This window comes from Arachis ipaensis, chromosome B9 (genome assembly GCF_059453495.1).
Source record: "Arachis ipaensis isolate K30076 ecotype BB chromosome B9, ASM5945349v1, whole genome shotgun sequence".
In the NCBI taxonomy this organism is placed as follows: domain Eukaryota; kingdom Viridiplantae; phylum Streptophyta; class Magnoliopsida; order Fabales; family Fabaceae; genus Arachis; species Arachis ipaensis.
This window is the reverse complement of record NC_142444.1, coordinates 147,675,332-147,747,420: the sequence shown is the minus strand read 5'-3', so window position 1 is coordinate 147,747,420 and position 72,089 is coordinate 147,675,332. Positions and strand designations below refer to the sequence as shown.

The 72,089-nt window shown below is 32.2% G+C and overlaps 5 protein-coding genes across 6 annotated transcripts; 1 reads left to right on the top strand and 4 right to left on the bottom strand.

Annotated features, from left to right (window-relative positions):
* Positions 1-16,363: 16,363 nt before the first annotated feature.
* Positions 16,364-17,427, top strand: LOC107616822 (mannose/glucose-specific lectin-like). The gene has a single exon (XM_016318739.3). It carries the CDS (start codon positions 16,387-16,389, stop codon positions 17,233-17,235), a length of 849 nt encoding a protein of 282 aa, XP_016174225.2. The 5' UTR covers positions 16,364-16,386; the 3' UTR covers positions 17,236-17,427.
* Positions 17,428-18,114: 687 nt separating this feature from the next.
* LOC107616406 (uncharacterized) lies at positions 18,115-33,973 on the bottom strand. Of its 2 annotated transcripts, none has more exons than XM_021110616.2 (9): positions 33,215-33,973; positions 32,958-33,129; positions 20,606-20,988; positions 20,278-20,516; positions 19,987-20,199; positions 19,197-19,289; positions 18,969-19,070; positions 18,293-18,860; positions 18,115-18,247 (listed from the first exon to the last, which is right to left on the bottom strand). In XM_021110616.2, exons 3-6 carry the CDS (start codon positions 20,700-20,702, stop codon positions 19,257-19,259), a joined length of 582 nt encoding a protein of 193 aa, XP_020966275.1. In that variant the 5' UTR covers positions 20,703-20,988; positions 32,958-33,129; positions 33,215-33,973; the 3' UTR covers positions 18,115-18,247; positions 18,293-18,860; positions 18,969-19,070; positions 19,197-19,256. The 2 variants fall into 2 exon arrangements, with proteins under 2 accessions (XP_020966275.1, XP_020966276.1); XM_021110617.2 differs by having other exon boundaries at positions 20,613-20,988.
* Positions 33,974-53,197: 19,224 nt separating this feature from the next.
* Positions 53,198-54,287, bottom strand: LOC107617656 (mannose-specific lectin CML-2). Its single transcript, XM_016319474.3, has one exon. It carries the CDS (start codon positions 54,217-54,219, stop codon positions 53,395-53,397), a length of 825 nt encoding a protein of 274 aa, XP_016174960.1. The 5' UTR covers positions 54,220-54,287; the 3' UTR covers positions 53,198-53,394.
* A 10,911-nt stretch (positions 54,288-65,198) lies between these two features.
* On the bottom strand, positions 65,199-65,993 carry LOC107616408 (uncharacterized). Its single transcript, XM_016318368.1, has one exon. It carries the CDS (start codon positions 65,991-65,993, stop codon positions 65,199-65,201), a length of 795 nt encoding a protein of 264 aa, XP_016173854.1.
* Positions 65,994-70,013: 4,020 nt separating this feature from the next.
* On the bottom strand, positions 70,014-71,165 carry LOC148546725 (serine/threonine-protein phosphatase 7 long form homolog). Its single transcript, XM_088498246.1, has 3 exons — positions 70,925-71,165; positions 70,750-70,831; positions 70,014-70,673 (listed from the first exon to the last, which is right to left on the bottom strand). Exons 1-3 carry the CDS (start codon positions 71,032-71,034, stop codon positions 70,014-70,016), a joined length of 852 nt encoding a protein of 283 aa, XP_088354372.1. The 5' UTR covers positions 71,035-71,165.
* Positions 71,166-72,089: the final 924 nt, after the last annotated feature.

The following is a 72,089-nucleotide window of genomic DNA, read 5'->3' as shown; positions in this document are numbered from 1 at the left end:
AATGTACCAACAATTTAAAAATACAACACATTGAAAATTAAACCAAATGAAAAAAAATTAAACACTATAACATAATAAAATTACATGTTATATATATTTTTTATTATTTATTCATATTACTTTTTATTATTTAATCTAATCTATGGATCAGATACGCAGATAAATATCTAAAATCTAATATTTGATCATACTTATTTATAGATCCAGATTTATTCGGATCCTATAAATTCATAGATTAGATCATATCTACAAAATACGAATTAGATACGAATAAATGTCATAAATATTGTGGGTCAGATCTAAATTTGTTTACCCCTATTTACTACTAATTAATTATATATTGAAGAAAATACTTCAGTTTTATAATGTTATCAAATTTAATAGTGATATTTTTTTTCATGAAATTACTTATTTTTGTCTTCGTTATTTAGCTGCATTATGCTTAATTTTTTTTGTCAACAAGAATTAAATTTTAAATTTTTTATTATAAAAACTGTGTGTGTGTAAACTTAATATTAAAATATTATTTTTTTTTAAACTAATTATCTAGATATCACTTTTTATGTATTATTATAATTAATTATAATTATTATTAAAAATAAAATAACAAATTAATTGTCGCTTTAGCAAAAAATAATATTTAAATACGTAGATTCAAAAGGATGATATTTTGATAATAAAACTATAAAAAGGTGACACACTAGTGAAAATCCTATATATTTGGAGCTCACTTTTTCTTTTCAAAACTAACAACAAAAATTAACAAACTCAACTTATATTCGACGAAGATGTTAAATATATAATCGGTTAGATATATAATTATTAATGTATTTTTATTTAGCACTTTAATCTTTTATGATAAATAATTTATAATATGGTAACAAAAGGTCTACAACCAAAATGTGGATAAAGATATAATTTTAGCACAAAATCTGACAATTGAGTGACTTCCTAAACATTTGAGAGATAATTCATGATAATGATCTTGAAAATACTTTTATTTTATTAAGGAAAAGTATATGAAACCAAGAGGTTATCAGCTAAAAACTAAACAAAACTACATTAATTTATATTAATAATTAATTTTAAAATTTTTTAAATTCAAAATTTAAAAAATTTAAAATTATTAATTAAGTAAACCTAATTAAAACCTATAAAAACCTTCCTCTTCTCTCTCACATTAACCTACCCACCTCCAACAATTACACATACAGACCTCTCTTTCTCACCATCAGGCTCTCTCCACCTCCCCACCGCGACCCACTCATCTGATCGCTTCCGCTTCCAGCCGGAACTGTCTTTACCAGATCGAGAGCTCGTGATGATATCTCAGTAATGTCTGCACCACTAAATCCATGTGTATGACGAGCAAGAGCCGAAAGATCAACGTCCTTCGAGATTGGTGACTTCCTCAAGCACGCCTTGAAGATCTGGAGACGTGAACTCTCATCCGGTAAAGGAATATATATCAATTGGTCAAGACGTCTTGGCTGAAGCAATGCAGGGTCTATAATGTCAGGTCTGTTTGTTGCTCCAATGATGAACATTGTTTTCTTAACAGACATTCCATGCATCTCTGTTAGTAGTTGGTTCAACAGTCTATCAGCACCGCCGGAATCCCCTCTTGAACTTCCTCGCTGCAGATCCGAAATGTCAAAGCCTTAGAAAGATAATTAGTGGCAATTTGTGTGAAATATAAAAAAAAATATTCATTTAATATGAAAAAATATCCTAATACTTAACAAAAGAAATATCTAGTTATATTTTAGCAAAAATAATTAAATATCTATAAAATTTAAAAAAATATATGAAATTCTTAAAGAAATAGAGACATTCACATTTGCAATACAAAAAAATTCGAAAAATATATAAAAGAACATCCATTTAGTATGAAAAAGAAAAATTCTGATACTTAACAGAAGAAACATCCATATATATTAACTCGTAGAGATTTTGGATTCACCCAAAGGTATTTTGGCTGATTTTTTGCTAATACCCTTTTGGTTCCCTAGCATTGTTTATTAAGTAAAATAGGATTAAATTTAATATTTACTTAAAATTAAACTTATGTAAACCCTCCCTGGCCCAATAAATATAAGGAATAATAAATTTCATTTTGCCACAGGAGTTAGGGGTGCTTATGGTATCGCCTTGCTGATGTGGTTTGTGTCGAGAAGCATGAAAAAATCATATTAGTGTGATCATCATTAGTGACATGGTGACTGACACTTGAGTCGGGGTACCACGTGATGATTCTGCCGTAGATGATGGTGGTGTTGTGTAATAGGCGTGAGGTTGATGGAAACTAGATGGTGGTGGTGGTGGAGCTAGCTGAGTTGCCAAAACGAATAGGAGTGGCATTTGCAGCTTGGGAAGGATTATTTTGGAAACTTTGATCAAATGGAAGTAGCATATTTTCACAACATGATTGAGGCGGCCAAAAAGTTGGTATTGAGGGCGACGAGAGGTAAATCTTCCTCTTCTTCCAAATCTGTCACATCTTCATCGACAAGCAAAAGTACCTCTGCTATTATTGTTAAAGAACATAGATTATTGAGTTAACTTTGCCATTAGTATACTTGATTCTGGCGGCTTGAAGTGATCTAGCATATTTTCGTATGCTTTTAAGAATGATTATGCCTCAACTATAGTGAAAGAAGATAGTCTAAACATTACAGAAGAGATGTAGCCGAAATATTCTTCTAGAAGTCCATCAAGGATAATCTAGATATAATCATCATTTGAAACTTGATATCCAATAAAAAAGAATGCATCAACAATCTTTTGAATATTCTCAAGATATTCCTTTATTGAACTAATTTTTCTCACAGATCTCAATTGTGACTGTAGGCTTTAAATTCTAGTTTTAGATGTGGTGGTGAAGTAAGATTGGATAATGATCCACGCCTCATGAAATTCAGTGCACTGAACAACTATATTCTTGAACGGGTTGGAGATGGAGGCAACTAGCCAAGTAAGAAGCACAAGATCCTTCTTCTTTTGCTCTTTGAAAGTCTAAGATTCAGTGTAGGATACTTTTTTGGCATCAGTACCTGTTGAGTTTAGGAAATAATAAACTTTATTTTGGTGATGACAAACATATATTTGGTTAGGTTGAAAGCCCAAAAGATTTATTTGATGTGTGTGTTCATAGTGAAAGCCCATGTTAGTTTGAGCAGCCCAATAAGAAAAATAATTTACTCATGATGTTGCTACTTGCACTACAACAAATAAGAGTTTTCGTAACGGTCGAAAAACTATTGTTATAAATCAAAAAACCGTTCCTAAAATTTTAGGCAACGGTTTTTTACCTGTGGTATATGCAGCCGTTACCAATGCTAATAGGCAACAGTTTTTACCTAAGGCAACGGCAACTAAAAAACCGTTGCCCTTGTTACTGGCATAGATAACAGTTTTGAAAATAATTTTTAAAGAACAGTTTTACTGTTTTAGAGTCGTTACTGGATAGGCAACGGTTTAGAACTATAACTGAATAGGCAGCGGTTTTACGCTGTTGTAGCTATGTTATTAATAAAGACAACAGTTTTAAAACCGTTGCCCTTAGTTGATGACTTTAAGAACGGTTACAAACTGTTGTCTTTTGTGTTATTTTTTGCAACGGTTTTAATACCGTTACCATTTTGTAGCTGCCTTTGATAACGGTTTTAACACTGTTGACTTTGTGACTTTTGACAAAGATTTTTTTGTAATTATATATATTTTTTATTTACAATAGTCTTCTCATATTGCATTGAAATTAGTATTCCAACTATTTTTTTTATTTAGTGTCAATAAATAACCTTAACTATTTGAATTAAATTACTAAATGAAACTAATTGAATATTTACCATCAAATTTGATTTATAAAGTATTCTGTAAAATCCACAATCACATTATAGCATTATTGCAAAATACCATAATACTACTCTAAGTCATAACCACTTCTAATTATAACATCATCACTTTTCAAAATGTCATAATACTAGTCTAAGTCATAACGACCTCTAACTATATCATCTTTGCAAAATATTCAATAACAAAAGAGAGTTGAAGTAACCAAGTAGCGAGTAAGTTTATCATCATGTCCACAATTTTATGACTTTTACTCTCAAATTTGTTTTCCCTTCGATATGTTTTCCTGTAAACAAAATAAAAAATAGTAAATCAAATATAAAGCTACACCTTTCTAATACTAATAATGCTTACTAAGAAAATGTTTGAGAGAGAGAGGAGGACAAACATATATATAACATTCCTCTATTTGGATATACAAAACAATAGAATCAACATCAACATAAATCAACCCTTATTTAAGATATGATAACTTATAAAAACTTTAACAACACAGGATACCTCCTCATTAGCATCATTGTTCGGATTGCCTGAAGTACTTCCTAGTTGAGCAGTTAACATCTCAAGGTCTACTCCTGAACTTTTTAGTTGCTGAGATTTTAGTTCATCTACTTCTTGTTGCATCACATCAACCTTACCCTCTAAGGTTGCTTTCTCTTTTGCATGTTGCTGCTTAAGGGTGGCAATTTCTTCATTTTTCTTGAATAAAGTTGGTATGGTAATTCTTTCGTGACATCACACTCACCCTACCTTCTCTTTCCTAAATATAGATTGGAAAGCTCTAATTGCTGGTTTTTTTAGACTTTTTATTCTCAGCTTGCAGATGTGCCTATGTTAATTTGAAGAAAAATAAGAATAATTAAAAAAAAGAGTAACTACACAATTAGACTAAAAATATATATCATTTGACCACATCAAAGAAAATACTATAAATTAAGTATGGGCTTATTATTTGGTTGCTGAAATGTACAAAGAAACTGATGCACCATAAAACAAAACCTGCTGACAAAATTAAAAGAGTGAATAAAGATTCCATTCCATTTATTAACCAATTACATAGAGATGGGGGTAGCAAACATTAACAATGCAAAATTGAAAGGAGATAAAACAATTACTAAAAAGAGGAATACAAGTACTGTTCTACACAGTAAGCGTGGATAAGTTCCTGTGCTAAGGAGAATTGAACTTGATACCCCTGATTGAATCAATCTTGTGAGATGGCTCATCGCATGGTTTCATTCAATCCTCTCCTCTCAGTTCTTGTTGCCAATTGGGCCGGCTACTAAACTACCCAAATTTTACATAAATAAGATATTTGGTAATTAAATTTAAATTATATTTTCTCACAGAAAAGCAAACATATTGAGGCAAGAAAGAAAAAAATAGCTAGAAATCAATCTCTCCATGGGTAATTTTGTAGAGTGAAAAACAATTACAGACACTAGTATGGCTTGGTAATTTTGTTATTGTCCATTTCCCTTAGCCACTCTCATGTTTATGAAGTGTCATTTATTCTCCTCCATTATCACTAGAACTGTTGAATCCTATCCCTCTATTTTAAAAGAATAGATGATAGTCAGCAAAATAAAGCAAGTGTTGTTGAGGGACAGCACCACACCGCAACTTCTCAGACGCATCATAAGGTTTGAACAAAGATAAACAAGACTTCAAAGTGAAAAGGTAACAAGGGAAAAATAATGTATATCATCTAATCTTTGCATCCAACTATCCAAGTATCAAGTGCTGGTGTATATTCATACTATGATGAATTTCATTTCTCAGCAACTTTCGTCACCATTTTCATACTCAATATTTTAGAAACCATACCAAACTATTATAGAGAGAGCAGGTAATAATACTAGCTTTAAAATAATATATATCTCCTTTCCCCAAATTTCTCATATCTCCATTTTTCTTATTAGAAATTTGAACTTGAAAAGTCACAAAACCAGGCAAAAAGCAAAGAGAGTTTCAAATTATTCAGCAACAAATTCACACCCAATGCAATCACTGTAAACACTAGTAATTATTCGAAAGGATATTTATGTTATTTCCAGCAACAGATTACACCAATTGAAACAACAATAACATTAAATGAATTAAAGAACTAAAATCATAAACACAAAATGAATTAACTTTAGAATTAGAAGATCATATCTTAACACCATAATCAAATGATTTACCCAAAAATCAGGCACTATTGAAAAGGATATGTACAAAAACTTCCTGCTATCATTATTATTCTAATTTTGTGAACTTATGTTGTGACTATTTGATTGCAATAATCTGATTTTAAAGATACAAACTACAACAACAGCAAAGAATAAAAATATAAGCAATTCATAACAATAATCCTAATACTAATGTTACTAAATTTCCTATCTCTTAACAAGCCTATCAAGAAATCAACAATTATATACTTAGTGAATCAAAAAAAATTTTTTTCTGGTCTATGACATCCAAAAATTAACAACAAAATCAATATTATTTGCTCTAGCCAAAACATAATTAATATTTTCCTATTTTGAATCAATGACCGAAACAGAGCAGTGACCAAAACAGAAAATTCATTTCCAGCCAGAAAATCAGTGACCAAAATAGGCATAATTATACCAAATCAATATTCAAATCAAAACAGAAACTAAATCAATTAAAATCATAAAACAAGGGACACTTGAGCTACCTAAACAGAGGTTGAGCCATAACGAGGAGGCAGAAAACCAGTGATAGGATGCGATTCAGAAGCAACGATGTCCAGAGGGGCAGACGACAGTGTGATAGCAGAAGCAGCAAAGCAAAAGCAGAAGAGGTGACAACCCATAAACAACGAGGAAAAGCATCGACGGCCAAGGCAGCAACGACCACACGACAAGGAGAGGGGAGAAGCAGCAACGACCCACGCAGCAAGGAGAGCAGAGACGCAGTCACGACGCACCACAAACTGCTTTCTTCGACGGCGGGTTAGGACTAGATGGTGAGGGCTGCGTGAAGCTAATTTTGTGCGATGATGGCCAAGCTCTGATGATGAGTGGTGGGTTATAGTGGGTTAGGGCTAGTAGAAGGAGAGCTTTGTGTTTTGTTCTTAAGCTAAGGGAGTTTCTCAAAAATTTATTTAAGTGTAAAAATATGTTATTAGGGAATGAAACAAAAAATAATATTTGGTATAAATTTATTTTAAATTTATTTTTCATAAATAATATTTGTTATTTTTTTATAGCAATAAATTTTGAGTGTTCTACTAATTTAATATTTATAGAGAACTGTTTTTATATGTATTTTTTAATTTACATAATTATTTAAATATTAAAAAATTGTTGCTTGATAAAAAAATTGTTGTAATAGTTATAAAACCATTCTTTAAAATAGTCAAAGAAAATAGTTTTATTTTGTTGCTATAACATAATGAAAAATTGAATTTCAACTGCAATATTGTAAAAACCGTTCTCTAAAACTATCTAATAGAACAGTTTTAAAGTATAGCAACTTAGGCAACGGTTTTTAAGTGTGTCTTTTGTACAATTATTTAAACAACATTAAAAACCGTTGCTTAAAATAAATCCTTGTAACGGTTATAAAATTGTTTTTCAAAAGAGTCAAAGAGAACGGTTTTATTTTATTGTTCTAAAATAATAAAAAATTGAACTTCAATAGTAACATAAAAAACCGTTATCTAAAACCATCTAAGAGAACTATTTTAAGGCGTTGCAGATTTTGGCGTTGCTAAAAGCTATATTTGTTGTGGTGTGGACAAAAACAAAAATAAGGCTGGTATATGGATAAACAATGTAATCATATACCACCAACCAAGCCCAGCCCATTGGTTTAATAAAGGATAAGATTTCTGTTGTAGCTGGAGGCTCATCAATTCAAGAAAAACCAAAATCAAAGGAAAAGTAATTCACTTTTCAATCAACATCAAAGAGGAAAGGAGAAAAAAGTAAAATATTTGAGACAAAGTCAAATTAAAATCTGAAGTGTGACTCAGAAACAAAGAGCAGTAGTTGTATTATCATTCTTGTGCAAGTCAAATGACTTGTTGAGGCTACAATATCTCAGCCACCACCATTTGGGAAAGAGGAAGAAAATGGAAGTTACTTTTTATGTTTCAAATCAATGGCTAGAAACTAAACTTGGGGTCAAAGCTTAAGATTAAGGGTGTTGATCTTGCAAAAATACTTTGAATGCATCATGACTTTGATCCTATTGTTGCTGCCCATCCCCTCTACCTCTACGCCACTCTACTCTGATCTTCTATTCTGATTTTCTTAGGAGAAGAAGAAAAATTCAGCTAGTTCAATGCTCAAGAGTTGACTCTACTTAAAGTTTTGGAAGTAATGCACTTACATTAAAGGGAGCATTCTGTCAAGTTGAAAGACAATTTGAGAGAGGATGAAATCTGGTTTTTACATAGCTTTCAAGCTACCATATTTCTTCTCCTTCATGAGGTTACATTGTATATCTTGCTTTCTCAATTTATCTTTCTTTAATTTCTCACGGTAAAAGGCAATTTGTGAGGTGTTTAAAAAAACTATTTGAGAGAAAAGACAACAAGAGTTAATTTGGAGAGAAAAGTCATCATTATGTCAAAATTCTTTTGATGTATTTCTGTTTTGTAATCATGAGCCTAAAAGATTTCTCTTACTAAGTTGGGTGAGCAATTAGTGTTGAAAGTATAGGGAGTAAACCTAGTCAAAACAAGCTTGGTTAGAAGCTTGGGTCATCCCAGACAGAATTAGGAAGAATCCTAGGGAACTGGTGTTTGTAATATTTGAAAAAGATTGTGAAAATTCTACCATAGTTGTGGTAAAGATTGGATGCAGACCACATTGCATATGGTGGTTAAACTAGGATAGATGGTTGTGTTCTTTTCTCTTCTCTATTCTATTTTTATTTCACTCTTTATGAGACAAAAATAATTTAACTCCTGCATAATCAATATCACAGACACAACAGTAACCAAGTTGTAGAATCTCTTTTAGCATTCAAAGTTAAAAGCATAAAAAACGATCCTAGATTCAACCCCCTTCTCTTGGCCATTAAAAACTTTCAGTACCAAATCATGGAGGCACTTTGGATCCATCAAGATGATCTTGCATCTCAAAAATCTCAATTATGAGAAAAACTTATTGAGACCAGGTAAAGAAATTATTCTCTTCCAATTTATCAATTAGAGGTACCAGCGAAGCCTTGTTTGAACTGTCAGCAAGAACTTATGTCATTGATGATGAAATTATCAAAAAAATTTGAGTTAAACCTCAGAGTGGTCCTTGAACTCGCACTCGACCCTCAAAGTGGTCCTTAAACTTGCAATGGGCTCAATATTATCCCCGAATTTAACACATGTGGTTCACGGTCGTCCCTGAAGCATTTTCCGGGGAATATTCCCTAACGGTGCACTGACGTGTATGGAGAGGCGCCACGTTGGATATCTAACGTGGCTGTTATCATTTTTTAACTCAATTTAGTCCCTGAATTATTTTATAACCCTAATCCCCAATTTATTATCAGAAACCACTCTGTTTCTTCTTCTCTGCTCTCCTTTGTCTTCTCTGCCATTGTTGAACGTGATTTGAGTGGGTCATGATGGGTGGAGGCAGCAAATTGAGGTTATGATGAAGGCCCAAATTTTGGAGGTTATGATGCTCATGATGTATATCATGATGAGTTAGATGGGACAAATTCTTGGCATTCCAAAGAAATGAAGACACCCCTAACTCAGAGGATGACGACTCATTTCCTGTTTTCAGAGAAGAAACAAGGTTCGAAAAACTCCAATTAAAGGTAGGGATGAAATTCAACACGAAGATAGATTTTAAGGAGGCTGTGAGGGAGTATTGCATCCAGGAAGGTAGAAGAGTTAGATTCAAGAAAAATGATAATGTACGATGCAGGGCTTTATGTAGGGGTGAGGAATGTCCATGGGTTATCTATATCTCTAAGGATAGTGAGATTGTTTGCTGGCAAGTTAAAACCTTTAATGATGATCATACCTGCCCAAGGGAGACAAAAACTAAATTAGCTAACAGAGGGTGGTTAGCAAACAAGTTGGTGAAGAAGCTTAGAAAATTTCCAAATCTGAAGTACTCTGAATCTTTAACATACTTCAAACCCCGCAGAAGAGCCCACTTTTGACAAGATGTATATTTGTCTGGATGGGTGCAAGAATGAATTTAGGGCGGGATGCAGACCTCTAATAGGGCTTGATGGAGCATTCCAGAAAACCAGATTTGGTGGACAAATCTTGGCAACCATTTTCATCATTGCATATGCCATTGTACCAGTGGAGAACAAGAATAATTGGAGGTGGTTTCTTGAGCTGCTGCAAGAGGATCTAGGGAGCTACACCCAAAATGGGTGGTGTTTCATTTTGGACATGTAAAAGGTAACGATATCTTTGGTATTTACTGGTTATTGTATTTTAGTAAGGGTTGAACTCCTTAGGTTGATGTATTTTTTGTAGCCATGTTTTGTTTTCATGATTCTGTTTCTATATTTACTGGTTTGTTTCACACATTATTATTGCCTGTATTGATAGAATGGGGTAGGAGTAGAACTTAATAAATCGTGGGGATGAATTTGCTGTCACTTAAACATGTGTAGGGATTAATTTGATGTCACTTATGTATGTGTAGGGACTATTTTGATGTCACTTATGTAAGGTGATGGACCATTTTGGGTCCCGATATTGTAAGTTATTAATTTCAGTGGTTTCGTGCAGGGACTAATCACAGCTGTGCAGGAGGTCTTCCCTGATGTCCACCACAGATTTTGTGTATAGCACTTGCGGAGAAACTTCAATAAGCAGTGGAAAGACAATGAACTTAGAGGATTACTATGGGAGTGTGTAAGATCTACTACTCAAGATCATTGAGGGAATGATGAAAATCCAGAGAGCTAAAAAGGAAGCATGAGAGTACCTTTCCAAATGACGAAGAGATGCATGGAGTCGGGCCTTCTTCCCCTCCCAATCAAAATGTGACAACATATGTAACAATGCTTGCAAAGTATTCAATCCCAGAATCAAGGAAGTAAGGGCCAAGCCAATTATCACACCATCAGGTACTTCAACTATTACTCCACCCATCATGACCCACTCAAATCACGTTCAACAATGGCAGCTCAACAATGGCAGAGAAGACGAAGGAGAGCAGAGAAGAAGAAACAGAGTGGTTTCTGATAATAAATTGATGATTATGGTTATAAAATAATTCAGGGACTAAATTGAGTTAAAAAATGATAACAGCCACGTCAGATATCCAATGTGGCGCCTCTCTATACACGTCAGCGCGTCGTTAAGAAATATTCCCCGGAAAATACTTCAGGGACGACCGTAAACCACATGTGTTAAATTCGGGGATAATATTAAGGCCATTGCAAATTTAAGGACCACTTTGAGGGTCGAGTGCAAGTTCAGGGACCACTTTGAGGTTTAACTCAAAAAATTTCGTGCAGGATATGAAGACCAGAAAGGAGAAAAGATGATGATAGTAAGAACGAAAAGAAGAATGGAGAGGAGTTTTAAACTCTTGCTACCATGATGTGGTTTGTGTCAAGCAACATGAATTAAGAAAGCAGAGGAACAGAGAACAAAAATAAAATAATGAATTGCAAAAATGAATGTATTATATCAGTAACAAGTGCATGATCTATATATATAGGTGACTTTTCTGATGACACAGTACAAGGTGGTTACCATGGCCAAATTTTGACTTGCGAATGGTGTCTTTACACGTAGCATAAGAAAAGTGGTATGTTAATGTGAAACGCAGTAACTTACACTTCTTGACGCAATGATATTTTAGAAAATTTGTCATTTAATAATATTATAGTTTGTAACATGGATTTAGATTTTGGTTTGAGAAAAAAAGAATAAAACAAAAACTTTAGATTGTCCAAAAAAAATTACACAGACTTTTTTATATAAAACTCAATAATATCAAAATGGAGCAGACAATAAGAAAGAAAAAAAAGGGTTAGAAGGTGTAAATTTTATTAACGTATAGGGCTTATTTAAGTTTGAAAAAGAAAAAATAAGGTTAAGTTAAAAAACTACAACAAACGTAATTCATAATTAACGTATTTCTGTTACTTATATTACAATTACTATAAATTAAAATTCTTAACAAAATGATAAATTAAAATTTGGTCAAATACATTTGAGTTAATTAAAAAGATAAAATTTAGTTAGCTAAAATGATATAGTTCGTAATATGATGAGTAAAAAATTCACTTAAAATTAAACATACTAATTCTATTAATCATTTATAAACTTTTGTTCCTTTAATTTATCTATCTTGTATAACTATTGAAAAAAAATTAATTATTTAAATAAATATTTTAAAAAAATTATACCTAAAATTGTAGAAAAGTCGTTAATAACTATCAACGAGCTGCTAATATTATTTAAAATTAATGCTTATAATGTGTTCTAATTTTTTTGAAATGTAATATGCCAGTATTTTAATATCTGTTAAATTAAATTTTAATTTTAATTTGTAGTCCAACATTTTTTATCACGTCTATTTAATTTGAAAAATATAACTCAAATTCTAAGAGTTTTAAATTAATAAAGGCTATAATTAACTAATCCATTAATATGTTAATTATGAATTGCGTTTATTGTATTTTTTTAACTTAACCTTATCTTTGTTTTTAATCAAACTTAAATAAGTCCTATACGTTAATTAAATTTACACCTGCTAACTTTTGTTTTTCTTTTTTATTGTCTGCTCCATTTTGATATTATTGAGTTTTATATAAAAAAGTCTTGTGTAAATTTTTTTGGACAATCTAAAGTTTTTGTTTTATTTTTTTTTTTCATACCAAAACCTAAATTCATGTTACAAACAATAATTATTAAATGGCAAATTTTCTAAAATATCGTTGTGTCAAGAAGTGTAAGTTACCGTATTTTACATTAACATTCCACTTTTTTTATGCTACGTGTAAAGACACCATTCCCAGATCAAAACTTGAACATGATAAATCACCCTATACTGTACCACCAGAGTCACCATATATATATATATATATATATATAGCAACCTATACACACTTAACACCACTAAGCAAGTTAGTTAGACTCTGAAAAATAATTGTGCAACAAACTATATCTAACTTACTCACTGAGTAACAACTTATAACTACCTTACTCACTAACACTTGCCATATGCTTTGTGAATAAAATTCAATAAAAAACAACAAAATTGAGTACAAAATCACATGTATAATATAATCCATAATACTACATATACAAGTGTTTTTATAACTAAGTTTAATTAAATTGGCATAAGTCCAATAAAAAAAACTATGCACATACATTATTGTTTCTCTTTTTTTGCATTTCTGTAGCACAAAATTTTTTGTTGAAAAGCACATAAATTTATTGATATAGCACAACAATTTTTGTATATAGAACAAAAATATAAATTTATTGATATAGCACAATTATTTTTGTATATAGAACAAAAAATTTTGCATATAGCACAAACTTATCAATATAGTATAAAAATTTTTGTACATAGCATAATTTTTGTTACAAATATATTTTTGTTAGTTGGGTGAGTCAATGTTTTGGATATGTGGTCTTCTAAAATTTTTATAATGCACACAAAATTTATTTACTATGCACCAAGATTTTTGTGTTATACACCAAAATTTGTGTTAAGTATCAAAATTTATGTGTAGAGCGTATTTTGTTAGTTAGATATAAACATTTTAGATATATGATGTTCAAAAATTTTAGCGTTCTGTATCAAAATTTTTGTGTTTTAATTTTTTAAATATATATATATAAAAAAAAGAAAATAAAGAATGAGAAAAAAAATGAGAAAAAAAATTAAACAAGAGAAGAAAAAAAAGAAAAGAACGACAACAACGACATTGTTAAAAAAGATATTATTAAAAAAGCACGTACATACACCAAAAAGATTTGGTTAAATTTAATTAAAAAAATTTGGCCATCTAAGTTTATTGTAATATAATTATTAGACTTTGTGATGAGACTAGCTCTATTAGATTGTTTTATTAGTTTAACTTATAGATAATCTCAGGTATCTACCTCTACCCCTCCACGCCAGACTCATTAAACTTTTATAATATTAGTTGAGTGTTCGTATACGACGATCTAGTACTAATTGTAATCTTATACTTCAACTCTAAGCAAAGTTTCACCCATGTATTAAAAAAACGAAAATGTTTGGTAATCAAAGAAAATCAGTCAAAAATAATCATAATTTACTTTATTTAGTATTCATGAATTATTGCAATAATTAATTAATGTTAAATAAGACAAGTTCTGATTATTTTTTTTTATTTACTTAGCATTACTCAAAAAAAAAAAATACTTCTAGTAGCAAGAGTTCCAAAAGGGAATAAAATGCCTAATTCTAGCACCAGATTTAATATTCTAGACCCACAACGTACGCTGTTATACCAGTTAATTACACCATGTACTCAAAATTAAAGGCAATCGTGTTGCAACGACATGTGCTCCTCCTTGGATCCATATATAATGATGTTGTTTTGTTATCTCTCAAATTAACAATCTCAAGTAGAAAAACAAAAGTAATGTTAACACTAAAACAAAAAATAGGATTAAGTAGCGTGATTAATTAACTGTTCTATATTGCTTAAGAATATGTTAGAAAGAGTGGATAAAGAGGTTGATCTATAAGATTCTGAGTCTATATGGTTAGAGATAGAATAATTTATTTATTTATATCAATTAATTTAAATTAAAAAAAATTATTCATGATATTTTAAAATTTGATTCTTGTTATATACGTTTCTCTAAATATTGAAAATAGAATTTTAGCATATTCTAAAATAGAATTTTTTTTATTTAAATTAAATAAATATAAAATTTACGAAAACACATAAAATTTAGTGTAAATTATGTAAATACATAATGTATTACATCTCGGATACTGAGAACATTGTCAAAGAAAGTAGATATGAAATGTGATACATTATGTATTTACGTAATTACGCTAAATTTTATGTATTTTCATAAATTTTATATTTATCTAATTTAAATAAAAAAATTCTCTAAAATAGCATACAATATTCAATTAGTTGGTATGGTTTAATTTATTATTGATTAAAATTAATATCATTCTTATTTTTATTTTAGTATTAGTGATTTTTTTAATGTCCTTGGCAATTTTGAGTTTCTTCTTTATACCATTAACATTGTTTAGTCTATTAATTTAAATTTCTCAAAATTTGGTGCTATATGTACCCGAAATATCTTTCTTCTATGAATCATAATTTTATTAGGATTAAATCTATTATATCTATTATATATTACTAATTTTATAACTAAAATATGTCATATATTATTTTTTTATTATAATTAAAATCAAATCTTTCTTTCTAAAATTAAGTTTTCTCGTTCTTTCTCTCCCTCCCAACCTCCTTCTCTATCTCTCTTATTCAACACCAATTCTATCTCTTTTATATATTATTATCAATGACTAATTACAAATTTGATAATCAAAATGTGCAACATGATATTCTCTAATTAAAAATTAAAATTAAAATTAAAATATTAAAATCGGAATTGAAATATAGTTATATTATATTATTAATTTAACGACAACTATTAATATAAATTTTTTTATACTAATATCTAATTATATTTTTTTATATATAGAGAGAAAAAAATATTATTTTAAAATAATAAGTATAAAAATTAATTATTTTTATTTGTGTAACAAACTTAGCATCTAATCAAATGTAAAAGTATATACATTAAATTCTTTTATTTTAGATAACGAATATTAAAATTAATTATTAGTAAAAAGTTAAACTCTTTCACATGAAAATAGTAACTAAAAAATTTATTATTTAATTTTTTTATCTATCGAGACCCTGATTTTTTTAGCCAAAAATAATTTGATTCTATCTGTCGTAATCTATAATGTCAAGATAAATTTAACGTAATTTTAAATTTATATAACCGTAATGTTATTACAGAAAAAAACACTAGTTAAAACATATTTATGAACATTTTTTTCAAATGATTATAAAAATACTTGTGCACCTCGATGAGTTATTAAAATAAATCTCAGATAATCATTTACGTGTCTTTTTTTATTTATGTAAATTTTTGTATTTTATAATACGATATTAGAATATTTTATGATAAATAGTTTAGAATTCGATTTTTGTTGATAAAAAAAATCAATATAAGATAAACAAAAATATAAAAATAATTTATGCAAAATTTACTCAAATTAAATCTAAAAAAGCTTTTATGTAAGAGAAGGTATTAGAAATATATTAACTATGGTAACATTTGGTTAAGCTTTGGAAGAAACAATTTCAGCACAATATCTATATAGACATGTGACCTTATACAATAATATTTAAACTAAACCAACGCCCACCATCATTGACTATTAATTAAGAAACTCAAAACGGGAATTGTCGTGGTTCAGATGCCATGCATGTTGCTACTATAAATTGCTAAGAGGCTAAATATTATCCCTCACATCCTAAACCAAAATAAGCATTACGAACCTCAATACCATGGCCATCTCCACCAAAAACCTTCTTCCACCTTTCTTCATTGCCATTTTCCTTACACTACTCAACACCGCAACCTCCACAGATTCCCTTTCCTTCAGCTTTATCAACTTCGCCCCAGACGAAAGAAACCTAATCCTACAAGGCGATGCAGAAATTTCCGCAGACAACAATGTAGTTAAACTTACCAAGACAAACGCCACCGGCCACCCACTGCCCAACACCGTAGGCCGAGTCTTGCACACAGCACAAGTGCGCCTTTGGGAACAAAGCACCAACAGGCTCGCAAGCTTCGAGACTCAGTTCAGCTTTTATCTCACAGGACCGTCCGGTTCTGCGGCCGATGGTATAGCCTTCTTCATTGCACCATCAGACACTACCATACCGGCCGGTTCAGCCGGAGGGACGTTGGGCCTTTTTGACCCTGAAACCGCTCTTAACACTTCTGCAAACCAAATTCTTGCAGTTGAGTTCGACACCTTCGTGGATCACAACTCAAACAAATGGGATCCATACTACCGTCACATCGGAATTGATGTCAATTCTATTAAATCCTCGGCAGTTACATATTGGTCAAGGAGAGATAATCAAGTCCTTAACGTCCTCATAAGTTATAACCCTACTACTAAAACCCTAACGGTTGTTGCTACTTACCCTGATGGTCAACGATTCGAACTATCTCATGTCGTTGACTTGAGGACTGTGCTTCCAGAATGGGTTAGGGTTGGATTTTCAGCTGCTTCGGGCCAACTATATGAAACGCATAACCTTGCCTCATGGTCTTTCACCTCATCTTTGTTGTACACTGCTCAGAAGGAGAACCAGTTTATTAAACTTGCACGTGGTGCATGATTTCAAGATAGAAAGATCTCTGTGTATGTCATGAACTGCATGTATTCCAATAACAAAGGGCGAGTAGTGTTGCACGTGGTCTAAGTATTTTAGGTGTTTATTGTTATGTTGTTGTGACGTGTGTTAAAAATAAAATTTCGTATGTCTAGTGAGCTGTTGACTTTATATCAAGGTTTGATTCCTATTGCATTTCGGAGGTTTGTACGGTTCCACATTGCTTTTCTCCCACTCGTAGTTAAGTTTATCTTGGATTATGAAAAAGAAAAGCAATCTCTTCTTAATTTCTTGGGTACTTCTTAATATATATATATTATGGGCTACGAAATATCGTCATTTTATGGTATGTGAGTAATAATAATTTGTACTTATATTTTATATGAATTTACATATAAAAAGTATATAGTTTATATTTGTATTTGTTAGAATTTATACATATAAATCAATACAGTTTGTATTTATATTATTCAAAATTTATATATATGAATTAATAAAATTTATTTATTAAAAATAATTTAATATTTGTGTTAGTCAAATACTAACCAAAATTATTAATAAAATTGTTGATCCTAAAATGTTCTACTTTTAAAAAACTTTACAAGAATGTAATAGTTAGAAACGGTGTTAAAGTGATTTCGACACATGATGTGGTCGTTCTCTTTGAAAGGTACCAGAAATTTTGAGAAGAAGTTTATAGAAAAATTGAGATGAGAGAGCTAAAGAACAGAGGTGAGTAAAATTAAGAATTCATTATTGGAGAAATAAAGAGTAAAGTGTCTCAGTTTCTTATAGTGGGTTTATATATATGATTGGTGAGGTGTGTGATTACAAGTTAATTAGGTGTTAAACCAGGGTCTAACAATATTGTGCTCAGTTGTCATAACACTACAGGACATGTGGAGAATAGCGGCGGTTTTATTGTCGAATTGCGGCGGTTCTAAACCGCCGCTAAACAGGTTGCCAGCGAATCAATAGCCGCAACGCATAAAGGAGCGGAAATCACATTTTGCGGCGGCTTCCAGCAATCGCTGGCATAACCGCCGCAAATCAAGAATTTTGCGTCGAATAGTTTAGCGGCGGTTTATAACCGTCGCTATATCATCCAAGAGTGATTTCCCATGCGTGGTTGCAACAGTCATCAACCGCCGCAAGGATAACACGGAAATTTATTTGCGGCGAATTTGAACCGCCGCTATTTGTTGCTTCGTTTTCTAAGGATTTTATTCGTGGCGGTTTAAAAACCGAACCGCCGCTATTCCGAAGATTTTTTTTAATATTTTATTTTAATTAATTTGACAAACCTGCGTATTTTTTTAACATCTTTTTATCTGAAGAATCTTATCGTTATTAATTTTCACTGCTGCTAATTCATCATCTATTGCATTCCTCTTCAATTTTTTGGTTGTCACCTCCGCCTGTAGTTCACACAGCATCCTTTGAGCCTCTTCTACTTGAACTCTATCCACCGGCGGCTGCGAACTCGGACGGAAGAGTTGACTTGGTGTCGGCCCGTATCCCATCCCACACACTTTACCCGGGTGCTCTTTACCGAGAGCTTGGGCAAGGAAATCATTTTCTGATAATATTCTTGTAGATTCATCCAGCTACTCAATCTCAGATATTTTTTCCTGCAGGCATAAATAAAATTACACAATCACACTAGGCTAATAGCATACTCAAGACATTTTAATAACTAAACCCAACATGTTACAGCATAAATGATTAAGTGTACTTACACCAATCCTCCGAGCTTCTTCATGTATATAGCTGCCATCAGATCTTTTGTGCTTTAGGATCCATACTTCTCCCCTGCCAACTATTCTCCCTTACTTTTGTGACTGTGACAATACAATTTATGCCATGAATTTCACTTCTTTAAATTTTTTCAATAATTCTTTGTTGTTTAACTCTATAAATAAATCAACACTAAATGCCACTTATACTTTATTACAAATTTATATTACCTCTTCTTCCCTTGCCCTAGCCAAGCTTTTAGAACTGCCAGTGTGCGTGTAAAGTTGCTTCTATCGATTCAGCGCGTTTTGCTTGCACTTCGCCTATTAAAAATCAACATTAAGTATAGTAGCGTGGAAATTGAATAAATTGTACGTAATCTTAAGTTAAGTATTGCTTTAACAAGAACAACAGTTATATGGATGATGTCCCTATTTATATATAAGAAGTTAACAATACTATTGTATTTCTAATATGCAAATACAACCCCTAACTCTCACCACAACTAATGGAAAAAAGCCTTAGCAAGGTTGTGTGACATAGCCCAATGACAATGATATAGCATAAATTATAATAATAGAGGTACTCAAATTAAATCAAATATCTTTTACGGTAACAGGCAAAAAATAAGGTTGTAATAATGAAAGTTGGTGTACATCAATCTCATTATCATGCATGTATATATTATGATTTTAGTCAAACATTCCTTCTGGACCGTAACTTATGCTGAGAATGGATATATTACATTTAATTAAACATGTATATTAATTAACAGGGTTCAAATTCAAATGAATTGTAAAAAAACTATTTATATATATCAAATCATATCAAAAAATGATCAAAATTGCATTTTTAGATTTGAAAGGATTTCATTTTTTTTAAAATTACATGTATTAGATCAGATTTTGAATCAATAGTTATTAGAATTGAACTGGTTAAATCATTGAATCATTAGGTTATTGATTTAATCGGTGGGTTCCAGATTGAATTGGCCTAGTCCTAATTAAATAAATGGGGTACCTTTGTTGCAGGATCATTACGATAGTCAATGAACCACCTCCAATGCTCTCTCAAAATTCCCTCCGGGCGCTTCTCAAGATTCTGCTCAAGTGTTAATGTTGGTTTGTAATGCGAGTCATACAGCCTCCCCCTTGTGTCCTTCCAAGACCTCCCCATTTGTTTCAAAAGTGTTTTCTTGATTCTACCACTGCTATCCTGAAAGTGGAACATCTCCTGCGACGACAATTTCCAGCTGTAAGTAATTGCAAGTTGAAAGATTTGATATGATTAAACAATGCCAAAAGTCATTACCTTTATGCAATCATCATAAACCCTGTCTTTGCCCCGCACCTTAGCCCAACTCTTTTCACAGATAGGAAATTTGCTGTAATCAGATCCCAGCGCTCCTAGAATGCCACTCAACATGCCAGCTCCATCTCCCACTGCTTGCAGTTCCTCGTTGAACCTCAGTATGATCTTGCTACCATTAAGAGACCGCTCCATAGCCTCCCTCACACTCATTTTAGCTTGCTTGACTATTCCTTCAGAATCTATAAATAAAGAAAAAAAATCTTATTCATGTGAGCCATACATAAGTATATCATTAGCTAATCAATTAAAAAGTTTTATGGTTCAATACTTGTTACCAATGAGATCAACATCCCAAAACTCGGTAGTCTTTTGTCCTTTGCGCTTGCCAGCATCAGAAGCAGCAAACATCCTGTCAATGTGTTCATCAAACGAATCTACCTCGTTCGCCTCTGGGTCAATGTCTTCATTGCACGGTTCCGTCACTTGTGAACCGTTAGCGGCCTGTGGCTCAGGTCTTGGTTCGCTCCTGGGTGGATGAAAGGGTTGCAGAGGAGCAGCTGTGGAGACACCACCATTACTAGGGGGCGGAGGGATGAGCCAGTCATCGTCATCGGATGGTGAAAACACAGGAGGTGTAGCTGGAGGCTGCTGACGCGGTGGCTCCACTCTTGTGCCTTTCTTGAAGTGAACTTTCCTGGGTATCTTAAAATCCTAGTATAAACACATGAAGCATGCAAAAATAGATTAATATCTCATGGAAGAATAGAATAATTAACCAACAAATAACTGCTATTTCTCTTTCACCTTCTATGTCGTATTAAATTCCCTTAATTAAACATTGGATATTAGCTAAAATTATCTACATTTACAGGTTGTTAAAGGAACCACCGCATCTTAGGCTAATAGCATTACTCACATTATAACTATGTAACAAGATAGTAAATACCAGTTTATATACGTACATGTATTAATTATATTAATAGCATCTCTTTTTCCAAATGATCTAACTACATATAAATCAGGAAAATCAAAGTCCAAAGAGAAAGCTGTTAATGGACGAGCACACTAATAAAGCCTTAGGACATTATCAATATTAATTAAGAAACTGTAATTAAAGTTAACAGCCATCATTAATTAAGAAACTATAATTACAATTATTAATATTCCTATTTATCACAGGTGTATTTATTCTAGATATTTTTAATTAAGAAACTATAATTAAAGTTAATAGCCATCATTAATAAACATAGTAGATTTAATTAAGAAAATATGCCTAAAGTTAATCGTCTCTCTTTGAATGAGCACCATCCACTCCATTAGATTCACCATTACAATTATGAATAGTCATATTCCTAGCAGGTGTAACGATTTCAGATTTTTTTATTTATGAAAATATGCCTAAATTAATAGCCATCATTACCCCTTGTGAAAAATTAAATCAAAAATTAGATCAAACTATCAGTGGCCATATTCTTTAACCCCTTTTTATAGTGACATTGAAGATACGAACATAATTGCCCCTCCCCCCCCCAAACCAGTTATATCTTATATGTGAATGTTCATACCCACATAGAATTGGAGTTAACGTAAAGTTAATAGATATTAAAAACAAAAGAATGATTGCATGCGAATAGAAAGGGTCAGCATCTCAATTAATTAATACTTGTGATCAGCGGATGTCAAGTAATGTGATTTCTTCATAATAGCATTGATATGTAGTGCACCCATTCAACTAATTCGACAGGTCACAACATAAGAAACTGACCCAATATGAGGCACAGAAGTTAGAGGGTAAAAATATATAAAACAAAAATATAGATAACAGATCACAGTGCAAAAAAAAAAAAACAACAAAGCCTTTGAATCTATTCATGTCGTGAGTGAAATAAATCGAAAAATGCTTTGGTGAGCATCTTTTCCAACACCTACAGCCCTTGCTTCCTATCTTCCAAATTGCCTTTTCATTTTGCGGTGTCCTTATTTATTAGATTTTCAGTGATACACCCTAGCTAATCAAACATCTCTATTACGGAATATTAATTGATATATATTTAATTAAGTTCATAGCATAATTGGAAAATCATGGATCTCTCCTGAACACAACTCACAATACTTAATTATAACTAACTAGATCTAAATATAAACCACCAAGCAAGCTGTATGTTACGAAATCATCCGAAGAAAAGCAGTTATGACAACCTAAAATTTTGTGCTTTATATGTTGTTTCTTTTAGTGTGATGGTGGAAGGTTGAAATTAAAATGTTCTCTTTACATTGCATATAAGATTTATTCACATCAGCTAATGTCTGATGGTGTACATGTTTGGTGCCTGTGCTTGTATGCAAACATTACAAATCATGTAACAAACAATAAAATTACTATTTATTCTCGTTAAAAAGATAAAATCTCATTCAGCATCCAAAGATAATCATGAAGAACAATCAAGAGGAGGGTCAAAAGACTGAATAAGAGGATTTTGAAGCTTAATTTGGTTCTCAGAAATTTAAATATATCATTTATGATCATTTATATATATACTAACTGTACATGTCATTGAGATAAATCGAGGTTCCTGATATGAGAAAACCAACGAATTCATCATACAAATCATTAATCATAGTCATAGATATAAGGAAATGGCTAATGCATGTGGGAAGTGAGATCCCCAAAGATGTTCTCACTACTGTATGTTACATAAAGAAAGTAAGCCATCTTTATCCTTCTCTTCATATATGGTAGACATAATTGCTTCTGTAGGATGAAGTACATTGTCCACTAAAATGAAGATGGCTTTTTCAGCACTTAACTATTGATATTATTACCAAAAGAGTATAACTAATACTTAAATTTGTCATTTATCAGCTAAATAAAGCAAATCAATGACCATGATCACTGGCTAAGAACTAAGATGTAAATACACAATTCAAATGCAGTTTAAGAAGAATTAATTCAGGTCCTATCACAATATAAATAAGCATATCAAGTGAAGAAAAATATAGTAAAAAGTCTAATCGGTAGCTTTATTATATCATCGTTCATATATTAATATCAAACAAAGTAGATGTAAAATATTTAATTGTAACTAGCATACTGTTGCACTATCATCAACTACACCATTAAAAAACCCACAACACTTGGTCATAAAAAGTGAACACAATTTGATTAGTATACCCCAAAACAAAGCCTCTATGAGTCTCAAAAAGATACACCTTGCTGTGTTCTGTTTAGACCAACCAGACAAAAGTTCCTCACTTTCAACTTAGTATAAGGCTACATAAACAGCTCCACTAGTCATATTATATTTCCAAATCAAAGATTAATACTAAAGCGAACAAAATAGTACAAATTGAAGTAATCATGAACTAATTTGAAATATAATAAGTGCAAGAACTCCAACACAATCTTAGGAAACAAATTCGGTCAATGAAGTAACAGAAAAGATAAACTTTGTAAGGTCTTGAACAGAGCACTGATTTTTGTGCTAAGGTCTTGAACAGAGCAAGAGGAAACAAAAATGTGATTAACAAAACACAAAAGCTAAACTTAGTAACTAAGAATTCTAAAGCAGGAATATGGGGGTTATAACATTACTTCTTAGCAGAAAATATTTCCACAAAGTTAGGAGACAGAAGGAAATATTTAAGGGATAAAGGACAAGGGGATAAAGGAAATATTTTTAACTGCGCCAATGTTGCAACTTAGTCCTTTCAGCATTTTTCTTTACTCTTAACATTGACTTCATTTGGTAGCTTAGGCATTTCGATTGTGAATAGTAGCAGGAGCTGTGTTGTTTGTAGATATATGAGTAATTGGCAAGTGTATTGGGATGACAAATAAGTAATAATGATATAACAGGAACTGAGAAACAAGAGTAATAATCTAAAGAGTGTACTATGCTATAGATGATAGAATACTTGAATTCTTTGCAAGGATAACAGTCCTACACATATCAAACTTTAGAACTCAAACTTTACATATGCCGCTGATGTTCATCCAGCCATTCCAGTCTCAATGTTCATGCAATCTGACCTTGCCAGTATTAGCCACCACTACCATGAGACAAACTCTTACATGTCCAAGTCATTGAAAATGCAACTTTGTACTACTTTGTTATTTATCAGCAATCCAAGTTCTTATCACATCTCTTATGAGTGTACCGAAAAAACTGAGAGCTTCGGATCGATATAGTATTCAAATTCAAACAAGTCTTTTATTTCATTGATATTTGATAATAGGATTCATTATTTTGGACTATAATTCTAGATATAATTGATACAAATTATCTGCTTCTAGTTTTAGGGCTCATCCAACTTCATTGACTTACACACTTCAAAATTTGGTGGTAGGTTCTGCTACATAGAAAAGAGTTGTCACTTGCAATTTATTTCTATGGCTTATCATTTCGGGCAAAATTGTTGAAAAAGTACCCCCACAAACCTTTAATCTACCCTTTCAGATACCAGTTACTTTTAGTAAAAAAAAAAAGGAACAATTCATATGCGAGACAGAGCTAACAAATGAAGAACAAGCTAGAACCTTACTAAAAAAGAGGGGTGTTGTACATACCAGTATTGTAAACCATGGAGCTGCGATGGATCCACCAGCAACAGGAAGGGCGATGCAGTTGGTAGTGGTGTCCGAAGGAGAACGGCGGCAAGGATGGGTGCGGGGAGATGTGTTTCGTGCCTCTGCCCCTTATGTGTTCGCGTGATGAAGACTCTGAGCTACGGATCTAATTCTGAAAGGGTCGACGGCAGGAGGGAGAGGGATGGATGGACAGCCACGAGACTCCACGGTCACAGATTAGGGCACGGTAGAGCAGGGAAGAGTTTCACGTGCTCTGCCCAGATCCTTTGGCGGGTTTCTCAGATACTTGATTTTGGGTATTCTGAGGCAAACTTGGGTTATAATATCGGTAGATGTTTTGGGGTTAGCGGCAGGCTTGGTGGGTTCGACACAAAAACAGAATGATTTGGCGTCGGAAGGCTAATTTGGAGATGAATCGCAGCAATCCACCCTTAGTTGCTACGTTTAGTGAAACCGCAGGAAGTTCGGCGCTGGCATCCGCCGCGTCTGTTGTAGTGTAACTAATTTTGCAATAAGGACTAAGTGTGGAAGGTTGTGGAAGGTTCTACATTATCTACACTAACATGCCCCTCAAACTCAAACCAAGGGCCTTCTAAGGATCTGCTTCAAACACTCTGAGCAAGTTCCGAAACTTGAGAAATGTTGCTACTGAGAGGGGTTTGGTGAGTGTATCTGCTAGTTGGTCTTGTGCTGGAATGTGCTGAATGAAGAGTTATTTTTTGTGACAAAATCTCTAACAAAAGACTGACTTAGAGTAAAGTGCTTTGATTTATTGTATAGAATTAGATTAGCAGATAAAAGAACGGTACTTTGATTGTCACGGTATACCACAGGCTTTGCAGAGCATGGCATTCTGACCTCAGTGAATAAGTTTTGTAACCAAACTATCTCAGTTACTGCATCTACAATACCTCTGAACTTTACTTCTGTACTATTTTTTTAGACTGCAGATTGTTTTCTACTTGCCCAAGATACCAGGTTGGGACCTAGGTAGATTCCATACCCATTAGTGGACTTTCTATCGTCAATGTTACTGGCGCAATCTGAATCACAGAAACTATAGACTCTGAAATTTGTGAATTTTCTGAATCTTAGACCATATTGAGTTGTGCTTGAGAGATATCAGAGGATTCTTTTTACTGCCTTCCAGTGAGAATCAAGAGGGTTGTGAAGGAACTGTGCAACTTTGTTAACCAAAAGAAATTTCTGGTCTCGTGATTGTAGCATACTACAAGCCTCCAACTATTAATCTGTAAAGTGTAGGATTGTTGAAACTGCCATGGCCAAAGGCTGAGAGCTTGAGAGAGGAGGTCATAGGAGTGGGCACAGGTTTTGCAGTGCTCATTTCAGCTCTTTTGAGGAGATCCAGAATGTACTTAGTCTGCTTTAAGGTTACTGTCTTGTTGCTGCTCTGTTTGACTTCAATACCAAGGAAGTAGTTCATTTCACCTAGGGCTTTGAAAGAGAAGGTGCTGTGTAGCTAAGTCATGATGGAGTTGATCTCTGATTCTGAGTTGTCGGTTACCAAAATGTCATCCATATAAACTAGGATGTAAACTGCTGATGAGGAGGTGAATCTAGTGAAGAGAGACACATCTAATATGGTGCTTGCAAAGCCAAACTTAAGGAGGGCAGAGCTGAGTTTTGTGAACCAGACCCTTGGAGCCTATTTGAGGCCATAAAGGGAATGTTGCAACTTGCATACTTGATTCGAGTTTGGAGAGGTGAAGCCCTCTTATTGTTGCATGTATACATCTTCACTGAGATCACCGTTGACGAATGCATTGTTGAAGTCGAATTGGTGTACTTTCCAGCCTTTTGCAAGTGCAATGCTGAGCATGACCGAACAATTGCAGGTCTGACCACAGGAATGAGATTTGGTCATAATTAACTCCTTGCTTTTGGTGAAAGCCCTTTGTTATGAGCTTCGCCTTGTATTTTTGGATTGTGCCATCAGGGTTCTTTTTAACTTGGAATACCCATTTGCAACCTATGGGTGCCGAGTGTGGAGGTGGATTAACGAGTATCCATGTAATATTTTTCATTAGTTCTGTGTACTCTTCTTCCATGGCTTCTCTTCAATATGGGATGGTAAGGGCCTGAGCGATGGATTTTAGAAGATTATCGGTTGATTCTGTGCCTGAGGTAAGTGTGGTAGTGAAAACTCTTGGCTAAGTGATACCACTTTTGCTTCTGGTTTGCATGTGGTGTGTGTTCTACACAGTACTGCTGGATTGAGTGTTGGGTCTCAGCTGAGGGACTTGTGTTGTGGTAGCAGCTGCAGGTTGTATACGAGGTCCAATTTCCACCTGCAATGGGACAGTTTCAAAGGAATCAACACTTCCAACAAGGTTAGTTTCAGACTTAGAGTCAGTGACATGAATTTGTGTAGTTTGTAATGAACTAGATATAGTATTGGTATTAGTGGGAGGTGCATCATGAATGTCTATGTAGGATGGTTTAAAAATATAGGTACTTGGTGGTATGCTTTTGAGTGTTTTTTGGTTTGGTTAAGGAGTGTTGTGGTTTAAATGATGGAAAGGAGAATTCGAGCTCATTAACAATGGCATTCATTGCCATATAGACTCTACCTGATGGAGATAGGCATTTGTACCCTTTGCGGTCAGGGTTGTAACCTATGAATATGCATTTGGTGGACCTATGATCTAGTTTGTGTTTGTTGTATGGTTTTAGCCAAGGATAGCATGCACAGTCGAAGGCTTTTAGGGATTGATAATCTGGTGTAGTGTTGAACAGGGTTTTCAAAGGGGATTTGAGGTTTAAAGTTGGGGTTGGTAATCTATTTATTATGAGGAAGGTTGAGGTGAGGATAGCTTCATCCCAAAAGAAGAGAAGTAGGGATGCCTGTGATTAAAGAGTGAGGAATGTTTCTGTCAAGTATCTATGTTTTCTCTCCACGCATCCATTTTGTTGGTGTGTGAAGGTAGGTAAGTCTGTGTTGTATGCCTTGGTCTCTGAGATATTAATTGAAGGTGTTTGACATGTATTCTCCTCCATTGTCAGTTTTGAGTGCCTTGATTTTTTGGCCAGTTTTGTTTTCAATGAAAATTTTATATTAACAAAAAGCTATAAATGTTTGGAGTTTGGTTTGTAAAAGAAAGGTGCAGGTGTATCTGCTATATGCATCAATAAAGCATGCATAGTATGTAAACCCTGACTTGCTTGGTTGTACTGAGGGTCCCCAAAGATTAGAGATGACCAACTCAAGAGATTTTCTGTATTGGGAATGGGCTTGTGGAAAGGGGAGTAGGTGGTTTTTGTTGATGGTGCATGACTCACAAAAGGCAGAGGTGCTGTTGGTAAGAGAAAATGGAATGTTGTGCTTGGTTAGTATAGTTTTGGTGATTCTTTGGGAAGGATGACCAAGTCTCTTGTGCCATAGGTCAAAGGAGCAAAGAGTGTTAGTTGGAGTTTTTGTGTTGAGGTCATGGGAATTGGCTGTGGTGGAAGGGTGCAGTAGGTTGGGAGGAGGGCTATTGGTAACATCATTGGCAGTAGAGTTTGTGAGGAATGCAGCAAATCTATTTTCAGTGGCACAATTAGCTAGAAGGAGCAGGTTTATCAGTGACAGGGTTAGTAGCATGATTTGTAATTACAACAACAGTAGATTTATTAGAAGTAGCACAAGTAGAATGTACATGGCTATCACAATTAGAATGAGTAGGGCTATGATAGTCGTACAACAGCAGATTTATTTGAAGTAATGGGATTAAATGGTATAGTTACATCAAAATGCACTACATCAAATGGTATAGGTACATCAAAATGCACTACTTTATTACACAAGCTATTTGCATCAACATCTGTATCATTATTACTAATTGTATTACACAAGTCACTTGTATTAGCAACTTGGTATGTGCTGTTGTAGTTACTCCTTCCTACATTATTACTGTGCAATTTGGTATTTCTCTTGAATTTTGATTCTCAAGAGTATTTGATTCGTCATTTTCTCTTTCTGTTTCTTTCTCTTTTTCACTTTCTCTTATCACATTGTTATTGCTTGCTACTCTTTCATTTTCACCTTGTGCTCTCCTATCCATAATGATAGTGTTTGCATTTATTTTCTTTTTCTGTTCAGCATCAAAAGCTTGAGAAGCTTGTGCTTTATTTGTCTTCCAGATTTGACTTGGTATATGAATGTCAGTGAACCTATATAATCCATTGTTAAATTTTCCTTACAGCAGAATCTTCTTGGACTCCTAGCATTTAATAACACACACATAAGGCCAAAACTCAAAGAACACACCATTATCTAGTGCAAATTTTTAGACACTAACTAGATTCTTTGAAATGGTAGGTACATGAAGCAAATTCTGGAGTTTGAAAAATTTGTTTGACATACATGCATGCATGATAGACCTCCCAATATTAGCAATACTCATATCTTTTCCATTACCTCCAAACACTTGTTCAAGTCCTTGGTATTCTGAGCTGCTGAGTAGATTCAGCTTATCAAATGTGAGATGATGAGAGGCTCCAGAGTCAGGATGCCAACACTGTCAAAACTATTTGTGGGGTGCAGTGCTTGAGGAGGATTTTAATTGCTTGTGGTTGCTTGCTAGCTATGGCTGAGCATGTGGAGTTTGTTGATGGAATACCTGTTTGGTGGTGGAGGGCCGCCATTGGGGTTGTGGAGTTGGGGATTTTGGTAGTGCTGGTTGAATCGGTGAAAACATTGTCAAACTGTGTGACCAATTCTTCCACACAGTTCACACTGGGGTTTGCTTCCTAACCACCAAGATCTGCCTCCTCTGAAGTTTCTTCCTCTGCCTCGCCTTCCAAATTGTCCTCTCGCATAGTAGCCTTCATAGGACTCTTCTTCTGGGAATTCACTGCTTGCTTTGTTTGATCCTGATTCTTTTTTAGCTAGATTTATATGAACTATAGTTAGGTCTGATTTTCGAAATCTTTCATTTACCTCTTCTTGTACAAGAAGCTGTGATTCAAGCTCACTAGCAGTCATCAAGTCTATTCTTAAGTTTACCATGGTAATAAACGCACTGAATTCTTCATCTAACCCTCCTAGCACAAAATCAAAATGTTCTTCTTTTGAAAGTGGAACACCGAGCGCAGATAAAAAGTTAGCTACCTTGTTAATTTTGGCTATGTACTTGATTACTGTTGCACCTTGTTTCTTTATCATCTTTAGTTGTGCCTTCAATGTAACACCCTAACTCTCAAAAGTCACGTTTCCGGCTGCGCCATTCTGATAGCTCAGGTATTACGACGACTCTTATACTATTTAATACTAAAATATGAGCCTGTTTAAAACTTTAAACCGCAATACCGCTCCAAAATACTTTTGTTAGGTAATGTACATCTATACATACCATACAACTTACAAAACTCACAAAGAGTACATACATTTGTATATATATTAAATAATTTTACAAACATTAACTAATACAATTCATATCCCTCTTACAGAATGTATAAAGATAAAGGCGAGGGAACAATAAATAATAACTAAAGCAATACAAAACATTACGACAACAATTAGATAAACTCTTCGTGACTTCTGCGTCCATATTCTGAGAAGGGAAATTTGTAGGGGGGTGAGAACATCATCCTCGAAAGGGTTCTCAGTAGAGAGTTTTTGAGAATTACTATAACAGGATACGTGAAGGTAAAACCGTTACAGTGATTAAAAATCGCCTTATGTATCTTTTCAAAAACAAAGGTTTACTATAAAAAAAGTACCTGAAATCTTTTCTGAAAGAGAAAACTGTTCATTTCTTAGAAATTCAAAAGCCTTTCAAAAGTTCATCTATGCTGAACCATATTAGTTTTTCATACTTTTCTAAATCAGAAACATCAACCAAATGTGGCCTTCGGCCCACCTCATGATCAACCACGGCCCTAGGCCCAAATAGTCCAAACAACAGCCAATCCACCACAATCCAACAGAATTTCAGTCGCAAGCACAAATAGGAAAACTCAAGCACAGACAAGTAGTTACATCAAGTAGAACAATTAACAGTTACACACAATTAATCACAGGCAAACCACGTACAATATGCACACCCAAACAATGTCACATAGATGCATATGATGAATGCCTGTCCTAGTGGCTGATGAGTCTCATCTGTCGGTTATAAAGCCAACCCAACAAGTCCTGGTAGCTAACCATTGGACTGTCTCTCTGTCGTGCATCCCCAACTCGAGTTATTCACAGTCATAATCATAATTCACATCCAACACCTTCACTGGTGTATATTCATGGGGGGCGAGCTCATCCGGAACTTTCACAGTATCCGGCCACACTTACGACATAGGGTTAACAGAGTATTGAATCTCAACCTGGAGCACGTGGTGGCTAACCACTGCTTCTACCCAAGGAAACTCATATCTCAGATAATTGGAAGTGAAACAATCACTTTATCAATTCAATAACCATTCATATTCATACTCAGCCATCCAACTCAACATATTCCACAACCAGCCAATATTCATTATCATATACAGTCATTCCGGCTCATAACATATTCCACAAACAGTCATAATTCATTATCATATACAGCCATTCCAACTCATAACATAATAGCACTTCCACCATCCAACATCATAAAACTCATAAAATCACCATTCAAGCCATAAATCACTTTTCTCAAAGCACTTTTCTTTGAAAATCAAATTCAATTCATCTCAGTCTTAACTTCAAAATCCGCATTCTCAAATCACTTCTAGCTTATAAGCCATCTTTCTCAAAAGAAATTTCCTCTTTCAAAACAAGCCACATTTCCACAACATCCTTCTAAAACTTCCAAACAATTCGGCAACTAGGCCAAATTAAAAATCTCTTATGAAAGCTCCAAAAATCAATCATCCCAAAACTGAATTTGATAATAAAAATTTCTCAGCAGAGTCTCAAGACTTTAGGGAAGGACAACCTATCTCAATTTCTTAAAAATTCATTGAAACTCTTAAAATTATAGATTCTTGATTTAAGTAAATAAATATAGAGTTTATTATAAAACCGGATCATATAAAGTCACAAGTCACAACCCAATCCAAAGCCAATTCACTTGAAACGGAACCGATTCATTTAAATCAAAACCACTTTCAGGTTCCTCCTTAAAACCAATTCTCTGACTTCTTCCAAAATGTCACAAACGCAATTATTCAATCAAGAATCAAATTTCCTTCAAAATCACTAAAAGCTCCTCTAAACGAAATCTTTAACTCTAACTAAAAGCATAAGCCCTTTTTATATTAAAAATCAATATTAGAACATAGAACTTTTCTTCAATGATTCAAAATGGTAAAGTAATTCCTTTCTAAGTAAATTGAACTCAAGACATATAGTTTTCCCAAATAAATGAAACTCGAAAACATAACTATTTTCTTAATAAATCAAATAATACAATTTCTCAAATCCCAAGCCTTTCTAAATAACTTTTCAAACAAAGTCTAAGGTTTTTATAGAAATTTCGACAGCACCTACCCTAAAACTTAGACTTTGCCACCCTTTACGGATCCCAACCAAACCATTCCACAATTGCTTCCACGGGTTCAAAACCAAATCAATTTCAAATCAGACCAATTCCGAAAATTCATATCATTCTCATCTCTCAAGAAAAACAAATTCGAACTCAATTCCTTTACAACAGATTAAACTTGATTTCAACAACTTTTTAAGAAACAATTTTAAAGAAGCACTTCAATAGCAGTCTGCTTTACAAAACCGAATAATAATCCAGTCACACAAGCATTCATATTCATCCAAGACAACCAACATTACATAAGACTTATACAATCACTCAAGGCTACAATTTTACCACATAATATCCATATATAATAATTCTAGTATATAAATATGATTTTTCTGAAAAGGCCCCTACTTCAACTCGTCAAAACCATAGCCCAAACGCGTCACAGGAACCTTCTCTCTCAACCCGAAATCACCGACAACCGTAACCTCAGCTCTAAGCCACTTTCGCAGTAACCACAGCAACTCTAATCGCGACATATAACAACCGAAACTCAATCTTATAGCAACTAACGTTGAAAAACCTCAGCGTATGATAACAGAATAGTAACTAAAGGCTTTCGAAACGAAAACGCTTACCGAAACAAAGAAAGAACGGCTGAATCAAGCAGCGGTAGCCCCGGCGGTGGTTCTGGCAACAACCGTGCTATACTCGATGACCAAAACGGCAGCTGCATCACCCACGACTATAGTAGTAGCAACAGCAACGATCTCAACACCAATAATGATTGCTCAGGAGATAAATCGACAACTAGAACAAAACCATATGCTACTATAATTAGGACAGAGTATAACGGATGAACAAAATGATAGAAGAGTAAGGAAGAAAGCGTTACAGGCTTAAGAAAATAGAAAATTGGCATTGGAACTGGAACAAAGAGGATGATGCTGGCTAGACTGAAAGGTCATGGCAGCAAATTGCTTTCTCTAATAATAAGCTCCAACCACGGCAGCTCCAACGGATATGGCACGACAAGTTACATCAGAGGCAGAGACATGGTTGACCCGAAGCAACAAGGTCACGGTGATGGCGGCTCCGGCAGTGATTCCCGCAGCAACACCACAAGCCCAAAGAACGGGGGTGGCAGAGCTCAGCCACGGTGAAGTAGAGCAACTCAACGGCGACGAAGCTCAGCCCTTCGAACGGCAGTGGCGCGGGACACAGCCTTTCCTCTTCAAGCTTGACGGTGACGCGCAAGGCTTCTCCAGTGGCGGCAACGCGTGGCTTGATGGCGACAAACCCTAGTAGAAGCGGCGGCAGGAGTGGCTTCAACAGCAGCACCCAAGCGCGGTGGGGACACAGCAGAGGCTCCCTCCTCCACTGACTCTTGCGCGGCTCTTCCTTCTTCCCTAAACGGCGTCGATGGCGTCCTTCTTTCTCCGCGACAAGGACAGCGGCGGTGGCGAGGCGGGCTGGATGGCGACGGTGACGGGATGGTGGCGGCGAAGCCCAGCACGCCGGCGCGACCTTCTTCCTCTCCTCCTCCCCTCCTCTGCGGCCCCTTCCCCTACTTCGCTCTGCTTCCCCCTTTCTTTCTCTCTTTTATTTTTCTAATGTATTTGCTGAAGGGAAAGAAGGGTTGCGGCTGTGTGGCGAGGGGCTAGGGTTAGGATTTCTTTTTTTTTTTTTAGAAAATTAGGGTTTGATTAGGGGTAGTTTAGGTAATTTTTAATAAGATTAGGGGGTAATAAAGTAATTGAAAATAAATTTTAATTCAACAAAATTACCTTAAAAAAATATTATTTAATCATAAATTATAAATTAATTTTTAAAAAATGCTCTAATTCAATAATTAGAGAAAATATAATTAATTTTCTTTATTCATAAGAATTAAAGTATTAAATTCTAAAATTTTAATTATTTCAAGTAAATCATAAAATCTTTATTATTTTACTATTACTAAACTTTATAATTTAAATATGAAAATTATCCAATAATTATGAAATTAGATAAAAATTCAAATTCAATTATCTAACACTTGATTTAATTAGCCTTAATAAAATAATTTCAGAAATTAAAATTCTTAATGAATAAATAATTTAAAATTGGCTCATTCTGAAATTTTTCAAAAATTCTGGGTTTTACATTCAACATTCTTATCTTCAATTTTTGTCTGGCTGTGAAGTATTCTTCCAGTGATGCCCAAATTTTGTGCACATAGTCATATTCAACAACTCTATTCACGAAGAGTTCATTTATGGCAGAGAACATCCACGCGACCAAGCACTCGTCACGTTGCTCTCATACTTTGAATTCTTGTGAGATCTTTCCTTCAACTCGATCCTGTTCTGAATTGAAATTTTTTTGGAATTGACAGTGCAGTGATGTGATTCTATAATTTATTGGCTTTAACACATGTAAGAGCTTGATGCTTCCACGCTTTGAAGTTATCTTCATCGAGTTTGATTGTGGCTAAAAAATTTGCAATTGACGCCATTAAAGTTTGTTGTATGTGCTGCTTGAGCTGATGTTGCAGAACATATGTGGTGATCCATAGATCAGAATCGTAGCTCTAATATCATGAAAGGTACCAGATGCTTTGAAAAGAAGTTTACAGAAAAATTGAGATGAAAGAGCTAAAGAACAGAGGTGAGTGAAATTAGGGATTCATTATTAGAAAAGTAAAGAATAAAGTGTCTCAATTTCTTACAATGGGTTTATATATATGGTCGATGAGAGTGAGGTGTGTGATTACAAGTTAATTAGGTGCTAAACTAAGATCTAATAGTATTGCGTTGAGCTATCATAACTGATTTTGCAAAGACAAAATATAAAAGATTCTACATTATATCTACACTAACACTCTTAATTGACTATACATGCATAAAACACAATATACACTAAAATGTATAAAATAAACATATTAAAGATAAATATGTTAGGTCATTCTTTTCTATAGTATTATATTAATGATTGTACTATAACAACAAAAAATTTACACTCAAATTAATATGAATTTAAAGCACTCTAAAACATTAAATATAAATTCTTCTTAAACACACGTGAATACTATATTTTACCTAATTAGTTACTAATAATTTTTTTATTTTAATTTTTTAATTTATATTTTATTTTATGTACTCTAAATTTTTATTTATTGGACCAAAAAAGTTAAGACAGATGAACCCATTATTTTAATTTAATTTGTTTTCTGAAGCCCATAAATCTTAGTGATCCATTACATAACATTAAAAAAAAAAAGACCAAAGTCCAACGTAAAAAAAGTGATTAAAGTGGCTGATCATGTGGAAGAAAAACAATTTTCGAAATGTGATTTGGTTCAAAAAAAATGCATGTGGAGCCATTTACTCAAAGGTCTGGGCTCGAGTCTTACCAGCGACAACCGAAAAGAAAAAAAAGGTGGTTTTATTTTAGAATTATTGTGTGTGTAGGACCCACTAATTAAGAGCTGCTAGGGAAACAAGTAGCACTTCCGCAGTTCGTGCATCATTGTTATTTAATATTTCCTAAATTCCTTCTTCAAAAGTGATAAATGCTTCGGTATTTTTTATATAAATATAAAAATAAGATTTAGTTCACCAAAAAAAAAAGATTTAAATAATATAAATTCTAAAATACATTTTAAGATTATTAATTAAAAAAAATACATAAAAAATTTATAAATTTAAGTTTATAATATATTTATTAAAAATTTTAAAAATTACTAAGATTATTTTTAATATGTATCTATAAAATATATTTTAAATCTATCTATATATATATATATATATATATATATATATTAAAATTTTAAATTTTAAATAAAATTATTCAAAAGAATTATATATTAGCTTCAAAATGATGATCACCGGCAAATGCGGTATTTTTATTAATATTTTTTAACTAATTTGCAATAAAAGCATCAAGTGAAGGACAAGTGTACGTGTAGCATTCTTTACTCTTAAGTAGTCACCAAAAAAATTCTTTACTCTTTGTTAATAATTAGTGATGGTAAAAATATTTAATTTCGAGTAGATGTATTGATAGGGTCATGTTAGGGAACAATGACCGACTAGAAAAATCTAGTAATAAGGATAAAAATATACAAAATAAAATTTACGTATTAATATATTTATAATTTGAAATTATAATTATTTATATGTATTTAAAAATTAAAAATATACATCAATACATACATAATAATATATTTATATTAAATTGTTAATAAATTAATTATCTAAAATAATAAAAAGATAGTTTATAATTGTTCTCTCTTGATTTTAATAAGATTAAATGTTGTATATATATATATATATATATATATATATATATATATATATATATATATATATATATATATATTAAATAATTATTTAATTATTTATTATCTTTTACTCGTTTTTAAAGTTCATTTGTTGTAGTATTCATGGTATAAATAAAATTTTTAACCAAAATAATTAGTGTAGAAATGACCATTTTAATAAAAAATATCACTAATAATTAATTTCATATTTAAATGAAAAATTAAGCTTTGATTTAATTATTAACTAATTAGTTAGTATTGTGAAGTTAATTATCAATATTTATTGTTTTTTATTGAGTTGATTAATTTATTTATTTTTAATTTTTATACTGAATTAAATTTAACAAGATAATTATTAGTATACATTAAGTTTAAAAAATATTTTTTTAGCATAAAACTTAAAAAAAAAGTTACTTTTTATTTTTAGGGACAAACATGATATAACAAGGAGCAAACATGTATATCTATGTATATTTATTAATGGCCACCACTAATATAAAGATTCCAAAAGCAACTTTTGTTAAAGACATCTATGTGGCAAGATCCAAATTATACATTTTAAGCCACATTTTTCACTACAAAACACTTAAAACCATAGCATTTTATAAGAAAAGCGTCACCTAATGGAAAAAAGTAAATTAGAAGATTTAAGAGAAAAAATAATTAAATTATCAAAATTAATAGATCAAAAACTAATGATTTTAGCTAATGTTAATTGTAATGACACCGAATTCTTAAAATTAATATAAAATGATTTTTCTTAAAATCTTTATTTTACTATAAGTTTTATTGAAGGACTTCAAAAACCTGAAAAAACTTATATTTCACACGGAGTTTCTAAAAAATGTTACCATGGAAATGATTCTCCACATCTTTATCATACTTTTAACCCACAATTAAATTCTATAATAGATATGGCTGGAGAAATATTAGTATCCATAAAATTTCAAAGAAATAAGGAAAAAGAGGAACCTAATATAAACGAAATTGAACAGATATTAAATAAATATTTTCAGAAAGATAATCCCAAAAAAAAATTTTAAAATATAGCCAACATAACAAAACTAAAAGTAAAACCACCATTAAAATTATGAATATTGAAGAAAACTTAGAAGAAGTTACAATGCTTTTTAAATAATTAAAAATGGCTCAAGAAAATAATATTATGGAACAAGAATTTCAAATAGAAGAAGAACTAGTAAATTCTGAAAATATAGAAAATGAAGAACACATCCTAGATTATTCAAGTGACGAAGAACCAGCAATTCCAATACAAGTAAAAAATGAAGCTGGAACATCTAAGGATAATCAATCTCAATTTAAATGGGAAACAGGTTTTGAAAATTATGTTTTTAAAAGGAGATTTATGAATAAAAATTCAAAGTATACAAAAATACCATCAAAATACGTTCCTAAAATCCAGGAACTGGAAGGAGAAAGAATGCTCGATTTAGACTGTAAAAAGAATGAAAAAGAAATTTTCGAGAACTGGTTGAATTCCTTCTTATTAGAAGCCTTTACTAATCCAAAACTTAGTGAATTGTCTGGAAGAGATATCTGAAATTATATAGGGTTTCATACTAAAGGAACAGTAAGAGATTATATGACATCAATAGAAAACCAAATAATAGAAGAATTAGCAACAAAAACAACAGTTTATGATAAGATATTACATATAATGATGATTTTGTATAGAGAATTTTTCGGAAAAAATATTATAGATCATAGACAAGAAGTTTATAATAAAGAATATCAAGAAGCAAAAAATCATTTAGCTAATATTCAAATACATGATTTATGTAATGTGGAATCTTATATATGTGAATATAGAATACATTATTATAAATTAAATGAAGAAGATAAAGACCATTATCTTAGTATGTATATAACAAAACTTTCATACCCTGCTAATGAATTTATAAAGGAAAGATTTATAAGAGAAATAAATAGAGGAACAATTGAAAATAATTTTGGCGGAGCAACCTCTGCAATAAGAGAGGAAATAAAAAAACGTTGTATGCAAAAAGCGACTCAAAAAAGATTTGAAAATATAATTAGAATTTGCTGTCAAGATAATAAAGAAATTCCTCAAAAATATGGTCTTAATAAAAATTTTCAAAGAAAAAAAAATATCAATTTAGAAAAAGAAAATACTATCCAAACTGGAGAAAAAAGAGGTATTTTAAAAAAAGAAATAACAATAAAAACAAAAGACAAAAAAATAACTATTGCCCAAATAAAAAAGAAAATTGTAAGTGTTGGTATTGCCAAGAAGAAGGACACTATGCAAATGAATGTCCAAAAAAGAAGGATAAAAAGGACCTTACCAAACAATTAGAAATTGCTAAGTCTTGTTTCATGGAACCATTAGAAGAATCAGATGATAATTTAGACTATATTTTTGAATATGTCTCAGAAACAGACTCAGAGACTGAGCAATAATGCTACATTTATTACTGTAAAAATAACAGAAAAGTTTATAAATGCTTTCATAGATACTGGAGCAACACAATGCTTTGCTAGTATAAATATAAAACTTGATTGGAAAAAATTAAAGAAACCGTTAAGAGTTAGAATAGCTGACAAATCAATACATAAAATTGACCAAAAATGGTTGAAATATTTATTCAAAATTATAGGTTCATTATTCCATCCATATATATGTTAGATTCTGGAATGGATTTTATCATAGGTAATAATTTCTTAAAGCTATATCATCCATTCATTCAAGAATTAACATATATAGTTTTAAAAGCTCCACACGATTCTTCAATAAATCAAAAATTAAAACGTATAAAAATATCAACTACTATTATAGATAAGATTTTAAAATTTAAAATATTTTCTATATTAGAAACGTGTTATTTAAATTTATATTTTCAGATAAATATCCCAAAAAATAATCTTAAAATAAAAATAGAAGAACTTTTGGATGAAATTTGCGCTGATAATCCTTTTAGATATTAAAAATACAAATAAAGAATTAGTAAGCATTAAATTAAAAAATCCTACAAAAGAAATAAATGTTCCAAATAAAATTCCTTATTCCGTAAGAGATAGAGAGGAGTTCTCATTAGAATGTAAAGATCTTTTGGAAAAAGGAATTATAAGATTAAGTAAAAGTCCTCATGCGGCTCCAGCCTTTTATGTCGAAAACAATAATGAAATTAAAAGGGGAAAATGAAGAATGGTAATTAATTATAAGAAGATGAATGAAGCAACTGTTGGTGATGCTCATAAACTTCCAAGAAAAGATTCTATTTTAGAAAAAATCAAAGGAGCAACTTTGTTTTCATCTCTCGATGCAAAATCAGGATATTGGCAACTTCGTTTAGACGAAGAAACAAAGAAATTAATTGCTTTTACTTGCCCAACAAAAGAATCAACAAGTGTGTTACTCTATGAATGGAATGTTTTACCATTTGGATTAAAACAAGCCGCAGGTATCTATCAAAGATTTATGGAAAAAAATCTAAAAGAGTTAAATGAATTTGTTTTAGTTTACATTGATGATATATTAATTTTTACAAAACAGGATAAAGAAGATCATCTTCAAAAATTATTAATAGTATTAGAAAGATGTAAAGAAAAATGATTAGTTCTTAGCAAAAAGAAAGCAAGAATAGCAAAACAAGAAATAGAATTTTTTGGATTAATTCTATCCACTCAAGAAAAGTTAAAACTTCAACCAAATGTTTTAGAAAAGGTAAATTTATTTTCTAATAAAATAGAAGATAGAAAACAATTAAAAAGATTTTTAGGGTGTATAAATTATATTTCTGATCAAGGATTTTTAAAGAATATAACAGAATACACTAAAAACTTATTTCCAAAAATAAGTACTAAAAAAATAGAAATGGGAAGAAAAAGATAGTATGCAAATTCAAAAAGTCAAAGAATTATGTAAAAAGCTTCCAGAACTTTATATTCCAGAAGAAAATGACTACTTAATAGTAGAAACAGATGCTTCAGACATAACCTGGTCAGGATATCTAAAAGCTAAGAAAGCTATAAAAAGCTTGGAACAAGAAAAAGAATCACTAGATTCTAAATATTCTCCAAAGAAATTACTTTGCAGGTATATTTCAGGGACATTTACACCAACAGAACAGAGATATACTACTCATGAAAAGAAAACTCTAGCAGCAATTAAAACTCTTAAAAAATAGAAAATTGATTTACTACCCAAAGAATTTACATTAAGGACAGAATCGAGTTACCTAACAGGTTTCATACGATATAATTTAAAAGTTGATTATAATCATAGACGATTGGTAAGATGGCAATTATTTTTGTTACAATATTCAATAAAAATTGAATATATCAAGGTGACAAAAATATTATTGCAGATACATTAACAAGAGAATTGAGTTCGTTTACAACGCATTAGATCAGGAAATTCAAAAATATGAACAAGAATTCGAAAAATGCAAGCATTGTCAGCAAATAAGGACACAGATCTAATCCCTCAAGAAGGCCATTGAAGCAATGAAATCAACACAACAAGCAAAACCATAAGAGTTCAGCCAGCTAAGCATGGTGGACAAATTAGGAGGAAAAAAATTTCAGAAAATAAAATAATTGCTGAAATTATTGAAAAATCCACCCAAGATAAAAAATATTATGTAATTTATAATGGCCCCATGAAAGGAGTATATGATGCCTGGAAAAAAGCAGCACCATTCACACATCAATCAAAGATAATTCATAAAGGAGAATTTTTAACGCTGGAAGAGGCAAAGGAATCCTTCAGGAAATATGAAGCTCTTCACCCAGAGCAAACCCTAAGAAGAGCAGATAAAGCTCCAATTCAAGCCCAGAAATCAGGAATAATGAGAAACATTCCTACAAGGGCTGAAATCAAGGAAAAGAAAAGGGTCTGTAGATCAAATCTCAGATAAACCCTTAATATAATCCTAAATTGGACTGAAGAAAAAAGGGCAATTTTGGGATATTATCCTATTGTCAAAGAACAGCTAACAAAGCTGGTTATTTTTTCAGATGCTTCTCCATCTGACACTTATCCGTTTTTTCAGTATGGATTAATTGATACAATTTTAATTTTTAATGATCTAAAAATTATTAGTGAGTTTCTTGCAGGATTCGTTGATGCAGTAAAGAGATTTAAAAATATGATTGACAATGTAAATCCAAGGGATGTATCCCTAAAATTTACAAATAGTCAACCTATTTTTAATGAAGAAGAAGAATGCTTGGTTCCAGCATACCAAGTAATATTCATGTCCGTTTTTTCAGGAAATTTTCAACCAATTGATCAAATTCAAGATTTAACAATTTACAGTCATGAAGGAAGACTAGCCAGTACATTAGTAAGGGTCTTTGAAAGAACTCAAAAAATAACGAAAGAATCTCACATAAGAATTAATTATAAAAGTAGAAATACTCTCCTTGTGTCCAGTAAAAGAAATAAAATTGAAGAAAGAGAAATGAGACTCTTGGTGGAATTTGAATCAGCATTCTACAATTTATCTGGACTTTTAGAAAAGCTCCCTGAAGGGATAAGAAGGAATCTCTGCTATTTGATAAAAGACAGAGAAGACCACAGCTGCCAGCTATGCGCCTCGGAAATATCTGAAGAAAGCGATAATGAAATGGGATCCACCCACATGATAAAAGAGGAGGACAGTGCATCTGAAGCATCCCTCAATATTATTGCATAATGACGTAAGCGCTTAGGTCATAAAGCACCAATAATGTAGCTGGTGCAAGATAGTAAACAATGACGTAAGCAATGATGACATAAGAAGGGTAAGGATGGGAATTGTCTATTAGACTTAACCATTATAAATAGATTGCTTAGGCAATTGTAGAAAGCATCAGAAAACAGAAAGCAGAAGGCTAAGAGTACTCATATGCTAGGAGAACAAGGAGGAAGCTGCCGAGGCGATTCTGTAGTCTGACAAAGAATTTCCTTAGGAAAAATAGTTTTAAACTCCCCTCTGGAGTTAATATTTACAATCTCCCCTCTGGAGATAAAAACACCTTATGTAAAATATACTAAATAAAGGAAGTTTTTCTCCAGAAAGGTACATCTTTGTCCTAGTCTCTTAGTTATGAATTATTTAGAAAGTTTAGAATTAACGGAAGAATCTGATTATTATAGATTAACTGCTTTATTAGATAATGAAAAACAGGCTGTTCTAAAAACATAACTAAATCTCAAATCAAATGAAAATTTTAATAAACAAAGTCTTTTAAAAGAAGTTTTTAATAAAAAAAATATAATATACTATGGAAAAATTCAACTTGAAGCCCCTGTAAAAATAAAATCTGCTAATGGAGAACTTGAAATAGCTTTGATAAATGATGAAAATTTTAGTAAATAGATTGAGAAAATTAAGGATCAACAAAAAAGATCTAAAATTGGATGGATTCATATTAGTACCATACAAGTCTTAATCAAATCTACATATATGAAAGGAATTAATTCACCAATAAGTTTAGCAATCCGTGACAAAAGAATTACTGATGACCCAATAGATCAAATAATTGGAATTGTTCATGGAAATTTGGCAAATGTAAATGTTAAATTTAATGCCCATCTTGGATATACTATACCTTTATCAACTGAAAATCTTGGAAGATCTATAAGTTTAGCTTATAAATTTCATAGAAAAAGTTTAATGGAACAAGATGATGAACCATTTTCAATTACATATGCAATAAATTATGCTTTAACAAATAGCCATCATAGTATAATATTTAAAAACAGAGAAAGAATTTATGTCGATGAATTATTTCAGAAAATTGTAAAAACAAAAATATCAAAATATAAAGCTATTGAAAACTCAGTTCTATCATTAAAAGAACCATCAAGAAGATCGTTTTCATCAAATTTCCAAATAAGAGAATCTAAAATCAATAGTCCTTTAAGTTTATCTAAATTAAAAATTAAAGAAGAAAACTCTGAAATAAAAGAATTAACAAAAAAGGTCGAAAAATTAAATAAAACCCTAAATATTAAATTATGACGATAGATAAGGAAGAAATATATCAAGATAAGAAACAAGAGCTCTTTGAAAGAGAGAATCGTTTGAATTATTTGCAGTTTTCTGAAATAAATCAAAGAGCATTTGAAGCTCTAAAAATAATCTATAACAAGCTGAAAAAAGAAGTTGAAGAGCTAGAAAAATTAATAGAATCTCTAGAAAATAGTCATGAATCGATGATAGAGTTTGCAGAAATTCTAAAATAAATAATATTAAACAAAACTATTTTTAGGAATTATAATAAGATTACCTAATTTATGAAGCATAAAAAGATTGAAAAATCAGAAAATAAAATAAAAAGAAAAAGAGCGAAAAAATTAAAAAATAAAATAGAGGAGTATAAAAAAGAATTAAATAATCTTCAGGACGAAATTAATGATCTTATAATAAAAAAGATAGAAATAAGAATAATTATAAACAAGTTGGAATTAAATTTAGGAAATTTATAAATGCCTGAAAAACCATATTACGATTTAAAAGAATTAAAGCTGTTGAAAGAAAAGATGGAAAATGAAATTGAAAAATTAGAAAGATATTTAGAAACAAGAGAAAGTGTAGAAATAAAAGAAGTTATTGAGGATTTAAGAAATTATATTAAAGAAAAAGACAAACAGATAAAAGATTTTATATATAATAATCCATGTAAAAAAGAATATTATAATTATGATAGAAATTAGAATAGAATTAAAAAATTATAAATATGAAATCAGAATTATAAATATACATCAAGGACTAGTAATAAATAATCATATAACAAATACAAGAGAAATTGTATAAATGTTTAATACTTCAGATTATGAAGTTGCAAATTATTTTTATCAAAATCCTTTGAATAGAGCACCACCAATTGAATCTATACAAATTATAAACTTATTCGAAGCAAAATATGAAGAGTTAGTAGAAATTTCGAAAGAAGAATTAAAAGAAAAGTCGAAATTGAAAAATAATTTTTCAATTGAAAAATTGGTATTAGAGCCAAGTTAACGATTAAGGGTAACACTTTCTCTTTAAGCAACACTTTTAGTGATACGTTTTTAAATCAATAACAACCACAAAATAGAAAACGTCTTTATAAAAAGATAAAAATGATAACTTTATCGTCGTCGTAGCCTCCTTTGTTAATTTTTTTAAGGAGGCTACTACGATAAAGTTGTCATTTTTATCTTTTTGTAAAGACGTTTTCTATTTTGTGGTTGTTATTGATTTAAAAACGTATCACTAAAAGTGTTGCTTAAAGAGAAAGTGTTACCCTTAATCGTTAACTTGGCTCTGATACCAATTTTTCAATTGAAAAATTATTTTTCAATTTCGACTTTTCTTTTAATTCTTCTTTCGAAATTTCAACTAACTCTTCGTATTTTGCTTCGAATAAGTTTATAATTTGTATAGATTCAATTGGTGGTGCTCTATTCAAAGGATTTTGATAAAAATAATTTGCAACTTCATAATCTGAAGTATTAACCATTTCTACAATTTCTCTTGTATTTGTTATATGATTATTTATTACTAGTCCTTGATATATATTTATAATTTTGATTTCATATTTATAATTTCTTAATTCTGTTCTAATTTCTATCATAATTATAATATTCTTTTTTACATGGATTATTATATATAAAATTTTTTATCTATTTGTCTTTTTCTTTAATATAATTTCTTAAATCCTCAATAACTTCTTTTATTTCTACACTTTCTCTTATTTCTAAATATCTTTTTAATTTTTCAATTTCATTCTCCATCTTTTCTTTCAACAACTTTAATTCTTATAAATCGTAATATGGTTTTCCAGGCATTTATAAATTTCCTAAATTTAATTCCAACTTGTTTATAATTATTCTTATTTCTATCTTTTTTATTATAAGATCATCAATTTCGTCCTGAAGATTATTTAATTCTTTTTTATACACCTCTATTTTATATTTTAATTTTTTCACTCTTTTCCTTTTTATTTTATTTTCTCGTTTTTCAATCTTTTTATACTTCATAAATTAGGTAATCTTATTATAATTCCTAAAAATAGTTTTGTTTAACATTATTTATTTTAGAATTTCTGCAAACTCTATCATCGATTCATGACTATTTTCTAGAGATTCTATTAATTTTCTAGCTCTTCAACTTCTTTTTTCAGCTTGTTATAGATTATTTTTTGAGCTTCAAATGCTCTGCAAATAATTCAAACGATTCTCTTTTTCAAAGAGCTCTTGTTTCTTATCTTGATATATTTCTTCCTTATCTATTGTCATAATTTAATATTTAGGGTTTCATTTAATTTTTTGACCTTTTTTGTTAATTCTTTTATTTCAGAGTTTTCTTCTTTAATTTTTAATTTAGATAAACTTAAAGGATTATTGATTTTAGATTCTCTTATTTGGAAATTTGATGAAAACGATCTTCTTGATGGTTCTTTTAATAATAGAACCGGGTTTTCAATAGCTTTATATTTTGGTATTTCTGTTTTTACAATTTTCTGAAATAATTCATCGACATAAATTCTTTCTCTGTTTTTAAATATTATACTATGATGGCTATTTGTTAAAGCATAATTTATTGCATATGTAATTGAAAATGGTTCATCATCTTGTTCCATTAAACTTTTTCTATGAAATTTATAAGCTAAACTTATAGATCTTCCAAGATTTTCAGTTGATAAAGGTATAGTATATCCAAGATGGGCATTAAATTTAACATTTACATTTGCCAAATTTCCATGAACAATTTCAATTATTTGATCTATTGGGTCATCAGTAATTCTTTTGTCACAGATTGCTAAACTTATTGGTGAATTAATTCCTTTCATATATGTAGATTTGATTAAGACTTGTATGGTACTAATATGAATCCATCCAATTTTAGATCTTTTTTGTTGATACTTAATTTTCTCAATCTGTTTACTCAATTCTTCATCATTTATCAAAGCTATTTCAAGTTCTCCATTAGCAGATTTTATTTTTCAGGGCTTTAAGTTGAATTTTTTCATAGTATATTATATTTTTTATATTAAAAACTTCTTTTAAAAGACTTTGTTTATTAAAATTTTCATTTGATTTGAGATTTAGTTCTGTTTTTAGAACAGCCTGTTTTTCATTATCTAATAAAGCAGTTAATCTATAATAATCAAATTCTTCCGTTAATTCTAAGCTTTCTAAATAATTCATAACTAAGAGACTAGGACAAAGATGTACCTTTCTGGAGAAAAACTTCCTTTATTTAGTATATTTTACATAAGGTGTTTTTATCTCCAGATGAGAGATTGTAGATATTAACTCCAGAGAGGAGTTTAAAACTATTTTTTCCTAAGGAAATTCTTTGTCAGACTACAGAATCGCCTCGGCAGCTTCCTTCTTGCTCTCCTAGCATATGAGTACTCTTAGCCTTCTGCTTTCTGTTTTCTGATGCTTTCTACAATTGCCTAAGTAATCTATTTATAATGGTTGGGTATGATGGACAATTCCCATCCTTACCCTTCTTATGATGTCATTGCTTACGCCATTATTTACTATCTTGCACCAGCTATATTATTGGTGCTTTATGACCTAAGCACTTACGTCATTATGCAATAATGTTGAGGGATGCTTCAGATGCACTGTCCTCCTCTTTTATCATGTAGGTGGATCCCATTTCATTTTTGCTTTCTTCAGATATTTTCGAGGCGCATAGCTGGCACCTGTGGTCTTCTCTATCTTTTATCAAATAGCAGAGATTCCTTCTTATCCCTTTAGGGAGCTTTTCTAAAAGTCCAGATAAATTGTAGAATGCTGATTCAAATTCCACCAAGAGTCTCATTTTTCTTTCTTCAATTTCATTTCTTTTACTGGACACAAGCAGAGTATTTCTACTTTTATAATTAATTCTTGTTTGAGATTCCTTCGTTATTTTTTGAGTTTTTTCAAAGACCCTTGCTAATGTGCAGGCTAATCTTCCTTCATGACTGTAAATTGTTAAATCTTGAATTTGATCAATTGGTTGAAAATTTCCTGAAAAAACGGACATGAATATTACTTGGTATGCTGGAACCAAGCATTCTTCTTCTTCATTAAAAATAGGTTGACTATTTGTAAATTTTAGGGATACATCCCTTGGATTTACATTGTCAATCATATTTTTAAATCTCTTTACTGCATCAACGAATCCTGCAAGAAACTCACTAATAATTTTTAGATCATTAAAAATTAAAATTGTATAAATTAATCCATACTGAAAAAACTGATAAGTGTCAGATGGGAAAGTATCTGAAAAAATAACCAGCTTTGTTAGCTGTTCTTTGGCAATAGGATAATATTCCAAAATTGCCCTTTTTTCTTTAGTCCAATTCAGGATTATATTAAGGGTTTCTCTGAGATTTGATCTACAGACCCTTTTCTTTTCCTTGATTTCAGCCCTTGTAGGAATGTTTCTCATTATTCCTGTTTTCTGGGCTTGAATTGGAGCTTTATCTGCTCTTCTTAGGGTTTGCTCTGGGTGAAGAGCTTCATATTCCCTGAAGGATTCCTTTGCCTCTTCCAACGTTAAAAATCCTCCTTTATGAATTATCTTTGATTGATGTGAGAATGGTGTTGCTTTTTCCCAGGCATCATATACTCCTTTCATGGGGCCATTATAAATTACATAATATTTTTTATCTTGGGTGGATTTTTTAATAATTTCAGCAATTATTTTATTTTCTGAAATTTTTTCTCCTCTTAGTTTGTCCACCATGTTTAGCTGGCTGAATTCTGATGGTTTTGCTTGTTGTGTTGATTTTATTGCTTCAATGGCCTTCTTGAGGGATTGGATTTGTGTCCTTATTTGCTGACAATGCTTGCATTTTTCGATTTCTTACTCATATTTTTGAATTTCTTGATCTAATGCGTTGTAAACGAACTCCATTCTCTTGTTAATGTATCTGCAATAATATTTTTGTCACCCTTGATATCTTCAATTTTTATTGGATATTGTAACAAAAATAATTGCCATCTTACCAATCATCCATGATTATAATCAACTTTTAAATTATATCGTATGAAACCTGTTAGGTAACTTGAATCTGTCCTTAATGTAAATTCTTTGGGTAATAAATCAATTTTCCATTTTTTTAAGAGTTTTAATTGCTGCTAGAGTTTCCTTTTCATGAGTAGTATATCTCTGTTCTGTTGGTGTAAATGTCCCTGAAATATACCTGCAAAGTAATTCCTTTGGAGAATATTTAGAATCTAGTGATTCTTTTTCTTGTTCCAAGCTTTTTATAGCTTTCTTAACTTTTAGATATCCTGACCAGGTTAAGTCTGAAACATCTGTTTCTACTATTAAGTAGTCATTTTCTTCTGAAATATAAAGTTCTGGAAGCTTTTTACATAATTCTTTGACTTTTTGAATTTGCATACTATCTTCTTCTTCTCATTTTCATTCTTTTAGTACTTATTTTTGGAAATAAATTTTTAGTGTATTCTGTTATATTCTTTAAAAATCCTTGATCAAAAATATAATTTATACACCCTAAAAATTTTTGTAATTGTTTTCTATCTTCTATTTTATTAGAAAATAAATTTACCTTTTCTAAAACATTTGGTTGAAGTTTTAACTTTCCTTGAGTGGAGAGAATTAATCCAAGAAATTCTATTTCTTGTTTTGCTATTCTTGCTTTCTTTTTGCTAAGAACTAATCCTTTTTCTTTACATCTTTCTAATACTATTAATAATTTTTAAAGATGATCATCTTTATCCTGTTTTGTAAAAATTAATATATCATCAATGTAAACTAAAACAAATTCATTTAACTCTTTTAGATCTTCTTCCATAAATCTTTGATAGATACCTGTGGCTTGTTTTAATCCGAATGGTAAAACATTCCATTTATAGAGCAACACACTTGTTGATTCTTTTGTTGGGCAAGTAAAAGCAGTTAATTTATTTGTTTCTTCGTCTAAACGAAATTGCCAATATCCTGATTTTGCATCGAGAGATGAAAACCAAGTTGCTCCTTTGAGTTTTTCTAAAATAGAATCTTTTCTTGGAAGTTTATGAGCATCACCAACATTTGCTTCATTCATCTTCTTATAATTAATTATCATTCTTCGTTTTTCCCTTTTAATTTCATTATTGTTTCGACATAAAAGGCTGGAGCCGCATGAGGACTTTTACTTAATCTTATAATTCCTTTTTCCAAAAGATCTTTACATTCTAATGAGAACTCCTCTCTATCTCTTACGGAATAAGAAATTTTATTTGGAATATTTATTTCCTTTGTAGGATCTTTTAATTTAATGCTTACTAATTCTTTATTTGTATTTTTAATATCTAAAGGATTATCAGCGCAAATTTCACCCAAAAATTCTTCTATTTTTATTTTAAGATTATTTTTTGGGATATTTATCTGAAAATATAAATTTAAATAACATGTTTCTAATATAGAAAATATTTTAAATTTTAAAATCTTATTTATAGTAGTAGTTGGTATTTTTATACGTTTTGATTTTTGATTTATTGAAGAATCGTGTGGAGTTTTTAAAACTATATATGTTAATTCTTGAATGAATGGATGATATAGCTTTAAGAAATTATTTCCTATGATAAAATTCATTCCAGAATCTAACATATATATGGATGGAACAATGAACCTATAATTTTGAATAAATATTTCAACCATTTCTACTTTTTGGTCAATTTTATGTATTAATTTGTCAGCTATTCTAACTCTTAACGGTTTTTTTAATTTTTTTTTAATCAAGTTTTATATTTGTACTAGCAAAGCATTGTGTTGCTCTAGTATCTATGAAAGTATTTATAAACTTTTCTATTATTTTTATAGTAATAAATGTAGCATTATTGCTCAGTCTCTGAGTCTGTTTCTGAGACATATTCAAAAATATAGTCTAAATTATCATTTGATTCTTCTAATGGTTCCATGAAACAAGACTTTACAATTTCTAATTGTTTGGTAAGGTCCTTTTTATCCTTTTTTTTGGACATTTATTTGTATAGTGTCCTTCTTCTTGACAATACCAACACTTACAATTTTTTTTTTATTTGGGCAATAGTTATTTTTTTGTCTTTTGTTTTTATTGTTATTTCTTTTTCTAAAATACCTCTTTTTTCTCCAGTTTGAATAGTATTTTCTTTTTCTAAATTGATATTTTCTTTTTCTTTCAAAATTTTTATTAAGACCATATTTTTGAGGAATTTTTTCATTATCTTGACAGCAAATTCTAATTATATTTTCAAATTTTTTTTGAGTCGCTTCTTGCATACAACATTCTTTTATTTCCTCTCTTAATGCAGAGGTTGCTCCGCCAAAATTATTTTCAATTGTTCCTCTATTTGTTTCTCCTATAAATCTTCCCATTATAAATTCATTAACAGGGTATAGAAGTTTTGTTATATACATACTAAGATAATGGTCTTTATCTTCTTCTTTTAATTTAATGTATTCTATATTCACATATATAAGATTCCACATTACATAAATCATATATTTGAATATTAACTAAATGGTTTTTTTCTTCTTGATATTCTTTATTATAAACTTCTTGTTTATGATCTATAATATTTTTTCCGAAAAATTCTCTATACAAAATCATCATTATATGTAATATATTATCATAAACTGTTATTTTTGTTGCTAATTCTTCTATTATTTGGTTTTCCATTGATGTCATATAATCTCTTACAGTTCCTTTAGTATGAAACCCTATATAATTCCAGATATCTCTTCCAGACAATTCACTAAGTTTTAGATTAGTAAAGGCTTCTAATAAGAAGGAATTCAACCGGTTCTCGAAAATTTCTTTTTCATTCTTTTTACAGTCTAAATCTATATCGAGCATTCTTTCTCCTTCCAGTTTCTGAATTTTAGGAACGTATTTTGATGGTATTTTTGTATACTTTGAATTTTTATTCATAAATCCCTTTTTAAAAGCATAATTTTCAAAACCTATTTCCCATTTAAATTGAGATTAATTATCCTTAGATGTTCCAGCTTCATTTTTTACTTGTATTGGAATTGCTGGTTCTTCATCATTTGAATAATCTAGGATGTGTTCTTCATTTTCTATATTTTCAGAATTTACTAGTTCTTCTTCTATTTGAAATTTTTGTTCCATAATATTATTTTTTTTGAGCTATTTTTAATTGTTTAAAAAGCATTGTAACTTCTTCTAATTTTTCTTCAATATTCATAATTTTAATGGTGGTTTTACTTTTAGTTCTGTTATGTTGGCTATAATTTGAAATTTTTCTTTTTTGGGATTATCTTTCTGAAAATATTTATTTAATATCTGTTCAATTTCGTTTATATTAGTTCCTCTTTTTTCTTATATATTTCTTTAAAATTTTATGGATACTAATATTTCTTCAAGCATATCTAGTATAAAATTTAATTGTGGGTTAAAAGTATGATAAAGATGTGGGGAATCATTTCCATAGTAACATTTTTTAGAAACTCCGTGTGAAATATAAGTTTTTTCAGGTTTTTGAAGTCCTTCAATAAAATTTAGAGAAAATTACACTCCCCTCCCATGCGAGATCCTAAAATGACACTCCCCTCCCCTCTATTTTATAAATGTACATTTTCCTCCCTTCTAACTTTTAAAAAACTTCCTCTTTAATCCATTTTAAACTTTATGTGTTAACTAATGTTAACTTTATCCATTTTTTAAGAAAAAATAAATTATTTTTTAAAAAAATATCCATTAATAAAAATTTTATTTTTTATCATTAAATTTTGTTTACCAAAATATTCTTTAATAAATTATTCTTTTATTGATTAAATTGTATTTTTTAAAAATTTAATAATTATATAATTTTTTTTTATAAAATACCCTTCGTGGGGACAATTGCCACTGTTTCTACCGTCTGAATCTGTCTCTATTAAAAAACTATTATTATAGCAGTTAATTTTATTTAATATTATAGTAAGTTATTAAACAAATTCAATGCAAAATTTATTAAAGATGAATTTTTATGAAATTTAAATTTTAGATTTTTTTTAATTAAATTTTAGATGTTTTTATTTTTTAAAAATTTAAAAGTTTTTTTTTTAGTTAAATATTGACGGTATAACGTGGCTCCCAAAACTTTTTAACGTGATAATGTAGCGGTGTAACATCAAATCTCTATTCCATCCCCAGAATTATGATATAATATTAAATTAAGAGTAATATATATTCCATTATATATATATATATATATATATATATATATATATATTTGTATTTTAGTATATTATTTTTCTAAAATAAAAATTTAACGTTATTTTGAGACGAAAGCAATGAAATGAAATGATTTTTTTTAGAACAATTATGTTACGTTACCAATAGTATTTTTACCAATTTCTGTCAACTCTTATTTATAACTGTATTTAATGAAAGTATCTTTGTAGATGTGTCTAATAAAAATATTTTTTTTATGGCTATATTTAATAGAAATGTCTTTATAGATATATTTTCTAAATATATCTCTTTATATATGTGTTTAAAATATAATAATTAATTATTGTTAATAATAAATTGGTAGATAATATGTTGATACCTTATACTTTTCCTTTTTAGAAAGCCAAAGATTAAATGAACAAAACATGAAAAAAAGAGAAGCACCAAGAAAACGCTTACTCTATACATACTCTCATTCATACAAAGTAGTAGTTCATTTTATATCACATGCTTGGCTTAGCTTAAACATAAGCAACAAAAACCACAACATACATAAGCCATGGACGTACAACTTTTGTCCTTTATTGGCATATCTTACATGGCCATATGTGATAATTTTTATTAGACATCATCATATCACATCATTTCTCAATTCCTCGTGTAAACACAATGTACTCATTCTCCATGCTCACAGTATTAAGCAACACTGAAGTGAAAGACCACGAGTGAAGAGTGTGTGATTGGAATTGTTGTCCGGTAGCGGCCGAGAATCCAACCCTAACATATTCCGGAAGCTCTTTTCTCAAGTCGACCTCATGAGAGAGCTCGTACTTTTTACCATCAGGGTAGGTAGCAGACACTGCCAGGGTTCGACTAGAAGCAGTGTATGTCACAAGAACATTAAGGATTTGATCGTCTCTTCTATCCCATCTCACAGTCTTCGCAGACTTAATGGAATTCACATCGATTCCAATGTGTGTGTAACTTGGATCCCAGGCATTTGAACTTCTGTCATAAAAGGTGTCGAATTCGACTGCGATAACTTTGTTTGCGGAGGCGTTTAGGGCATTGGCAGGTTCAAAGAGCCCTAAAAGCCCTCCGTTCGATCCGGGCGGTATGGTGGTGTCCGCCGGCGCCAGGAAGACGGCAAGGCCGTCCGCTGGCTGGGACGAGCCCCGTGACTTAAGGGAAAAACTGAATTGGATTTGAAAGTTTGCGAGTCTGTTTGTACTTTTATCCGATAGGTGCACTTGTGCTAAGTACAAGGCTCTCCCAACACTGATTTCATTGCTGTCGGTTCTAGTGAGTTGCAGTACATTTGGGTCAATGTGTGCATCTCCTTGCAAGATTAGGTTTCTTTCAGCTTCTTGTTCGAAGTTATTGAAGCTGAAGGAAAGTGAATCTTGCGAGGTTGCTAGGTTTAGTAGCGTGAGGAAGATGGCTATGGAGGAAAAAAGCTTGGCCATGGTGTTGTGATTATTGTTGGTAGTGTTTTGTTACTATGTTTGGTTTGTGTTGTGAAACAAAGTGTTAACCCTTTGGCTATTTATACTGAGTTTGATGCCACCACATTTTAATTACACTTGTGAACTGGACCCCCAAGGTAATTTCCCCATCTACATCAGCCATAGAGCGAGTGCCACTACTTATTACCTCCATTGGCTGGTCATATATAATTAATGTGGCTTTCTCATCACGAATTTTTTTCCCTTGTGCACTCCATCATACTTTATCATAAATAAAGTAGGAGATACCATAGTTATTAGACTTGGCTCGACCTGGCCGGTTCGACCGAAAATCTGATCATTTGATTATTTGGTCGGGCCGAATTACTCGTTCAACTGGATGTGTAATGGATTCGGTCAAATTCAATTTGACCCGACGGATTTTCATGAAATCCGATGACTCGATTGGTTAATTTGACTCGGTCCGATTTTTTTTTTTTTTAAAACCTTAAATGCGTCGTTTCAGAACACACCTCCTTCCTCTTTTCTTTTCCCTTTTAACAAAACCCTAATGCCCAAATGCAAAATTTGAGACTCTGAATGTGAGTGGAAGTGTGGAACGGTGGAACCCCCCACACCCAGCCAAGCTCCAGCCTCGTCTCTGTGGTCTGTGCTCTTTCCGTCTCACTCGCTAGCTCATGGCCTCACCTTGATCTCGTCACCCTCTCGTCTCTCTCCCTCACCTCGACAGTCGTCATTCTCAATCTCTCACGGCCTCACTTCGTCGCTCTCTCAGTCTCTCATCTTGTCCACTTACTTCGGTCACCGTCGCCATCTCGTGTCCCTGCGTTCGGTTCGTCGACGGCAGAAGCAGACAGAACTAGTCAAGCAACAGCTGATCCCTCGGGTGGTGGTTGTCATCATCTTGTTTCGCGGCAATCGCAGTGTTGGAACCCGTCAATCAGGTGAGCTCCCTTCAAGTTTTTTACTCTGTTCTTTTACTAGAATTGATGTTGAATCTGGTGGTTATTACTGTTGTATTTGGTTTTAGAGTTGTTGAACTGGAGATAATTAGAAACTTAGAATTGTTCTTGAGTCTGGTTAATGTTGCTGTCATATTTGGTTTGAGTTGTTAAAATTGAAAAAATTTGAGTTAAAAACTTAGAATTGTTATTGAATCTGGTTAATGTTGCTATTGTATTTAGTTTTAGAGTTGTTGAATTTGAGAAAATTTGAGTTAGAAACTTAGAATTGTTATTGAATCTGGTTAATGTTGCTGTTGTATTTGGTTTTAGAGTTGTTGAATTTGAAAAAATTTGAGTTAGAAATTTAGAATTGTTATTAAATCTGGTTAATATTGCTGTTGTATTTGGTTTTAGAGTTGGTCAACTTGAGAAAATTTGAGTTAGAAACTTAGAACTGTTATTGAATCTGGTTAATGTTGCTGTTGTATTTGGTTTTAGAGTTGGTGAACTTGAGAAAATTTGAATACTTGCTGGATAACAGAGTTGCTTGTTGGATAATGTTTTAGTTGAATACTTGAATTTTGTTGCTGGATGATAATGTTTGAAACTTTGAATTGAATACTTTGGTGGTTGTTGCTGTGTTGCTTAAAAATTCATTTAGGTAAATTTTTGGTTGCTGAAAATCTTGTATTTCTTTTGCTAGAATTTTAAAAATGTTTTCATCTCAAATACCATCAGAAACGCCACCATCTCAAGGACAAGCATCATCAGCAACTCCTCGGACTTGATTTACTGATTGTGTTCTTTCTTCGTCCTTGTTGATTTAAATTGAGAACATATTTTGTACTAGAAACCACTTTATTATCTTTTTTAGATCATTAGTTATGTTTAAACATTGATATTAGATTATTAATGTTTGTAAAGACTTGTATTTTAAGTTTTAAGATATTATTTTAATTTTATTTATATAATTTTATATATTTTTTTAATTATGACCGGATTAACCGGGTGAATCAGTGACCCACCGGTTGAACCAGTGATCCGGTGACCCAGTCATATGACCGAATTGATTACCGGTTCAGTTCTGATAACTATGGGAGATACCCTCTCCTAATAACTTAAAAAATGGTTAAATTTCCAATTTTTTAAGATACAAATAATTGATGAAAAGTGAATATATTTACAAATAAAAAATAAAAATACTATTTGTACACTAAAATCAGCTACTAAAATCAGTCACCAATATATTTGTATATAAATACATATGTGGTTTAATTCATTTTCAATGTGTATTTGTATTCTAATATATATTTTATACTGGTGGCTGATTTTGGTGTACACATAGCATTACTCAATAAAAAATTGTTAAACATATTATGTATATATAAAAGTTAGCTACTAAATCAATCACCATCTATGAAACACAAACACTTTACTAAATTATCGTATCCACACACTTCAGAGTTGAGACACGACACTCATCAACACTCTCTGGCACGTGTGTTTGCTATGTTCAACCGTATCTTAATGAAAAATAAAAAAATTATTTTTTGGTCTAAATACATTTGGACACACCTAAATATCATTACGTATTAGCGCGTCAATCTTATTATTAACATGTATTCTTGAAGTGAGTTTAAAAATAATATATATTATTATTTATTAAAATAAAAATATTTTAAATATTTTAAATATATATATATATATATATATATATATATATATATATATCGTATTTTTGTATTTTATAAGATTTTAAATATTTTATATAATTAAAAACTATTAAAAATAGTTAAAAATATTTTATATTTTAATATTAATAAAATATTAAAATATCATTGTAATTTATCTAATATATATATATATATATATATATATATATCGTATTTTCGTATTTTATAAGATTTTAAAATTTGTATATCCATTGTTCTATATTCGTATTAATGTCTGTAACGTGCATCATAGGTCACCATATATGTATTTGTGTATTTTTTTTGTATCTGTATATTTATTTATATATAAATAGATATGTTGTTTAGTTTATTTATAATATATATTTTATATAAATGATTAATTTAGTAGTTACTTTTTAATATACAGGTAACAAGATATGCATAGTTATAAAAAAATATCTTGATCAAAATAAAATAAAGTGATTGAGTAAAAGGAATTCGTCCTCCTTAGTTTTAACCAAATGTCGAGGGTTCTATTCGTCTAGGTCATAAAAAATTAAAATTTTGGATAAGTTGTCACGCTTAATAAAGTGTGTAGAAACTAGAAACCAATGAAAAATTACATACTCAATGATGAATATTTCTGTTGTGAACCAAACAAGAAAGCAGTAGAAGAGAGACCTATGGCTGGTAATAATAATGTAGCTTTCTCATCACAAATGATTTACCTTGAGCACTCATCATATTTTATCATAAATAAAGTAGAAGATACCCTTTTCCTTATAATTTAAAAAATAGGTAAATTTCAAATTATTTTTCTCAAGATGTAAATAATTGACGAAAAGTGAATATACTTAAAAAAAAACACTTTTTACAGTTATGAAAAAATATCTTGATTAAAATAAAATAAAATAAATAAAGTGATTGAGAAGGACGGAATTTGTCCTCCTTTAACTAAATATTGAGGATTAAATATTCATCTTGGTCATAAAAATTTAAAATTTTGGATAAGTTGTCAAACTTAAGAAAGTGTCTATAAACCAATTAAAAAATTGTTTAACATACATAATGATGAATATTTCTGCTGTGAAACAAAAAAGAAAGAAGTAGAAGATGAAGGGTATTTACAAATTTGATTAATTAATATTATTAATATTATTGATATTATTATTAATATTAATAAACGGTTACTAGCCGTTTAGTACCATTTGGTTGAAAGGACATAACCTTTTAAGGATTGTGTGTGTTCAAAACATTGTATCTATTGGCTAAAGGGACACAACTCTTTAAGAGTTGTATATGTTCAAAACATTGTATCTATTGGCAATAGAAAAGACACAACCATTTGTATACGTAACTAATCATAATTGCTACGTGCAATATGTATAAATAAGTCCTTGTCCACTATTTCAGAAAAAAAAAAAAAGTACTAAGTGTACAATTTACTCAACCATTAAGAGATTTTCTTTGTTCAAGAGAGTTGAGAATTTCTTACTATTGCTAATTAAGAAATTCTTAGGTTTCATTGTATCCTGGGAGAGTATTGTCATCAACCCTATAGCAACTAAGTGTGGGGACAAATATCTCTCTAAAGAAAGCGATCTAATCGTGCCTTGAAACCACTACATAAATATAAGATTTTGTCATCTTCTCATACTCATATACCCAACAATTTTAGAGAGATATTTCTTGAAGATGGCACAAGATCAAAACACTACGTTCAAGGTCATGAATCAAGAGTTTGTCAAATTAGATCGCTTTGATGGAACGAACTTCAACTGTTGGAAAGACAAGATGATGTTTCTTCTTTCGGTTCTCAATCTTGCATATGTGATTGACCCAAAGACTACACCAATTGCCGATGCCGCTGAAAACGTCACACCGGAAGAGAAAGAAAAGATCGTTCAATTGAAGAAGAAACGTGATGAAGATACTTTCGCATGTCGAGGTCATATCCTCAACACTTTATCCGACCGACTCTATGATCTCTACGTGTCAATTCAATCACCATTAGAGATTTGGAAGTCTTTGGAAGAAAAGTACAATACCGAACGACAAGGAATAGATAAGTTTATCATGATGAAATATTTTGAATTTATTATGAATTATACTATGCCTGTCATGGATCAAATTCATGAATTACAAATTCTTGTAAGTAGACTTTGTGATCTACAAGTGGTGATCCCTGAATCATTACAAGTTGGAGTAATTATTTCAAAATTTCCTTCATCTTGGAATGGTTATAGGAAGAAACTTTTACATCTTGGTGAGGACTTCACAATTGAGAAATTACTAAGGCATATACGTATAGAGGAGGAAACTCGAAAACGTGATGCTGTGTATCTTTCTCAAAGTTCTAAAGTGAATCATATTGATGAAAATAACATCAATAAGAAGAAAAGAAAGTTCTCTAAAGATTCAAAGCAAGATAAGAAGAGACAAAGAGAGTGTTATCATTGTCACAAGAAAGGACACTATATCAAAGAATGTAGACTTCTGAAAAAGGAAGCATCAAAGACCAACTTAGTGGAAGAGAAGGATCTAATTGCTATGGTTGTAGAAAAAGTACAAAACATGCATATTGGCATGGTTACAGAAGTCAACATAGCAACACAAGGAAAATCACTTGAGTGGTGGTTAGATTCTGGGGCTACTGTTCACGTTTGCAATGATCGCAACCAATTCAAAACATATGAAGAAGTGAACAATAGAGAAGTCTTGATGGGCAATGATAACTCAGCCAAAGTTTGTGGTCAAGGAAGTGTGGAATTAAATTTTACATCTGGAAAGAAATTAAGTTTAATAAATGTACTTCATGTTCCAGATTTGAGAAAAAATTTAGTTTCTGTTAGTCTCTTGTGTAAGAAAGGATTCAAAGTTGTAATGGAATCCGATAAAGTGATCTTGCTTAAGAATAATGTATTCATAGGAAAAGGATATTGTACTGAAGGCATGTTTAAACTTAGTATTAATAAAGTGAATGTTTTCTTGTATGTTGTTGATTCTTGTGATTTATGGCATAGTAGATTAGCACACTTAAATTACAAATCAATTGAATATATGCAAAAGAATAACTATATTGATCTTAGTAACAAGGATTTTAATAAGAAATGTGATATTTACATACAATCCAAAATTACTAAGAAACCTTTTCCTAAGGTTGAAAGAAATACACATTTATTAGAATTGATTCATAGTGATATTTGTGAACTAAATGGCAATATTACTAGAGGAGGAAAAAGATACTTTATAACCTTCATTGATGATTGTTCTAGATTTACTTATGTGTATTTGCTTAGAAATAAAGATGAAGCTTTTGAAATGTTTAAGAAATATAAAATGGAAGTAGAAAAAATGCATAATAAGAAAATAAAAGTTTTTTGTAGTGATCGAGGTGGAGAATATTTTTCTAATGAATTTGATCACTTTTGTGAATTACATGGTATTGTGCATGAATCTTCCGTTCCATATGCTCCGCAACAAAATGGTTTGGCGAAAAGGAAAAATCGTACCTTAGTGGATATGGTTAATTCAATGTTACTAAATGCAAAATTGCCTTACAATTTGTGGGGTGAAGCATTATTGACATCATGTCATATCCATAATAGGATACCATCAAGACATAGAAAGGTTTCTCCTTATGAAATTTGGAAAAGAAGGAAACCTAATTTAAATTATCTTAAAGTGTGGGGGTGTTTAGCCTTTTATCGAGTTCCTGATCAAAAGATAACCAAATTGGGGCCAAGAGCCATAAAAGGCGCTTTTATAGGATATGCTCAAAATTCTAAAGCATATAGAATATTAGACTTAGTGTCTAATGTAGTTGTTGAATCAAGAGAAGTAGAATTTATTGAAAATAAATTTATCAATGATTCAACTTCTAATTCAGAGTATCTCCAAAATGATACTAATATTTCACAAGAAATAAATAATCAAAATAATAAACGTCTAAACGACAAAGAGTTGATTGAACCAAGGAAGAGCTTGAGAGTAAGAAAAGAAAAGGACTTGGGTCCAGATTTTATTTCTTCTCAGGCTATCACCTTTTTGGTAGAAGGAACTAGGAATTCTGTAACAAACAAGATTCCTATTGTGATGAACATAGAGGGTGATCCTCAAATGTTCAAAGAGGTTATGGCTTCAAGGGATTCTGCTTTTTGGAAAGAAGCAATAAATGATAAAATGGACTCAATATTATCTAACAATACTTGGGTCTTGATTGATTTGCCTCCAGGATCAAAGCCTATAGGATGTAAATGGGTATTTAGAAGAAAGTATAACACTGATGGTTCATTACAAACCTTTAAAGCAAGGTTAGTGGCCAAGGGGTTTAGACAACAAGAAGGTCTAGACTATTTTGATACCTACGCACCTATGGCAAGAATGACTTCTATTAGGGCTCTTATAGCATTAGCATCCATACATAAGCTTCATATACATCAAATGGATGTTAAAACGGCTTTTTTAAATGGAGATCTTAATGAAGAAATTTATATGGAGCAACCAGAAGGCTATGTGCTACCCGGAAATGAAAAGAAAGTTTACAAATTAATTAAGTCTTTGTATGGGCTAAAACAAGCGCCTAAACAATGGCATGAGAAGTTTGATTCAGTGGTGTTATCAAATAGCTTCTCACATAATAGTGCGGATAAATGTATTTACTCAAAATTTACTAAAGATTATGGAGTAATTATTTGTTTATATGTTGATGATATGTTGATCATTGGAACAAATTTAGAAGGAATGCGTATAACGAAGGAGTATCTAACTTCTAAATTCAAGATGAAGGATTTGAATGAAGTTGATACAATATTAGGCATAAATGTGCATAAGAATGAAGTTGGCTTTACTTTAAGTCAATCTCATTATATTAAAAAGGTATTGGAAAAGTTTGATCATCTCACAATTAAAGAATCCAATAGGCCGTATGATCCTAATCTTAAATTAGAAGGAAACATGGGAAGACCTATAGCACAATTAAAATATGCTAGTGCTATAGGAAGTTTAATGTATGCAATGCATTGTAGTAGACCTGATATAGCATTTGTTGTGTGCAAATTATCAAGGTTTATAGGAAAGCCTAGCAATCAACATTGGAAAGCTATAACAAGAGTTCTTGGTTATCTCAAGAAAATCATAAACTTGGGATTACATTATAGTGATTATCCCGCAGTTTTAGAAGGTTATTCCGACGCAAGTTGGATTACAAATCTTAGTGATAACAAATCTACTTCAGGATGGATTTTCACCATAGGTGGTGGAGCAATAAGTTGGGCCTCAAAGAAACAAACATGTATTACACATTCTACTATGGAGGCTGAGTTTGTAGCTTTATCAGCCGCAGGTAAAGAAGCGGAATGGTTAAGAAATTTGTTATATGATATAAAGCTGTGGCCACAGCAGACGACAGCCATTTCAATCTTCTGTGATAGTGAATCAACCATGTCTCGAGCATATAACAAGGTTTATAATGGAAAGTCTAGACATATAAGTTTGAGACATGAGTTTGTGAGGCAACTAATAGATGATGGTGTAATTACCATTACTTATATAAGATCTCAAGGAAATTTAGCAGACCCTTTGACTAAAGGTTTGTCAAGGGATAAAATCAAAGAAACTACTGCTAAAATGGGATTAAAACATATTATTGATAAATGATGGGAACCCAACCTTATTCTATTAGACCACTAGTTTCAAGGTTTAATAGGTAATAACAAGTTATTTAGCAATTGGAGCACTAAGGTATAGGATTTAGTGCTATTTACAATAAATTAGGAGGGTGAGTTTAAACTCTTAATGGAATGATAATATTATCTATCAAAAGATTCCACCTATATGAATATAAGAGTGGTGCCGCTCTAATCGAGAATTTTAGAGGTTTTATTCTCGTAAATATTCATGAAACTAGGATGAGCACAAGGTCATATAAGTGCTTAAAATTGTAAACTCTTGAACTTAGAGGGTATAAGTAATGTGTGTGATTTTTGGTACTAGCATATGGAGTATAGCTTTAATCGATTAGACACCTATTACTTCGTTAGAACTTTAAAATTTACACTAAAAGAATGTTTAATCTTAGTGACACATTCTTTATGAATATACTTGTATGACATTTAAATTTTGTAAATAGTGGGGGATTGAAGGGTATTTACAAATTTGATTAATTAATATTATTAATATTATTGATATTATTATTAATATTAATAAACGGTTACTAGCCGTTTAGTACCATTTGGTTGAAAGGACACAACCTTTTAAGGATTGTGTGTGTTCAAAACATTGTATCTATTAGCTAAAGGGACACAACTCTTTAAGAGTTGTATATGTTCAAAATATTGTATCTATTGGCAATAGAAAAGACACAACCATTTGTATACGTAACTAATCATAATTGCTACGTGCAATATGTATAAATAAGTCCTTGTCCACTATTTCAGAAAAAAAAAGTACTAAGTGTATAATTTACTCAACCATTAAGAGATTTTCTTTGTTCAAGAGAGTTGAGAATTTCTTACTATTGCTAATTAAGAAATTCTTAGGTTTCATTGTATCCTGGGAGAGTATTGTCATCAACCCTATAGCAACTAAGTGTGGGAACAAATATCTCTCTAAAGAAAGCGATCTAATCGTGCCTTGAAACAACTACATAAATATAAGATTTTGTCATCTTCTTATACTCATATACCCAACAGAAGAGAGATCAATGTAATATTATTAGTAACAATTTATTGTGTATAATCGCATAATAAATTTAATTCTGTACTTATTTAATATATATATATATATATATATATATATATATATATATATATATATATATATATATATATATATATATATATATATAGGCTACCTATCCTTTAACCCGACAGGTTAAGAACTAATTTCTTACGGATCTAAACTTTATTTAAGAGTTTGTCACTGATCAATGAGTTGCTATATGCACAAGACAAAATTCAATTAAGTGCAGTGATAATATATGTACATGATAATATCTGGCCTCTGATCCTTTAAGAACATTCTACTTTCTCATCAAAAGTATCACAACTAGTTCATCCCAACTCTTTTGCTGTTACTTCATGCTAGTTGCTAAATAGAGAGTATATCCATTATCCAGTTCTATTGTCAGAATAAATAACATTTCTAGGGTATAATGAATTCTCCATACAGCTAACTATTATTAACTAATTTGGTAACTGAAGAGCTCATTGAAAAAAATAAATAAATAAAAAAACACCACTCTTCAATCTAAAGTTCTAGACTCCAATAATTTTTTTTCGAAGAAAGTGGATATCTTCTTCCTTTTTAAACATTCAATTATCAATAGAAAGAATGAAAACAGAGCTCTAACTTATAAAGTGTATACATGATATTTAACTTCCAATCAAGACAGTATGAAAGTCATCATCATTTAAGATTTTACAAGTTAAAACTTCTATTAAAGAGCATCGGAACCCTATTTTCAGTATATTACCTATCTTCAACTCTGCTATTTCTTGTTCTTGTTTTGCAAAAGTAACAAAGAATGCGCCTTCCTTTTTCTTTACTTTTTCAAGCTAATAAAGTATTAGCTTTGCTAGTGATTATTTTCGCACCATGATTGTACCATGGGAGTATTCATGAGTGCTTACTAGCTAAACCATTTGAAAAATATATATGAACTAAATCTAAAAAATAGTTAAATCTCTAATACAAATATCGTAATTGTAAATTTTTTAATACATAACAAATTAAAATGATATAAATCAGGATTTAGGATTAACTACTCTAAACTAATTAGTGAGTTACCTGAAGACAATGGTAGTGCAAAAGACTTTTCTGGCATGGTGGCAGCACGGACAACGAAGTGATGGCGGCAATGGCCAACCGGCATGGCTGCATTTTTTTTAAATAAATTGAAAAAAATAGAAAAAAGGAGGAAGACAATCTACCTGGAGGAAGGAAGAAGTAGCTCTGGCAACATAGGTTGCAGCAGCGATAGCAGCGGCAACAAGGAGTCTACCCAGTCTTTGAACGCTATTGGTGGTGGCCGACATTGGTGAAGGGGACGGGCTGCCGGAGATGGTTTGTGTGTGTGTGTGTGTGTGTGAGAGAGAGAGAGAGAGAGAGAGAGTAGTTCAAAAATGAAAGAGGAGAGAGTTCACGATTCAAATTTAGGACAAGATTACCGTCGGATTTACGCTCGATAGACTCTTGGGTGTCTAATGGTTCGGTGTCTCTACACTGCCAACCCATGCTAGGTTTATCTTCTCCAATGTGTGATCGTGCGACGTAACTGTCTAACCACGGTCTTCCTCGGAGCGCTCTTTTTCCCTTTTTCTTGTTCCTGGATGAACCGTGAGAATTCATTCAGCTTCCTTTTTCAGATGGCTTGCTCCAACGTATCTTTTAAGTCAAAACAATCCTGTGTCTTGTGGCCAAATTCCTTGTGGTAATCATAGTAGAGATTCTTGTTTCCTCCTGTCCGATCTTTCAACTGCCTTAGCTTGGGTAAGATGCCCTTATTAGCTATCTGCTGGAATACTTCTACAATCAGGGCAGTGTAGTTTGTGAATTTTCCTACTCGAAAAAATGGATTAAACGACCTCCCAGGGGATACCTCTCTTGGCCCCTCCCTTGGTTTCTCCGCATTGCCTGTTTCACGAGTCGGTAGGGTGGTTAACTGCCGTTTGTTGGCGGCTACTACTTGATTGAACTCCTCATCGTTTATATACTCTCTTGCTATACATTGTATTTCCTGCATCGTCCATATAGGTTTTGTGGTTAGGTGCTTCCTAAAGTCTTCGTTCACCAGGCCATTAGTGAGGCATAAACTGGCCAGGAAGTCTATGAGGCCGACAATCTCTAAGCACTCGTCATTGAACCGATCCAAGTACTTTCTCGTGGGTTCGCCAACCCATTGTGTCACATCCAAAAGGTTGATTGGGTGCCTTGCTTTGGCGATTTGGGTGGTAAACTGGTTAAGAAATTTTTTAGAGACATTCATGAAGGTAGCTATGGACCCTTGTGGGAGGGAGTTGAACCAGTGGATTGCCGGTCCTGCCAGGATCACGGGGAATGCACGACATCTGACAGTGCCTCCCACACATTCTAGATTCATCCTGGCCTCGAAAATCATGACGTGTTCCTGTGGGTCTTTGGTTTCATCGTACCTCATGTCTGTTAGTTTGTAAAAGCTCTTTGCTAACCGGACTTTGAAGATGGAGGAGTGGAAAGCAGTAGCTCCGATCACAACGGGATCTCGGTGCCATTGTTCGTTTGTTCATCAAACTGGTTGTAAAGAGGTCACTAGAAGTGAGGGCCGGAACCTGTGCGTGAGAGACGGGAAGCAGGATGGAGTCCTAAGGGTGTGGGTAGATCGGCAAGTGGGGCCACTTACAAAGACACTCTGATGCTAAAGTAAGTGTCTATACTAAGAGGCGGCCAATTAGGGTAATAATGACGTACATTGGGGGAGGGGTAGGTCCCTCCCCTTTATTCTTCAACCTCGAGTGGGACCTTCCACTTGGGCCCATTCATCTAGAAGCTTCTGCCAGCTGTCCAGATTATCATTAGGGGGATGGCTTCATGCGAAGGACGCTGTCGGTTAATCGGATGGTGGATCCGTCGGGCCGAAATAGTGCCCCCAATACGTCAGGTCGTGAAACCTACAGTTGGTGCAGTAGCTTGTCTCGTGTCTTCGTGTGTATTTGTCTTCTTCTGGTCGCGACTTCGATGGCAGGATTCATGCTTCTAGCGCTTTTTTCGTGCACATGAGTTGTCCCCAGTTATTTCTTGGAGAAGTCGCTTTAGTTCTCGTGCTGAGAGTATTTAATACTATTTATGGGTGATTTGAAAGTGCGTAGAAAAGTCCATTTTACTCCTGGGCCTTTCGCGCTTCTTCTTCCTCAGTTACAGTTACCTTTTCATTTTCTCCATTCCCTTTTCTCTTTCGTAACTCCCACCACCATAACTTCCCTCTTTTCTTACTGACTTCATCATTCTTTCCTTGCCTTCTTCTTTGTTGCGAGATTCACTCTGTCACAGTAATACCATCATTTGTTCTCCTGCAAATTTTTCCACTCATTTTTCCTGGTGAGTAATATTGTTTACGTTATTTTACTTTAGAGTAAAGTATCGTTTTTGTCCCCAACGTTTAGGGTAAGTCTCAAAGTTGTCCCTAACATTTCAATTGTCCTATTTAAGTCCCTAATGTTTCAAAATTGGCTCAATGTTGTCCTGCCATTAGGGATCCGTTAACAGAATTGACGGCGGGATAAAATTCAGACGATTTTGAAATGTTAGGGACTTAAATAGAGCGAAAACGTTGGGGACAAAAATGATACATAGAAATAAATTTTAATTTTATCCTTTAATAATATCAATTTTTTATTGTATATAATATTCAATTATTTTTTAATCACATCTAAGTAAATTACACTTAATTATACTACTTTCATTCTAAATAATTTTTTATTATATTTTTATATTAACTTATAACTTTAAGTGTAAAATTATAAAAAATTAATTTATTTAGAATGAAAGTAATGTGATTAAGTGTAATTTACTTAGATGTGATTAAAAAATAATTGAATGCTATGTACAGTAAAAAATTGATATTATTGAAGCATAAAACTAAAATTTATTTCTATGTATCGTTTTTGTCCCCAACATTTCAAAATCGTCTCAATTTTGTCCTGCCGTCAATTCTGTTAACGGATCCCTAATGGCAGGACAACATTGAGTCAATTTTGAAACGTTAGGGACTTAAATAGGACGATTGAAATGTTAGGGACAACTTTATGACTTACCCCAAACGTTGGAGATAAAAACGATACTTTACTCTTTTACTTTATTTCTTGCCATTGCTATCATGATTTATCCATTGCTTTTGGCTTTTGGGTCTGGAAATTGGCTTTGTTAGATAATTTTTAATGGGGTGTCGTAGGTTCCTTTTCTTGTGGTTTAGATTAGAATGATTAAGTGCATAATGATATTAGTTTAGGTGTAGGATAAATTAGTTTTTGGCTTAGGACCTTCTCCCATTCTCACGGTTTAAGTGATGCCCCAATTGTAGGTGTGACGCAGCGACCCATCGTTACACCTGGTGTACTACCGATGTCACGAGCACGTCTTCCAGGGTGACTGCGGAGGATTTACAAGAGTTCTGCGACTCTGGAGCATTGTGTGAAGGTGGCCTTGAGGAGTCGAATTATGAACTCCTAGTGCCGGGGCCCCAGGAGCACGTTTGCCAGCTCAACGTGGACGCTCCTTGGTTCCTGACTGGATGTGGATGTACAAACCTATATTCACTACTTTGGGAGTTCAGCTTCCCTTCTCCCCTTTCATCATGGCCCTCTTGAACAGATGCGAGGTTGCCCCCTCACAGCTCCATCCCAATAGTCAGGCTGACATTTGTTGTTTCGAGATGGTCTGTGAGTATTTAGAACTTTCGGCCACTATATGTGGAGGTTTTCCTCTACTTCTTTCTCCTTACAAACCCTTCCCAGGAGAGTAAACATAAGAAAGATTACCTCTCTTTCCGGGCCGTGCAAAACTAGAGGATCTTCAATCTTTTCGAAGATTCGTTTCATTGTTTCAAAGAGACCTTCTTCAAGGTGAGATCGGCTTGAGGTCTTCACCCTTTCTGGCTCACACTTGAAGGAGAAAGGCGCATTCCGACCTACTGGAGTTTCAGCGCCGACTCCAATTATATGATCAAAGTCACCTATGATAGCATAGGTCAGCAGAACCAACAAATTGCCGACGTTTTGTTGCCGATATTTGGTTCTAATAACCTTAACCCCATCTCCTAATGGGTGACCGGGAAGCTGGTCGGGAATGTGTGGGTAAGTTCCTGCCCCTTACTGTTATCTTTCCGTTTTTTCGATTTGCATATCGTTGCTTTGTTATCGACTTCATAACTTTCTTTTTCTATAACTTGCTTTCTCTTATTCTTTTGCAATTAGGATGGCAGATGGAAACAGTTTCCTGAGTCGCTTGATCACCCATTTTTTTTTGGAGATGACGACAACAGCAGCTCTGATTCCACTGAACCTCAAGTCGAGACCCCTCGACCTGACGAACCGGAGGTTCAATCTCAGCCTCCCACTGGGCCGCCTCTCGGGTACAGTGGACCATGGTAAGACGGACCAATTCTTGGTTTTTCGGGCTAAGGAGCCAAAGCCGGAAGTGGTCGTGATCCCCAACCAAAGAAGAGGAAGTCTAGCTCCAGTCCAGGACAAGTTTTTATCGTAATGGAGAAGAACTTCGACACGAGCTATTTCATTGATTCCCAGCTATTACCGGGTAGTATACACATAATAATAATAATAATAATAATAATAATAATAATAATAATAATAATAATAATAATAATAATAATAATATACCAATAAAAAATAAAAAAATTTATATATTGAGAATTATCCAGATGTTTAATAGAACCATTTTAATTAAGTTAAAATTAAAAATAAATAAATAAAAAAATTGCTTAAACTAATGAAGAAGAGAAAAAGTTCTTCATCAATATAGTGTGCAAAACACAAATGACGCAACACATATATATAAAGGGAAATTAAAGGAAAAATACAATTAAAGTAAGAGACACGTGTCGTACATGCACGAACGTTTAACGCGGTGCACCTGCGAAACGCAGATTGCACCTCATTTTGCGCAATTATAAAACGTTACGTTTGCTTCGTCCCACGCAAAGTTAGTCAAATTAAACGAGCATAACTTGAAGACACGTTTCGAACATGCATTCATTCTTATACAAAATGTTACGTTTTACAAGGTTTTGTTTTTTAATTTGTTGTTACTAACAAACACATCTTGCATTTTGCAAGTCTATAACTTGCATATTCATATTTTTGTATAATATATCATAATACAATATTATTAAGTTTCACTTTTTTTCTATTTTATATTAATTTCTGTAAATATTACTCCAGGAATTTCATTTTTGTCATTTTTAAAAAAAAAAACACAAGCCATCCGACTATGGCTCATTAATTTAAATATGGAAAACATTATGGTGTATTGGCTGAAAATGGAGCAACTGTGTGTATTACACAAAGATGGACGTGTCAGATGAAGGCACAACACGCAGGGGGCGTGTTGCATGAACCACGTGGGGGCGTGGAGGCTACGTGGCTTGATCTGGTTGAGCCAACAAGGCAGCACGCAGGGGGCGTGCTTAGTCAGCACGCAGGGGGCGTGCTGACGTGGCAATCACTGGTTGGCGGAGAATGGAAAGCACGTGGGGGGCGTGCTGAGTTAGCACGCCGGGGTGGCTGTGCTGAGAGTGGTGGCTGTGCTGAGAGTGCTGAGAATGGTGGCTGCCCTGAGTGTGATAGCTACCATGACTGTAGGCCGGTGGCTGTGGTATATAGTAAGGAATCGGCTGAAACATTGCATGCTGTGGGGCAGGTGGCTGTGGGGCAGGTGGCTGTGGATCATGAGGAACGTACTCCGTCAATCTCAACAGATGTCCATAGGAGCGTACGTACCAATCCCGGTACTCCACCGTCGGTAAAAAATCCCAGGTCGGAAGGGGGTGCTGATCCCACAATCGACTGTGCCGCCTGTTGGCCCACTCCTCTATCCATGGCCCATGCAAAACTGTCCAGTCATGAAGCTGCACTCCGCGTAGAACGATGCAATGCTGATCAAGTGGAATATCCCTTGCTGCCCGCGGAGGAGGTTGTGCATATCCAAACTGACGCATCACTCGGTCCGCAGGGTGCCACTCGACACACTCGAACGACAACAATGGAGCAACGATGTCACACACCTCAAGATGGGCATGCAACTCGTCCGGGACGATCAATCCGTGGTACGGCCGCCACTCAAATTGCTACAGTATTATTGGCATATTAGAACCGTAACAATAATGGTTGGAAAAAAGGAACAGAAAAGCCATAACTATTTACCTCCTGCATGAAGTCTATATCATGCCTGAATGTCTCTACGGTCTTGGATAACCATGCTATGGTCCGTTCTGAATGACTCCATCTGACACATTATTAATTGAAAAAAATTAAATAACTCACCATAACTAAAACATGCATCATGAATATAACACACGACTAAAATAAGACTTATTACCTCCTGGCAACTGGTATCTCGGCCGGTGGAAGGGTTTGTCTCGGTACGGGAGCAAGACACGGCATTCGCTCCCATGCCCAAACAAACAACAGATTCAGAGGGCCATCCATCTCCTTTGTATCATATCATGATGCATGGCATAGTACTCTGTAAAGATGCGCGAGACATGCTGACCCCCAACTATAAGTATGGATCTGCTCGAAATCGCGAAGCAATGGTAGATATTTCGCATGGGCATATGCGGTCGACTTGTCCGTGAATAGGGTCGACCCTAACAAACAGAAAATATGACATCTGACGTATCTCCTGATGGACTCCTCAGTGTCCAACGGCTCTGCGTCTCTGATACGTCGAACCCAACCTAGCTTTATATAGGACTTCGCATTATGACTGACTGATGGCTCACGACCGAATATCGCTATTCTCTGACTTTGAACGAAGTCGCTACTACTATCTGTCCATCCACTGACAGGCTCTCCATCAATGGGTATGCCGAATATATGAGCGACATCCTCTAATGTCACTGTAACCTCACCGATCAGCAATACAAAGCTGTGGGTTTTAGGCCTCCACCTTTCAACCAGAGCAGCTAGTATGGGGTGAAATCCTCTTATGATTCCAATTCTAGAGACGTGGTAGACGTGGCGCGTAAGTAGTTCTCCACCATCAGATTCCACGTCTGTGGCGGATCCAGTTTACGCACCAACAAATTCCTGTTAGGCTGCATCAACAAAGACATATGTTACATTAATTAAATAATAATCCTTATAAATATTTTAATATACATTAACATATTTATGCAATAACAATATTTAATAATATTTATCTATCACATATTATTTAATAATCTTTATTTATTTTATCAAATTATTTATTTTTTTAATTTTTTAACAACAATATAATATAATATAATATTTATCTATCACATATTATATTTAATAATATTTATCAAATTATTTATTTTTTCAGTTTTTTAATTATAATATAATATACTATTTTAATAACAATATAATATAATATACTATTTTATAATATAATATATTATTATTTTTAATAACAATATAATATAATATACTATTTTTACTTACTCATACGCAACATATATTTTTTTACAAAGTCAAAATATTTTTTTTTATTCATCGACATATTCATAATAACAAAAATT

Excerpts from the sequence above, each read along its gene's own strand:
- LOC107617656 (XM_016319474.3), bottom strand. The coding sequence starts at position 54,219 with ATGGCCAAGCTTTTTTCCTCCATAGCCATCTTCCTCACGCTACTAAAC.
- LOC107616406 (XM_021110616.2), bottom strand. The coding sequence starts at position 20,702 with ATGAACACATTGACAGGATGTTTGCTGCTTCTGATGCTGGCAAGCGCA. Across the intron at positions 20,517-20,605 it reads GTTGATCTCATTGGTAACAA|ATTCTGAAGGAATAGTCAAG; the intron begins GTATTGAACCAT and ends CTTTATTTATAG. Across the intron at positions 19,290-19,986 it reads GTAATGATCCTGCAACAAAG|GCGAAGTGCAAGCAAAACGC; the intron begins GTACCCCATTTA and ends GATTTTTAATAG.
- LOC148546725 (XM_088498246.1), bottom strand. The coding sequence starts at position 71,034 with ATGGATGGCCCTCTGAATCTGTTGTTTGTTTGGGCATGGGAGCGAATG. Across the intron at positions 70,832-70,924 it reads GAGATACCAGTTGCCAGGAG|ATGGAGTCATTCAGAACGGA; the intron begins GTAATAAGTCTT and ends ATAATGTGTCAG. Across the intron at positions 70,674-70,749 it reads ATATAGACTTCATGCAGGAG|CAATTTGAGTGGCGGCCGTA; the intron begins GTAAATAGTTAT and ends ATAATACTGTAG.
- LOC107616408 (XM_016318368.1), bottom strand. The coding sequence starts at position 65,993 with ATGAGGTACGATGAAACCAAAGACCCACAGGAACACGTCATGATTTTC.
- LOC107616822 (XM_016318739.3), top strand. The coding sequence starts at position 16,387 with ATGGCCATCTCCACCAAAAACCTTCTTCCACCTTTCTTCATTGCCATT.